At 45.0% G+C, this 72,089-nt stretch overlaps 1 protein-coding gene and 1 non-coding gene across 2 annotated transcripts; one reads left to right on the top strand and one right to left on the bottom strand.

Annotated features, from left to right (window-relative positions):
- Positions 1-23,206: 23,206 nt before the first annotated feature.
- On the top strand, positions 23,207-23,279 carry TRNAG-CCC. Its single transcript has one exon. It is a non-coding gene; the product is annotated as a tRNA-Gly (tRNA).
- A 21,068-nt stretch (positions 23,280-44,347) lies between these two features.
- EMP1 (epithelial membrane protein 1) lies at positions 44,348-64,568 on the bottom strand. The gene is made up of 5 exons (XM_036865480.1): positions 64,412-64,568; positions 49,597-49,709; positions 47,530-47,629; positions 47,275-47,415; positions 44,348-46,590 (listed from the first exon to the last, which is right to left on the bottom strand). The coding sequence occupies exons 2-5, from the start codon at positions 49,672-49,674 to the stop codon at positions 46,439-46,441; spliced, it is 471 nt and encodes a 156-aa protein (XP_036721375.1). The 5' UTR covers positions 49,675-49,709; positions 64,412-64,568; the 3' UTR covers positions 44,348-46,438.
- Between the last annotated feature and the right edge of the window lie 7,521 nt (positions 64,569-72,089).

Below are 72,089 nucleotides of genomic sequence, written 5' to 3'. Positions count from 1 at the left end.
CTTGATGAGCATATTGCCCTTCACACGGCCCATACTCAATCAATCTTCATTACCATGGTTGTCTTTCTTATCACGATTACCATCGTTGGGGTGGTCAAGGGATCGTGATAACGTGCAAGGCAGCACAGAAGAGGGGTTGGACTGGACATTGTCTAGGTGAGAAAAGTGGGAAGGACATTCTAGTCAGAGGGACCAGGGGGTGCAGAGACAGGAGGCGTAGATGGGAAAGTGCTTCTGTGTCGCCACAGGGTCAGATCTGTGTGTCTGGGGACAGGGACGCAACAGACTTGGCCTGGGCTGTGAGGACACGGATCGATACCCTGGGGGGACTGACTCTTTCATCAGCCCCCTTAATGGAAGTGAGCAGGAGGTCCTCAGGTTTAAGAGCAACGCAAGTAGCTAAACCCTTTAAAGGGTTTTTTCCTTGTGTTGCACAAAATGCCAGAATTAAGGGGCTCCCCAGCCTCTCCTTGCTGTACGAGCAAGTCGTTCCAGGTGATCGTGGCCAGCGTCATGGATTGGTGGATCCCTTGCTCCAGCCCATTCCGGGCCACCTGTGCCTGGGCATCAGAACATCAGTGCAGCAGCCCCAGCTATGTGGCCCTGAACTAAGCACTGATACGATGGGAGGAGTACATGAGATGACCCTGAAGTCTCTTCTAGCTCTTGATAATGCGATTCCACAAAGAATTTAAAGGAGTTGTAGGTGGCACCGAAGGTGGTGTGGTTCACAAGCGACAAAGATGTTGTGTGTGTAAAGAGTAGTGTGATGGAGACACAGAGCACAGACTTGTGGTTGCCAAGGGGGAGGGGCCTGGGGGAGGGATGCAGTGGGAGGTTGAGATTAGCAGATGCAAACTAGTATATATGGAATGGATAACCAACAGGGTCCTACTGTAGGGCGCAGGGAACTATGTTCAATATCCTAGGATAAACCGTAATGGAAAAGAATATGAAAAAATATGGATAAAAAAATAAAGCAAGTATGATTTTGCAGAAAAAAGAATCGTGATGGTTGGAGAGGCAGCAGGAAGGATGGAGCAGAACATGTGGGGCAGAGGGAACAGGCGTGGTTTGGTGACTGAGCTGGTGGGAGAGAGGAAGGAAGAGAAAGGTCAGGGGTAACCCGGAGACTAATTTTGTTGTGCTCAGAGGTCGGAAAAAACAGCAAGTCGAGAGTAAGCCTGGATGCTCTGGGTTTGGCCTTATTAAAAAGGACACGGCGGAACTGCAAGATCTGCTTTGGGTCACGTGGTACATCGCCCTCTGCTCTCCACACTGAGTAAGCATCCTTGAACTTTGCAGTATAAAATTATGCCAAATTTTCTTTTACCTTGGGTTTAAAATAAGACAGTAGTATCTGAAAATAAGTGTCAGCCTGGATTTCCAGAATCAAAAGGAGATCAAAGCTAACCAAAGGTAATAAGGCAGGATAGGACACAGGGTCCCATATTCCACCCATCCACAGCCTCTCACCCTTAACAGGGCTCTGTAAGGGTTATAATGAATATTTATATATTTTTTTTTATTGAAGCATAGAGGGTTTACAAAGTTGTGCTAGTTTCTGGCATACAGCAAAGTGATTCAGTTATACATATATATACATTCTTTTTCATATTCTTTCACATCATGGTTTACTACAGGATATTGAATACAGTTCCCTGTGCTATACAGTAGAACCTCGTTGTTTATCCACTTTATATATAGTAGTTTGTATCTGCTGATCCCAAATCCTAATTTATCCCCCTCCCTTTCCCCTTTGGTAACCAAAAATTTGTTTTTTATGTCTGTGAGTCTGTTTCTATTTTGTAAATAAGTTCATTTGTGTCATATTTTAGATTCCACATATAAGTGATATCATATGGTATTTGTCGTTCTCTTTCTGACTTACTTCACTTAGTATGAGAATCTCTAGGTCCATCCATACTGCTGCAAATGGCATTATTTCTGAATGTTTATATTTTGAGTTGTTCATTTTCTCTTAAGAACTCACAGGGAAAGGAGATTTTTTTCCCCATTGACTAATTTGTATTCTGCACTCTTTCAAAACCATTACAATGGATTACTTCTGTGATTAGAAAAAAAAGTATACACCTATTTTTATTTTTTTCTTTTTATTTATTTATTTATTGGCTGCATTGGGTCTTCACTGCTGCACACTTTCTGTAGTTGCAGCGAGCGGGGGCTACTCTTCGTTGCGGTGCACTGGTTTCTCATTGCTGTTGCTTCTCTTGTTGCGGAGCACAGACTCTCAGGTGCACAGGCTTCAGTAGTTGTGGCTCGTGGGCTCTAGAGCGCAGGCTCAGTAGTTGTGGTGCACGGGCTTCGTTGCTTCGCGGCATGTGGGATCTTCCGGGACCAGGGATCGAACCTGTGTTCCCTGCATTGGCAGGTGGATTCTTAACCACTGCACCACCAGGGAAGTCCCTACACCTATTTTTAAATGGGTTTGATGAAGCTTCAAAAGATCTATGGTAAAATTGTTCCTAAAGTGAGGAAAGGAGGCCCTACCCTGTGCAGGGCACTCGGTAAAGCTCTCCATTTAAATAATCTCATTTGGGCCTCACAACACCCCTCTGAGATAAACATTCTTATACCCTTTGACACACTAGGAAAATGAAGTTAAGGTCAGTTGAAAAACTTGCCAAAGGTCATCTGTCTCATCAGTGGGGGAACCGTGGTCACATCCATGTTTGCCTGACTTCAAAGCCTCCAGCAGATCCACCCTTGATCCTAAAGAAAAGACTGAGAGGACCTGTCTTGATCAATAACAGGGTTGACCCTTGACACAAATTCACGGATGTTAACACTTTCATCTCCTGGGACCCCTCCCTAGAAACTGGTTAGTCACCAAGTCACTTTACCCTGTCTTCTCATCTTCTAAAATTCCCCAGGCTCCAAAATCATTTTTCCCTCTTTCCCTGCCTCATCTGAACTCCAGTTCTGTCTCCTTTTAGCTCTGAACCCCAGTTGCTAAAAAGTCAGTAAATTGATTTAATTGATACAAGAGTTTGAGAATCTGTTGGCTGTACTTTTACTTTCCTAGTAGCATTTACTTCATAAAATCTGATAGAACCAAATGACTGTCTGATGGAAGAAGTCAAAGACAGTGAAAGAAAACAAAATGATGAATTTCAGGCAAAGGAAAGGGACATATTTGGGGCCCAGAGAGTTTTTTTTTAAAAACTTTATTGAGATATAATTGACATACAATAAACTGCCTGTATTTAAGGTGTACAATCTGATAGGTTTGGGCATATATAGACATCCATGAACCATCACCACACTCAAGATAATAAATCTATTTATCATGTCCAAAAGTTTTCTCCTGCAAAGCAAGTGAATTTTTAATTTCCTAAAGTTGGACCAGTTTCTAAGCAAGGTGACTTTGTGGATAAAAGTGGCTCTGGTGACCACTGCAAAGCTCAGTGACATTTTTGTGAACTAAATGTAGCTTTCCAAACAAGTGATTTTTAAACCTATTCACAACTCTGGAAATAATTCTGGAACAAAAAAAAAATAGGCTGTGGACCTACTTACAAATAAAAATCATGCAGGGATGATAATCTCCAGAAAATACATAAGGTGCCTGATAGCATATTCTACACAAGTTCTTGTTAGGAAAATACATTTGTGCTTAACGTGGGTAAACTATGCATTGGAAAATTCCAGCAAACGTGAGTTCACTGTCCAGGCCCCGTGAACCACCCCAGCAGATGTCACATTAAACTCAAGATTGAGGAAGGACCTATCACTGGACTGTCCATTCCTCAAGGGCGGTAGGTACGCTCATTTAATTTGGTGTCCCTGATACCTGGATTTCCTAGCACAGGCCCAGAAGTGTTTGTTGGGAAGAAATGCTGAATCGTTCGTTGGGATATCTGATCAAAATGCATTGCTCTCTGGTTTCACATACAAAAGGGAATTCTCGATGTGGCTACCCGTGGCGATCCCCCTACTCTAGGGATGAGCTGGAAAGGAATCAGCCCGGGACAGAGGCTTTCCCTAGGATCTCAGTGTGCTGCGGGTTCCATGCTCTGGGCACCTACTTCCATCGGCCCACTCCAAGAATTAACAAGCTGATCTTAAGAAAACCAATCTTATCCTGGAGTCATCTAGCACGTTAAATATACGCTGGGTGAATGGTGACATGGGACCAGGGGTGTGAGAGCCACCGCAGGGCCCAAAGCTGGATGGATGGAGAGAGGGTTCCTCAGTAAAATATTTCTGTGTCAAGTTCTTGTTTTTATCAGAGCGCTAACATCTGTCTTAAACTGTGTTCCAAGAAAGCTTTGTGGAGAAGAAAAAAGACGACAGAATGAAGGAAGTAGGATGATAACAAGGGAGAGAGAATAAAGAATAAACTGGTGGGTAGGATACAGAGAAGAAAGGAAGCGTGAGGGAGGTGAAAGCAGGTTGGAGGATAAGGACGGAGAGGAAGAGGCCAGGAAATGCTGAAAATTAGAGAATTAAAGAGACAATAAAGATAAAAGGAAGGATCTACGTTGATGAGCACACGTTAGGGGGAAAACGAGACAAAGAACAAAGGAACAGAGGCTGGAGGAAACAGCATTCAAGCAGCCTGGTCCTCTGCGTTGACAAGGGGGCCATCTACTGCCTCTAAAAGAAAGTGTGGAGCTCAGCACAAGACGGTTCTCACAGAGATGAGATAACATCAGTGCAATCCAGAGCCCCCATCTGAACATTCCTCAGGGCAAACTGGAGACAACCACTTGTGTCACAAGAGCCTCCTTGAGCCCTGCTTCTAAGGACACCCGTCCTTCACCAATTCCCAGCATGTGCTCAGGTATTTTAGACCAGATGGCCAAGACTTCTAGAAGTCTTCCGGGGCTGGCCTCTTGACACTGCAGTGAAAATCTGCCTCAGCAACCTTTGTCCCATACATTCAGGCCAGTCTTTAGAACAAGTGCCTCATGAAGATTTTTCAAGTGTCCCCAAGATAGGAGGACTGCCTGACACCATCATAAAATATCCTCCAACTAGGCAAATTGTGAAATAGCAAATGTCCCCCTTAAGATTCTGTTTAACTTTTTTTTTTTCATGTACTCTTTCCTTAGCCTGTTTTCGGTTAGAAGACATAAAAGGCATTCCCTGAATTATGGTGCAGTTTATCTGAGAATGCTGGTGCTAATGTAACCATCGTGCTCTCCACAGTACAGATAAGAAAGTATAATAGCAAGAGGTGAACGATACGGCTGTGTTTGAACAGGAAGTTAATAGGACCACTGCAATGAAACTGAGGACACTGATAGAATTAACCAAATTTATCAGCTATTATGAGGTCACTGTTACTCAAACCTAAGAGTCTCATGAGAGAACTCAGGGTCTACAATTCCCCTCACTCCACTGCCAGGGAAGATGGTAAACATCAAGGATAACATGACATGCTAAGTCATCCTATCAGGATATGAAGGGTCAGAGCAAAGGTAGCCAGAACAAAGGTGATACCATTTCTGTGATTCACCCTAGTTCATCCGTTTGATTCCATCTCTTGCTAAGTGTGGTTAAGATAATACCCAGGGATGCCCTTTGGAAAGGATTGTCTACCCTTTGAAAAGTCAGATGAGATCCAGGGGACCTCAGAGGAAAGGGGACAACCCCAATGGAAGAAGGATCAGAGTAGCCTAGACAGGCAGAGACAGGACAAGTTAGAGCCACACTGACTTCCACCATAAGCCCATAACAAGTCACTGTTCTTTCTGGTGCCTCAGTAGTCCCTTGGGAGGTATTTTCTTCTGGCAGGATGACGATAACTCCTGGGGTAAGAGTAACTCAAGCTCCACCTGTTGAATTGATCCAGTTTGCTCAGCAAGACTGTGTAAGAGGCCAGGACCAAGCAGGTCAGGACACACAGCTCCAAGGTCCCTTCAACTCTAAGAATCTGTGATTGGGAAGGAGGGACACTTAACCTCTTCCCTGGATCCCAGGGAACCGGTAAGTATCAAGTCAGAGGAGCAAAGAACATCAACTCAGAAAAAAACAAGACGCAAGTTGAAGCCTTAATGCTATTGTAACTCCACGACAAAAGTTTATTTTTTGATTAATAGTATAAGGAGTGCCTTCTAGATACTTTTAAAAATTGTTTATTGAGTGTCTGCTAAGTACTTTATATATACTGTATCATCTGGTGTTTATTAAAGCTCTACAAGATAACTATCAATCTTATTATACTCAACTGACAGGTGAGGAAACAGAGGCACCGGGAATTTAAACAGCCTGCAAGGTCTTACAGCTAGTAGGCGGCTGAGCTGGGGTTGGTGGGACTCCGCAGCCATGACTGCCATGCTGTCTCTCTTGGAGGACATCCACAGACCATGACTGAGCCTGTCACTCAGGTCCCAGAGCAACTCCCCCTGCCCCCCACCCCTCAGCTCTGGACAGCTGCACACACTTCTGACTCTCACTAAGGGAATTTTTCCCAGCCCGGTGCATCCTGGCTGGCCAAATGAGACATGATTGGGGATAATTGTGACATGACATGGTCTGGAAGGAAGAGCAGATGGGGCTTGAGTGCACAAAACCCTTTGGGATTTGATTTCAAGGGAAGGAGGCCATCTTAAGGATTTCCAGCACGCTTTGGCAAGAGCAGTTAGAAAGGAAGAGTGACAGCCATGGCCGATGTGGTTGGCAACAGCTGAGGCTGAAAGCTACTTCCTGCCTACACTTGTAAGTCATCTTTCCCAGCATGACCAGCCTGGGAGCCTGGAACCAAGAGGGGTCATGTGGAAGAGGCAGAAAGGCAAGGCTGGGGGCATGGAGGGGAGGACATCTCTTTGGGAAAGTTCTAACCATGACCAAGACAAACCCACGACATTTTAGACCTTGCAGCAGTGGTTGCACTGGAAACAAAGGAGAGGGGCAGCAATGTAGTGAAAAGAGCACTGAATTGGGAGGCGTTCAGAAGGCCTGACCCCCAGTCCCAGCTCCACCCCTAACTAAGTAAATTTTCCCCTGGAGAAATCACTGATTCTCTCTGAGCCTCGAGCAAGGGGGATAAGCTCCCTTGTAACTCTAAAACATTCCTACCTGAGCCTATTAAATACTCTGCGTAAAGGTATCCTCTCTGTGGGAATCAAAACAAATTACCTCTTATAAGAAATAGAGCAATACAGGGGTTTAGTCAAAGATGGGCCTAGATTGGTGTCTCGCTTGCCAGCCTGCTGGCATAAAGGAATGGATCTCTTCCTTTCTTTCTCCTGCATATATGTCAGGACGCCATTGGTTGCAAATAAGAGAATACCCTGATTTGACTGGCTTAAACAATGTGCAATGTATTTCATAAGAAGTCCAGAAGTAGGCCAGCTCCAAAGTTGGTCAGTTCATCCTCAAGAACCCAGATTTTTTCCATCTCTCCCCTTTGCCATCTTCAGGTGCAGCTTCATCCTCAGAAGTAGGTTCCCCAGATCGTTACAAAGATGGCTGCCACATTCCAGATGTCATTGCCAGACATTACAACATCTAGTAGAAAAGCAGTCTCTTCCCAAACACCAAATTTTTAAGAGCAAAGAAACCTTTTCCAGAAGCCCTTTCTTATCTCATTGTCCAGAACTAGTCATATATCTAATTCCAAACAATCACAGGCAAGGGGAGTGGTTACCACCGTGACTGACTCCACCTATTCAGGATTACCTGAGAGGCTGGGGAAAGGCAGAAACCTGAATGAAATCAGGGCTCCAACAGCAGAAAAGAGCTGGGGGTCACTGTGGAGCTGATAACTATGGCAACAACAGCTATTTGCTTCCCAGTACCAATTTTCCCTTTCTTCCTTAACAACATTAAACCCTAGGGTTTAACTGGGCAGTTAGGCAACCAGAATCAAGATTGCATTGGTTAGCTTTACACTTTCACCCCTATGTGTAGCCATGTCATTAAAGTGTGGCCAATGAGATGTAAGCAGGAGCACTGTGTTGACATTTTGAAGTGTTGCTGAAGTGGAGCTAAGTCAACTTAGAGACCCGCCCTCTGAATTCTTTTGCTTTCCTCCTTCTTCCAGACTGGAATCCAGGTGTGATGGTTGGATCTCCATCTGCCACCTTGCACCATGAGTCAAACTTAAGGATGGAAACAACATCCTAGGAGATGGTAAAGCAGAAAGACAGAGGCACTGAGGTTTCTGGTGACTCCAGAGCCAACACACCTGCCCTAGGCAACCCATCTCCTTACTTATGAGAGGGAATAAAGTCATGTGTATTTAAGCCATTAGTTGTCTGGTCTGTTGCTTACCACAAGCGCAATTCTTAACCGGTACAGTAACCAGCAAGGAATGGTACACCCCATTTACATAGTTACCTATATTAACCCTATGTAAATTATATAGGTTAATTGAGTTTATTCTCTCAGTTTGAGAATGCATGCAAGGTAGGATAAGGCAGTGAGAAGTTTTGGAATCAAACTGATCTGAGTGCAAATTTGGCTTTGTCTGTGCTGTAAGTGAAGTCCCTCACCAACCCTCATTGGTGAGGGACTTCACTTCTTTGAGCTTAGTTTCACCATCTGTAAAATGGAGCTGGCTATTCCTACTTCAAAGGGTGGTCTCGAGAGTTAAGTAAGAAAACATTTGCAAACCAACTTTTGTTGTAATTGCACATGACAGATGCACAACAAATGGTCCTAAATGTCTTAGAAAACAACCATAGATTTTTTTTTTTTTTATAAATTTACTTATTTTATTTATTTATTTTTGGCTGCATTGGATCTTTGTTGCTGCACGCGGGCTTTCTCTAGTTGCGGCGAGCGGGGACTACTCTTCGTTGTGGTGCCCGGGCTTCTCATTGCGGTGGCTTCTCTTGTTGCAGAGCACGGACTCCAGGCATGCAAGCTCAGTAGTTGTGGCTCACGGGCTTAGTTGCTCCGCGGCATGTGGGATCTTCCCTGACCAGGGCTCGAACCCATGTCCCCTGCATAGGCAGGCAGATTCTTAACCACTGTGCCACCAGGGAAGCCCCAATCATAGATTCTTAAGGACTTGGAGATCACATAGCCCAAGCCTCTCATTTTTAGAGAAGAAGAAACTGAGAACCACAGAGGTGAAGTTAGGTTCCCAAAGGGTCTCTGAGTTCGCCTGTTGGAAGGCACAGCTGCCATGATTAATCACACAAAGGATGCGTTCATCATTCCATGCCCCGTGTAGCATCTACATTGCTGATGGCCCTGGCATTCCAGAACTTCTCCTCGGGATGCACTGCCCAGCCTCTGGTGATGCTCAAATGCCCAGCCCTAGAGCACCAGCCACCAAGACGGCGCTCTTCTCCTGCACTGATACCGTCAGTCGTATCATGTGGTACTACTTGAATTGCTGTCCTATTTTTGGAAAAATAGATGGCTAAACATAAGCGATTTTTTTTCTTAGCATTTTTTTTGGGGGGGTTACTGAAGCAAAGTACTCAGTAAATAAGGACTGATTTGCATGACATTTTGCATGAATAGCGATGTTGAATGAACAAGGTAACAGACTTTGAACTTTCGTAGGCATTCTATTCAATTTAAAAAAATTTTTTTTTTTTTGGTTAATTCCCAGTAGATTTCCACTGACATTAAAATCGACCACAATTTGGGAGGCCTCTGGTGGCTACAAAGGGAAAATACAAAAGCAATTATAAGCCAGCGTGTGTTTGTTTAGCTAGGTGTGGTGAGCCTTTATGTACGTGCCTTGGTCTGTAAAGATTTTCCAGGCATGGGGACGCTGGTTATACTCGAAACCCCAGGTACCATCAGAGTTTGGGGCACTAGCAGGGTCTTGCTGGGAGCCAAAGAGGACTGGTGCTGTGCTTCCTCAGGCTCAGAACCAGGCAAAGCAACAGCCACAGAACTTCAAGGGCAAGAAAACAAAGTCTAAATTAACCGCAAAGCTTATATTCTAGGGCTAGGGATGTATTCCATTTGGATACAACATAGATAGCAAGTTCCACTCTAAAATGACTGAATAAAAGACTTTTCCACCAACACAATCAGAATGCTCCATCCCCCGATAAGCTTGCCCAGTGTGACTGTTTAGTCACATAACTCACCCCAGGGCCTAATTGTAGAGCATAGCCATGAGGAATGACTAGGAAAGAACAAATAAAATATAATAATAATTCTACTCTGGATTTTATAATGCTTTTCCTCCACAGAGGTCTAAGTGTTTTCACACAGATTAGAAGGTAGAGGTGGGTATTATGATCCCCATTTGTGGATAAAGAAAGAGTCAGAGATGTAAGTTGTTTGTCCAGAGATTTAGAATAAAAAGCCTAGTTGACGTGAATAATCGCCTTTGACATTATCTACATAACCCCCTCATTTCTCAGATAAAGAAACTGAAGTCAGGATGGTGGCGTGACTTTTCCAAGCCTGCATCATTGGTGGCCAAATGACACACCTAACCCTTCATGGAGCCAAAAACAAAAATTAAGGCTCCTGACAACCCGGTAAATAAGCCATTCCATCTTGAAATCCAGCTTTTCCAGGAACGTGGCACCAAAACCGGGACTTCCCACCCAGCAACTCAGGAGCTGAGTCTCCCTGGGGTCACCAGAGTCACGGTCAGAGTTAACATCCGCTTCCAGAATCCCAGAGGGGGAAAGGGGTGTTCCTTCACCACAAGACTAAGCAACATAGCTGAAGAGATCTCAAGGGAGTAAACTTTCCCAAAATTCATATAAGGATCCCCTCTCCATATCAAAACAGCATTCAGATTTCCCGCCCAACTCCATCTTTCCACCACCAACAGAGTCACCCATATCCCATAAGAAGAAGATGGGATGTTACCGAGAGTGCGGGACAAGGCTTGGTGGGTATTTGTCCTCAGGGATTCTCTTCTCTGAGGCTTTGCTGCGCTGTGATATGTAGCCCCAGGCACCCAGCCCACAGAAAGCCCCATCAGGATCCGGATTTCCTTGAAGACGGGGCTCTAGGTTTGTGCGCCGTGTGACATGAAGCTGCAATGGCCAGGGCATTGCTCATGGGTTCTTGGGCTGCAAGAAGCCGGAATGGCAGCTGTCAGGGGTGAGAAGTCCTAGGCCGTGGAGGAATGGGCCGTACACTGCAAGAGGAAAAGGAACGGTAGCAGAATCTTCCGTACGGCCCTGTCAGAACAGCAAACCAGGGTCGGAGCAGAGGCCGAAGCACACAGAGCCCAGCCTGCTCCTGTCTCTCTTCTCCCGCCAGAGGCTGGTCCTCCTTCTCCACATACCCTGGCTGCAGACGATTCTTCCCACCCCGGAGCATCTGCCCAGGGCCTGGGGTAAGCTCTGTGTTCTCTCACCATCAAGAAAGGTAAAAAACACTAGACCTCCCTCCCTCCAGCCCCATCACCCCCACTTACAGCCTCCTTATTTACCCCAAATTCATTTCCTCTCCCTATAAAAGAAATAAGGGGCACTCTTGAGATTACACATCAGGCCCTCTTCTCTCACATATAAATGTTCTTCCCAAGGCCCTGTATCCTCACATCAGGAACAGACCCTACTTAGCAGAAATGGAGATGATAAAGAATTTCCATCTAAATCACAAGGTGTTCTAGGATACACAGGCGCGGGTGACATCACCGCTAATTCAGATATTATATAAATATTTCCCACCGGAAGCCACTCTCCAGGGGAACAGAAGAGGAGAGTGATGATGAGGGTCATGGAGCTGTCTGCTGAATGCCTCCACCCCACTAGCTGGTCCTCAGTTCAGCTCACCCCAGTTTTGTTCCCATGTTCCCCATGTAAGCCTCCCCGACAAGGTGTTTTGTCAAGCTTCTCAGGACATGTCGACTTTGTGGGGTGCCCTTGAACTCTGAACTTCAATGACATCTGCCGCTATTATGTCCCAGATTTCTACCTCCCATCCCATCTCCTGGTCCCCACCAAGCCAGCAGCCCTGATGGGATGCACAAACGCATTCCAGCCACAACAGCGTCGGCACAAACGCATCCAAACGCTCATTCTGGGTTCCTTAGGAGTTTCACATCTAGGTGGACTGTTCTCCAGACCCCTGCTTTTCCTTTCTCTCCTTCCTGCTCTCCACATTTGGGCCATTTCCCTGCTTATTAGCACTTCAGGTGGAGGACATGAAAGAGAAGATGCAAAAATCTGATTCGTCAATTGTGCTGTTTTCTGGAAGGTGTGATGAAGGATGGTTTGCAAGAGAAGGCAAAGCTATTAGCTACTGAAATCTGTAGATTTCAATTAACCTTATTTCCTCACAGATAATTGAGAACTGACAATAAAGTTATTTTCTCTGCAACATTCTTCAGAAAAAAAAAAAGTATTTCACTTCTGAGGCCGACTTCATGCTGGGTTGACAGAGGCCCATAAACGATCCATGCCTTCTGGTCAGCACCAAGAACTCAGAGCTTGACGAGGCAGCCCGTGTGGAAGACAGCCCAAGGTCTCTGGGGTCCTAGGGATGTGAAGCCCACCTCACCCTCCCTTCACTGCGTTCTTTGTGCCCACATGTGCTACCATCAATCCTTGTCATTCAAGGCTGCCAGCTCCAGGTCACCCTTCCTGCATGGGCCTCAGGCTACCGACCCCTCCACCCAGTCAGACAGGCCTCTCACTGCCCCTGATCACACCTTACCTGCACCTGCCTTCACTTTTTTCTTCCTTCCAGGCCCCTGCCTGAAAAGCTCAATTCCTTTCCCAAACCCAAGTCTTCAAAGCCTGGTTCAAGTTCAACAGCACCATGTTGACCTCAAGACAATGCCAGTCAGAACTGCCTTGAGCCCTCCCGCACAACCTCATCTCCTCGGGGCACACACTGTGGGCAAGTCCTGTTGTTGGCACAGGTTCAAACAGGCACCCAGGACAAGGACCGCAGTCGCCATGTGCCCTGGGGTCAGGCCCACGTGGTGCAAACCCAGCCTGCAACTCCCTAGCTCTGCCCACAAGTTCAGTCCGCCTCAGTTTCCTCTTCTGTAAAATAAGACCAGAAGTAGAATCTACCTTCTAGATTTATTTTGAAACCTAAATGAGACAAGATTATAAAGCCCTTGGCAAGAGTCAGGCAGAAAATAAGTCCTGGGTACACGGCAATTACAGCCGTTGGTAGCAATGTCCCCATCACCCCAGCGTTAGCTTCTGCCAGGAGAGCCCCAAGGTTGTGTGACTTGTACCTCACTGCCTCCTGGGATTTTAATGAAACATTTCTTCTGGGGGGCATTTACAGATTCCTCTCTCTACGCCTCACAAGATGCAGACTTAGTATTTTTTTCTTTTGTTTTGTTTTGTTAGGAATATTGTTCTTATTAAGTTATGAGCACTTTTTAAAATATATTTTTTAATTTTATTTTATTTTTGGCTGCGTCAGGTCTTCGTTGCTGCAGGATCTTAGTTGTTCCAGGATCTTCCTTGCAGCATGCAGGATCCTCTGCTGCGGCGTGCAGTGCACAGGCTTCTCCCCAGTTGTGGTGCCAGAGCTCAGCAGTTGCGGTATGCAGGCTCTCTAGTTGTGGCCCTCGTGCTCAGAAGTTGCGGCACGCAGGCTTAGTTGCCCTATGGAGTGTGGGGTCTTAGTTCCCCAACCAGGGGTCGAACCCGCATCCCCTGAATTGGAAGGCAGATTCTTAACCACTGGACCACAAGGGAAGTCCCAAAATGCAGACTTGTGCTCATGACTCAGGAGCCACTTCCAGACCATGCATACAGTTAGCATATAGTGATCCGGGACCAAACTGGTCCTGCTTCTCAAAGCTCCTTCTTCCCTTGGGAAGAGTTTGTCCCAGGAGGAGCATCAATGGTCATGCAAGTAGGCTACTAGGAGACCCTGCCATTGGGTTTCCAGGCATCCCCAGATCTATCTGAACGTCCTTAGATTTTGTTCCCACCTCAAAACAATTAGAATTCAATTACATTGCCTTTGAAATTGACAATTTGTACCTCTGGAACCATTAGAACAAGGCCTTGGCCACTGCTCACTCCTCCCTCCCCCCCATCTCCCTCCCCGCTGCTCTCTCCCAGGGACCCCTCCCTGCCTCCCCAGCCGGACCACCCCTCCCTTCCATGTTCTGAAGGCAGTGCCATCTCCTGGACGCAGACTCAGCTGCACCTTCCCCTTCCGGTAGCACAGGTGGGGTGTCAAGAGCTGGCCTGGCACCAGTGGTTCTTCCCCTCCTGCTAACACTGCCGTAACTGGACAATTCTGCTGCAGTTTTGCAAGAGATAATATTTTCCATTTAAAAAGCAATAAGAGAGACTTCCCTGGTGGCGCAGTGGTTAAAGAATCTGTCTGCCAATGCAGGGGACATGGGTTCGAGCCCCGATCCGGGAAGATCCCACATGCCACAGAGCAACGAAGCCCGTGTGCCACAACTACTGAGCCTGCAGTCTAGAGCCCATGAGCCACAACTACTGAGCCCGTGTGCCACAACTACTGAAGCCCATGTGCCCTAGAGCCCATGCTCCGCAACAAGAGAAGCCACTGCAATGAGAAGGCTGCGCACCACAACGAAGAGTAGCCCCTGCTCGCTGCAACTAGAGAAAGCCCATGGGCAGCAACAAAGACCCAATGCAGCCAAAGAATATATTAATTAATTTTTAAAAACCCTCTGGGGTTGAGACACATAGTTTAAAAAAAATAAAAATAGGGCTTCCCTGGTGGTGCAGTGGTTGAGAGTCTGCCTGCCAATGCAGGGGACACGGGTTCGAGCCCTGGTCTGGGAAGATCCCACATGCCGCGGAGCAACTAGGCCCGTGAGCCACAATTGCTGAGCCTGCGCGTCTGGAGCCCGTGCTCCGCAACAAGAGAGGCCGCGATAGTGAGAGGCCCGCGCACCGCGATGAAGAGTGGCCCCCGCTTGCCACAACTAGAGAAAGCCCTCGCACAGAAACGAAGACCCAACACAGCCAAAAATAAATAAATAAATAAATAAAATTAAAAAAAAAAAAAAATTTAAAATAAAATAAAATAAATAAAAATAAAAAGCAGCAAGAAACACATTGCAAGAGAAGAATGAAAGGCCACATGTAAACAAGTCCTATAAATTAGGGAAAATAGATTCCATTTTAGACAGTCTTTTACCTTAAAAATGTGAAGTGTTAACAGTGGTGACCGCACATTTACATTTCTTTTTTCATATTTTTTTCTTTTAAGCAACGTCTCATGGGAAAGTATCAGCTTCATAATTTGACATCATGGTACACCTTTTGCCTTGGTATAGGTGTAATTACCAGTCTAGAGACCCTTCCTAAGTAAAAGACAAAAGGACGTAAACCCTCCTAGTCATGTCTAGAAGTAGGCTTGGGTTCCTCTCCTAACAAGGCCTTGGTAGTATGGGAAAAACAAAAAAACAAAAAAACTATCTTCTGGACAATGGCTCCCTCTCCTCACTGGGTCTCAAGAAAAAAATCCATGATGGCTTCCTAGCTACCCTGTTAACCTACAATTTCTATTTAAGAGTAAGTCACCTTAGGGGTAGGCAAGTTCTTTTTTTCAAAAGAGGATTTCTAGTTGCAGTTTTCCTCTTAGTAATTTTGAATTTATTATTTGTAGTATGTCATGCTTTGTGAATAAGTAATTATATTATTGGCGATTTTAAATGATCAAAATTAATGATAGTAGTAGCTGTTACTGAGCACTTGCTAAAGTATTTTATTCTAAAATCCATATATGTCTTAGCTTATTTAATTCTTAACAACAATTCAATATGGTGGTGTTATCATATTAGAAACAGGGAAACTGAGAGGCAATTAATTGCCCAAATTCACACACAGCCAGGATTTGAACCCAGCAGTCTAGCTCCAGAGTTTAACCATTATAACATTCTGCCTTATAACAGATCAGCAAGGTACGTCCAAGGTGACATATTAGTGAGCTTTCCAGGAAAAAAGAAGGAACCATTCTAACTCCATAGTGCTTTCTTGCCCTCTACTTTTCTAATCCATTCACCCATTTATCCATCCATAATCCTTATCCGAATCCTAAATACATTAGTTAAGTACATGAAAATATAGATAGAAAAAGAGAGAGGAAGAGAGAATGCAAGACAAGGGACAGAAGACAGACAGATAGCAGGTGAGGATATTTTGACCCAGGGTTCTTAATCTGGAATATATGAGATTCATGAACTCCCTGAGATAATATGCAAAGTGTAAAATGTACATGCATTTTTCTGGGGGAAAGAGTCCTTAGCTTTATGAAGATCCTCAAAAGTGCCTGTGTCCCAGGAAAGATCAGAAATTACCAGCTGCAATGAAAAACAAAATGATGCACACACAAGCCCTCTTCTGTGTTCTTTCATATGGGACCATCCCCTATACAATCTACATTCTCCCTTTCAGTCAAAAATTGAAAGAAGACAAAAAGGAAGCCTAGAGCATCAAGAGACATGAAGACTATCTTAAGAATTCATCAACATGTTCTTAGTTAGTTTCAATAGTTAATGCACATGTACTAGAAATTAATTCAAACATAAATAAGAGACAAAGAGGATCAACATTTACTAAGGAACTACTCTATGCTAGGCACTTGATTTTTCTAACACTATGTTGTAGGTATCATTATTGTTGTTCTCATATGATTAATTTAAGAAGGCTTTGAGAATATACAAATCATACCCAAGTCCAGGCGATTAGCAAGGGACTGCCACGTGAGTCAAAGGCAAATCTACCCGAAGCTATAAACCCTGTTCTTCCCTCTGCTTCATTCTGCCCTGAGAAGGGCAGGAAGAGCTAATCATTGAATTGCATCTCTAACGACCTCTCCAAATCTTTCCGGGGTCTGACAAAATGAATATGGGTGTGTGTGTACCTGCATTGCTGGGACAAGGTGACCAAGCTCTGTTGCATCTCTGATGCAACAAATACTCAGGAAAAAAAAAAAAAGTCATAATTTGGAGATTTCTAGCTTCTGAGTCCTTCCATTAATTTATCACATTATTCCACAAACTACACTGAGCAACTCCCTGTGCTAGGCATTGGGTAGGGCCCAGCATGTCATCTTGTAATATCACCTCCAATAGACCCCACAGTGCCTGCCCTCAGAAGCCTCAGTGTCTAGCGGAGTTCACAACCACGTGATCAAATCATTTCAATACTGGGGAACACGGATTCGAACATAAGAATATGCTGGGTTCAGTAGCAAAATAGAGAGGGAGTAAGATGTTTAGGGTAGACCTTAAGGAATTAGGAGAAGAACCCAGGCAAACGATGTGTGATGGTTATGTGTCAACTTGGCAGGGCCTTGGTGCTCAGATGTGTGGTCAAACGTTATTCTGGATGTTTCTGTGAGGATGTTTCAGATGAGATTAACATTTAAATCAGTGGACTTTGAGTAAACCAGATTGCCCTCCAAAATGTCCGTAGGTCTCATCCAACGAATTGAAGACCTGAATAGAACAAAAGATTGACCTTCCCTGAACAAGAGGGAATTCCTACCAGCAGATGGCCTTTGAACTTGAACTGCAGCATCTTTCCCCTGCAGATTTAGGGCATGCCCATCTCCTTCCATAACCAGAGGAGCCAAGTCCTTAAAGTAAATAAATAAACAAACTATTATATATAGGATGGATAAACAACAAGGTCCTATGGTATAGCACAGGCAACTATATTCAATACCCTGTGATAAACCATCATGGAAAAGAATATGAAAAAGAATATATATATGTATAACTGAGTCACTTTGCTGCACAGCAGTAATTAACACAACATTATAAATCAACTATACTTCGATAAAATTTTTTAAAAAAGAAACTGTTTTAAAAATAAATATATGTGTGTGTGTGTGAGAGAGAGAGAGATGTATATATTTCAGTATATACATATATTTTGTTTCTACTGGTTCTGTTTCTCTGGAGAACGCTGATTAGCACACAGTGTGAGTAGGGATATTCTGGCAGAGGGAAAAGCATGTGCAAAGGCACAGAGGCAAGAAGCTGCATGGCAGCTCTGGGCACCCACAAGTAATTCAGTCAGTTTATTTAATCCTGTTCTAGAGCCCTATCTTACTGACTGGCGTGATCACTCTATGCTTTGCTCCCACAAACTAGATTTTAGGAATCTGATCTTAGTCTGTTTGGCCATCCCAGTGCTTTTGAAGGTGAAGACGTTGCTCAGATTTCCCTAAAACAATGAGTCTCAAGGAGCAGCTGGAAGACTGATCGATTGGAACAAAAGCACAGATTTTATCCGCCCCCTTGGCAGAGGTATGCGCAACTACCATTGCCAGGAGTAAGGTGTGCTCCGGACGACATAGACTTTTTCTGCCACAGCTTTAACATCAATACCCTTTGGGGGAAATCTGTATCAGTCGGGATGCTCCAGAAAATAGAACCAATAGGATAGTGTGCAGTTCGAGTCTAGAGGCCGTCCGCTGGCAGACTTCCTTCTTGCCCACCATCAAGCAACTCATGGAGACAGTGAGATGAGTCACGATCACATCTTGTCAGCTTCCCTGAGCCAGAGCATCTCTTTATTTTTTTTAAATATATTTATTTATTTATTTATTTATTTATTTATTTATTTTGGCTGCATTGGGTCTTTGTTGCTGCGCACGGGCTTTCTCTAGTTGCGGCGAGCAGGGGCTACTCTCAGTTGCGGTGCACAGGCTTCTCATTGCAGGGGCATCTCTTGTTGTGGAGCACGGGCTCTAGGTGTGCGGGCTTCAAGAGTTGTGGCTCGCGGGCTCTAGAGCGCAGGCTCGGTAGTTGTGGAGCACGGGCTCAGTTGCTCCACGACATGTGGGATCTTCCCGGACCAGGGCTCGAACCCATGTCTCCTGCATGGGCAGGCAGATTCTCAACCACTGTGCCACCAGGGAAGCCCCAGAGCATCTCTTTAAAGGTATCTGAATGTGTACTTGTGCCATGAATGAGATTCAAGAAGCTCATGAAACCCTTGAAAATGTTTATAAAATTATGCATGTATGTACAAATACCTGGGGAAAGGGTCTACAGCTTTTATCACATCTTCAGAACTCAATCCCATCCAAAGAAAATAAATAAATAAGATTAAGAAGCTTTAACCAGCAAAAGGTCATTGGGATATAAAAGGACAGACCAGAACTACAGCTCTATGACCCAGGTAACTTGACATAACATGGTTCAATGACTTTCCATAAATTATAACTGTGAATATTGATTCCTAGATTCCTACAGCTTCATTCTTCTTTGTCAAATCGTGTCTCTTCTCAAAGTATTTGGCCAAGTGAACACGGTTCTTTACTCCCTGCCATGGCAACATCAGGATCAAAGACTGAGCATTAGAAAACTTGGACTCAACCTGGTCTTGGCTCTGACATTCACCTGCTATGTGGTTTTGACAACTCCTTCCACCGCCCTGAGCTATGTTATATTGCAAGTGTTGGGTTGGATGATCTCTCTGAGCTCCCACCTGACTCTCATGGTATTGTCACCAGTGACTCTGAATTACTGTCATCTGTTTGTTGCTGGCACTGCTTCGGGCAGCTCTTCAGTTCTCTGGACAGGTGACATCTTAGGCCTTCCTTCTACCTGCCCCTCTAATAAAGCTAGACAGCCATGCAGATTAGCAAAAGCCAAGCGAATTATTTTGACTGGGAGAGAAATGCTACTCTGCAAAAGGAAGAATTTTAACTTCATAACTTCAAAGTTATGAACCACAGAACTTACCCCAGGATTCTTGAGGCTGTGGATACTCACTGTTATTGAGGAGGCATCAGTGAGTGATCAAGAATGAGAAAGACCAGAGCCAATTTTGCAGGGTAGTTTGAAAAGTGTTCTGATTATTATTTTTCTCTCATATGACTCATTAAGTCTGTTCAAAAGAGTCCTCCACAAGAGGTGAATTGCAATCATTTTTATTAGCTATTCCACATCTCTTACATTAGCTATATTTCACAATCAGGAAATCAGTTGCTACAATGAAAGCAATAGTTTGATGCAATGAAAAAATAGTATATTAGGAGCTCTGAGACCTGAATCATGACCCCAGTTCATCCATTAGCTAGCTACATACACAGCTCCAGGTATGATTACCAGTGTGAATTCACTATCTTTCTCTCCTGCTTAATTGGCAATTCCTCAGGGTCAGAGGCCTTATCTTATCTATACTCATCTCTTTATCCTGGCTTCTAGCACAATATCTGTTTACATTGTAGGCATTTAATAAATACGCTGGCTGAATGGACAGAGAGACAGATGAGGCAATAAAGTTGTATTCTCTTTAGGACTCAATTTTCTTATCTGTATAGTAAGATCTGCCACATAAAGTAGTCTGGACAATCCAATGAAATACTATATGTAAAGCTTCATCCTGCTCTAGTATCAGAAGAGACAAGATAATCTGAGAAAACCAATCTCTGCTAAGGGACTCATGGTTGATAACAAACCATGTGCTGAGGCGTTAATCCTCCCAGAGGATGTTGGAATCTTTGAACTTTGATCCAAAAGAGTCGTGAAGCTTGGATTTTCACACTCTCAGACTGAAGGAGATATTTGGGGACAAACGTCTCCCACCCCACAGATTACTCTGCAGTGGACACCACCCTCAACCATCTTATTACTTCCAGATCCTGCATTGTACTTTTATTCAAGTTGATTCTGATTAAGATGACCATCAAAGGTAAAAATTAAGTAAAAGGGAGGCAGTGGCCTAAGAGGGTGGGTCAGTGTGCAAGGGGACTTTTGCTGGCAGAAGGACATCCTGACCAAGCTGACTTGGACAGAAAAGAAGCTGGGGTTTTCTGTAACACAGGCTCACGGGCTGCCTCTCACTGCCCCACCCCGTGTCCGCATCCCCGAGCCCTCCCAGCAGGGCTGGATGAGGTCTCTGCAGAGCCCGGGGTGCTCACTGAATTTGCCCTTCCCTTCCCGGCTGGTCCTGCTAAGGGTTGCAGAAACCACAGAACAGTTGGGATCATTGTGTCAGGATGTGTGCTAACGTCGTCCCCACTAGAGCCGCCCGCTCTTCACTGACTGACAGGCCTCCTGCGAGCTTCCAAGGAGCCTGAAACTGGCCACCACAGTTGGCCCCATCTTCCCAAGAGTGGCTCCAGGCTGTGAGAAAAGGGATGAGGGCAAGGGATGAGGGTCCCTCTTTTAAATATGGGAAGACACAGTGGGTGCTGAAGATCTAGCATGTGGAGATCTCAGAGGATTTGAATCCACAGTCCCTTCCCGTCTCAGGGGGCTTCTACAGAAAATGATCCTGGCCTGCTGGAGAACACCTATAAGTTACAGAAATGACCTCCTCCGGGGTAAGTTCTTTGCAACTGCAACCTAAGCAATTCAGCCGTGCTTTAGAAGTCTCTGAATGCCCCTCCCCATCTCTCCCCAAGGGTGTCTTTGAATATAGATGAAAGTGTTCTACATCATTCTCATTTTTATTGGTGCATAGTTTGTTCACATTTTAAACAATTGATTCATTCTTTCAGTGTTTTCATTCCTTTCAAAGCAACTGTGTGACAGTGCATCATTTTTATGTATTTTGGAGAATGATGAGCGGTGTATTTTGGAGAATGATGAGCGGTATATTTTAGACCAAAGGATTTAGCTGGAAGGAGAAGGGAAGGGCAGGGTGGGGGGATGTGTCATTTCACTGACTTTGTAGAGTGGCCAGCTTAGCACATGCAAGTGGCAGTGCAAAGTCGATTTTGAAAGAAACTGTTTCTGATAGGTCGCCTCTGAATTCTTGTTGTGGGCATTTTGGTTGCCTCTCAACATCCACTCAACAATATCCATTCCAACCCCTCCCCCCATTCCTACTGTGAAACACTCAGGGGTTTTGGTTGAATACACCCAACTCCTGGCTGTGAGGGTGGGCCTTGATTGGAGTCATTCACAGTGAATGACTCAGTGCCGGACAATGAATTCAGGCATTAAATCAATCAGCACATGTCAATCCCTTGGTCATGTCAATTCCAGCACATATCACCGTGGGCGGAAGATCCAAGGTAGTTTAAAAAATAATAATAATGAAATAAACAAAAAGAGGTTACAGGAGCCTCCTTCTCTCCATCCCTGGAGGAAGCTTTGGTCCCTGTTGCCGCTAGGAGTCACCCTTTCATTCATTCTTCCCTCCGGCCTTGTTTTATTGGTGGTCTGTGTCCCAAGCACAGTTCAGTTCTAAGCGTTGGGGATACCGGATCTTCAACCTCACAATCCAGCGAAAAAGGCGGAAAATAAAGAAACATATAAATACATTGTATATTGTCAAGTGAGAAGGGCTAGGAAGAAAGAAATAAATCAAGATAAGAAAACAAAAAGTTATGGGGTGTGATACTTAAGTAACTTAAGAGAGATGCAAACAAAGAAACAGAGTTGCTTGGCGACGGCGGGGCGGGAGGGGGGGGCGGGGAGGGGATTACCCTGAGTGGGGGAACCCAGGACAGCTGTCCCAGGAGAGGGCATTTGGAAAAGTCAGAGAGAAAATAGGGAAAAGAGACGGAGTATGCAAGACATTTTGAAAATAAATGTTACTTAATGACTGATTAGATTTGGGAGTTTAAAAAGGAAGATGAATCAAAAATTATTTAAAAGCAGTATTTTTAAAGCTGCCTTTCATATCTCCATAGTGGATCATAAAATCAATTTAATGGGTTACAACCAGATTTTATTTAATGGAATAGATTAGAATAAAATAGATTAATATGCACCACACATAGTAAGTACTATTTTGTGAAATTTTGTTACATTTGTGTCTGTGTGTGTGCATGTGTGCACATGGGTATATATACCAGTCATGACGTAAAATGTATTTCTTACAGTGGATCATGGTAAAAAAAAAAAAATGGAAAGAATTAACTTAGAGGTTTTAAATATGCATCAGTGTAGGACAGTGGTACCATTTAAAAAAAAAATAGACATTAACAAATGCCAGTGTCTTTGAAGATGAAGACTTTGAGTTTGAGCTTAAGTTTTCAGCTGAATATCTAAACAGAAAAGTGTGAAGGCAGTTGAAAATGTGAGTCCAGTCAGGATAGGTGTCAAAGCTAAAGACAGAAATTTGGGATTTATCTGCAGAGAAATTATATTTGAAACTATAGCAATGAATAAGGTTACTAGAGGAGAAAGTGTAGGAAAGGGGGGGAAAAATGTCAAGGATAAAGCCTTAGGCCATAATAACATTTTGGGGAAAAGAGTGTGACAATAAAGCCACAAAAAATGTTAGAGAAAGAGCAACCAGAGGGTCAAGGAAAATCAGGAGATGAAGGACCAGGAGAGCCAGGAGAGAACAGAATTTCAATCATGTCAAATTTTCTAAAGGGTTGAGAAGGAACACGTGAATTAAGAAAAGGCCACTGGACTTCCCTGGTGGTCCAGTGGGTAAGACTCTGCACTCCCAATGCAGGGGGCCCGGGTTCGATCCCTGGTCAGGGAACTAGATCCTGCATGCATGCCACAAGTAAGAGGCCGCATGCCACAACTAAGAAGTCCTCATGCCGCAACTAAGTTCACATGTCGCAACGAAGACCCCACATGCTGCAACGAAGATCCCACGTGCCGCAACTAAGACGCGGTGCAGCCAAAATAAATAAATATTTTAAAAAAGAAAAAGAAATAAAAGGGAAGAAAAGGCCACTGGACGTAGCAACTTGGAGAATATTGACTGTTTTCAAGAGAACTCTTCTGCAGAGTGATGGAGATACAAGCCAGGGTGATTAGAATGTAAGGCAGTATGTTTTGTAGTGAAAGGAAGCATATGGCTTCCATTTCCAGCTTCATCAGTTATTTCCAAGGAATAGATCTCAGAGTCATTGTGACCAACTTTTATTTCTTCACTCATCTAGTTCCTAGACCGTTTCTGGAAGCACCTCAGATTTTTCCTCTAGGTCATGATCCTCAACAACACCAAAACATGTTTCATGGGCTCAAAATAAGTTTGTCTTAGTCAAGCGATATGTTTTTAATATGTTTAATGCTAGTGGACAAATCCTGAGCCTCTGGAGGGGCTCCCACTCCCCGCAGCCCTAGCTCCATCCTAGGAATGCCAGGAGAATTCATCTTTGGGAAGAGACTGTTGTTTTGCTTGGGAAATTCTTGAATGGGACTTGTGGTTATGCAGATGTAAGGTTCAGTCCCCAATCTGGGTGAAGCGATTAAGACCATGAAGACCCAAAGCTTCTACATAGTGAAAGTGAAAGGTTTATCTGTCTTGAGTGCAGAGACTGTCCTGCTGTTTACCAATTCTTGGCTTCCTCGGGACTCAGAGATTAAGGACTGTGGTCCAGCATGGTGGGGGGAAATGGGAGATGAGAGAGAGGAGCATAAGAACTAAGGCAGAGTGTGACTCCAGCAGGACAGTGCAGGCTGAGGACTGAGAAGAAAAACAACCCGTCAGAGCCTGTGGATCCAGAGAGTGGCCAATGATGAACCTAGAGATGATCATACTAAGAGAAGTAAGTCAGAAAGAGAAAGACAAATATCGTATGACATCACTTACATGTGGAATCTAAAATATGACACAGATGAACTTATCTATGAAACAGAAGCAGATTCACAGGCATAGAGAACAGACTCGTGGTTGCCACGGGGGAGGGGAGGGATGGAGTCGGAGTTTGGGATTAACAGGTGCAAACTATTCTAGATAGAATAGATAAACAGCAAGGTCCTACTCTGTAACACAGGGAACTGTATTTGGTATCCTGTAATAAACCATAATGGAAAAGAATATGTAAAAAAATATACATATGTATGTCTGAATCACTTTGCTGTACAGCAGAAATTAACACAACATTGTAAATCAACTATATATTAATAAGATTTTTTAAAAGAGAGAGAAAGTGGCCAATGGATTCTAGCAGCGGTGGTATCTCATACACAGTTTCACACTGCTCTTCCCAAAGCTGTAATTTTCCTATAACCTAAAGTCTTCAGTAAAGTTTCTTCGTGGTTACAACCTGTCACTAATAATAACTAACATTTATTGAGGACTTACAGTGTGGCAGCTGCTCTTCTAAGGGCTCCACATATTATTAACTCATCCTCAAGGCAACTCTGGAAGGAACTATTATTATCGCCCTCATTTCACAGAGAAAGAAACCGAGGTACAGAAAGGTTATGCCACTAGTTTAAGACCATGCAACTAGCAAGGGTCAGAGACGGAATGTGAACGCACGATGTCTGACTGCAGAGCTCATAATCTTAACCATTGTTACTCCCTACATCGTCATTTAGGTCCATGTTAGCCTGGGAAAGAAATAAAGGGAGGATCTGCGATGACATTTTGGGGAGGAGTGGATCAGAAATGTTGGCACACCACAGAAAGGTGGAAATGAGCCCAGCAGGAGAAATCTGGGAGAATCCCAAAGCAAAAGCTAGGCAAGGACATCAGGAGGATAGAAGCAATTTCTGGGAACCTCAGAAGCCTTCGGGAAGGACCCTGAGTTCCTGCAGTACCGTGGAACAGGGACTCTCCCTGGAGAAATTTGCACGTGGAAAGGATGAGTTCCACCCCTGTGAACTGTGATGACACAGGCATCGTGCTTTTCACAAGGCTCCAACGCTCAGTAATTGGTTGCTTTGTATGTTAAGTCTTCCTGCCATTTTCTGATCCTTTTTCTAACATCCCTTGAAGGACCATCCAGATTTTCACTCAATTACCACGATTCAGTGCCTATTCATTGTCGATCATTTGCAGGTCAGCAAGATGACTCTGTGACATGACAGCTCCTTTCCTTTTTTTAAAAAATAAATTTACTTATTTATGGCTGCGTTGGGTCTCCTTTGCTGCGTGCGGGCTTTCTCTAGCTGCGGCGAGCGGGGGCTACTCTTCATTGCGGTGCACGGTCTTCTCATTGCAGTGACTTCTCCTGTTGCGGAGCATGGGGTCTAGGTGCGCGGGCTTCAGTAGTTGTGGCATGTGGGCTCAGTAGTTGTGGCACATGGGCTTAGTTGCTCCACGGCATGTGGGATCTTCCCAGACCAGGGCTCGAACCCGTGTCCCCTGAACTGGCAGGAGGATTCTTAACCACTGCGCCACCAGGGAAGTCCCATGATGGCTCCTTTTCTATCAGTGTCACTTCTCAGGCATCTTCTCAGCCTCCTAAGCTGCTTTACATACTGGAAAATAGTTCTATTTCTCCACAGATAAATCGACCAGGATAAACCAATTGTTTCCCATTAAGAAAAAAGATTCAAGTGAAATATGATTTTTTTAACTTTTTATTTTATATTGGAGTATAGCTGACTAACAGTATTGTGTTAGTTTCAGGTGTACAGCCAAGTGGTTCAGTTATACATATATGTGTATCTAAGATTCATGTGAATATGAGTTTTCCTCAAGGTAACTGAAAGGAGATGGAGGAATAGGAAGTCTGTAGGAGCAGTGAGTGGTCAGCTCAGCAGAGGTGAAAGTGTAATAGACCTAGACAAATCTGAGGTGGAACAATATGTGGTCACTTTGTGCCTTTGGAGGAAAAATGCCAATGAGAAGCGTAGGTGTGGAAAGTGAAGATAACTGCCTTCCCCCCCAACCCAAAAGGAAAATAAGCTGCTTATCAGGCAGGGTGAGTCTATGGTGCATGGTCAGCCTTATTAGCATATCTTAATTGGGAATTAGACTGTCATCGCAGGACACATTGTAAGTTAAAAACTTGGGAGACAACGTAATTCATTTAAATTCCAAATGCACATCTCCTTTCCTACCTATTTGTTGAACTGTTCTTTTCCTTTTTCTTCCCCTGTTATTCGTCTTTCTTCTTCCACCTACAGCTATACTCTCAACGTTCCTGGTTGCTGTCCTAATCCCTTCTTTTCCACAATTGTATTTGTGATATATTTCCGTAATTACCAGAAGTCACTGCTTCACTTCTCTCCCTTCTCTGTGTTAGATTGCTTTTCGTTTATCTCTACCTCCCGTTATTCATCCTCATTCATCTTTCTCATTGTCTTCCCCTCTTTCATCATTCTTTCTCCCTCTTTTCCTCTCTACCTGTCTGTCACTCATTCACACAACCTCAAGCTGACATAGAAATTAATTTATAATTAAAAAAATTCTCCACTGCTGACAAATTCTACTCATGGAGCTTACGCCCAGGGATTGAAGGTTGCATAAGACTGGATGCATCCCACAGCCTGTTGCTCTAAGCTGCAAATGTTTTCTTGACCCTCTGCCACTTCACACAACTGGTGGAGTAGCATTATGCATTATCTCCTTAGAACAGGGCTGAGAGGAACGGACCACTGAATATATTTGGCCGAGACGGCATCTCTCTAAGGAAGACATTGTTCGTCCTCAGAACAGAGGACACGGGCTCCAGATTTGCAGCCTCGTCTGTAACTGTGTTTGCATTGCTCTTCAGTTGGTTAGCTCATAGCAGCAAGTGCCTGATGGGCCTCCCTGCCCCCTGAACACAGGGGAGAGTCATGAAAGCTATTGAACGTGGCTCATATACAGCCTAGGAGTGGGTATCAACAGTCACTCCAGGACTCAGTAATACCACTGGGTGGCGTGTTTGAAAGAGACTTTCAAATAAAGCAGTATAACCACACACCGTGCAACCGGCTGTTTATCTCACAGACCCCATCTGGTTGTGAGAAGAATGCAATGAGACGTGAAACATTTGCCAGGGAACACAGAAATGCTGTTGATGGGGGCTTTGGCTTGATCCTCGTGGGTGGTGGTCTAAATTCCAGAGCCATGCTCAGGAGCTTGGGTTTGCGGGGAACATGATATTAATTGTACACTTGTCTTCCGGGTCGTGGATGGAACCGTTGGAATAACTCTTCTATAAGTTTGCACAAGCATGAAAGATCTGACCCAGGGTGGGTCTCCAGGAGCACTTTCTCCTTGTGGTGGGTCTGAGAATGCCAAGTTCCTGCTAATGTCCTCAAGGAACCTCTGAACCTTGGGCCAAGGATGACTTTCAGGGTCTCCAACAGATCAGTGCTAAATGAAGCATTCTGAACAGTCAAGGAGAAACTCCACTTAATTGGCCTTCAAAGTACATAAGATCCAAGATTGGCCTAGGATTATTTAAAAAAAAAAAACAGAAACAGGGAGTGTGGAAACCTGCCCCAAACCCACCAGACTCCAATTACTCTAAAAATTACACTTGAGTATTTTGTTGACATGGTTATAAGTCATAGAGCTGTGTTTACGGCATGTCTTGCTTATTAGACCACATGGGGCAAGTGGTTGTGTGTAGTATGGTTGGTTCCTTTTCTCATTGGTAGGACATGCCCGTGAGAAAGTGTATTTCTCCACCTAGAAATAGAGACAGAACCCCAAATACTGGCTCAGTGGCTCCAAGCAGTCTCTCCAGCTGGTTTGGGTCTCCCGCTGAGGCTGTGTTGTGTGGACCTGGCCTGATGTCATCTTTGTACAGAACCTGACAGTGAGTTTTCCACACCTAGCCCCCTGTTACTCCCTTCTGAACAAGAAGGGGATCTTGTGTGTAGAAATTAGGTATCTCATCAATCAAAGAATGTAGGAAGGATGTTCTCTGTCCTCTCCAAGAGCCAAGAAGAGCAATAGAAGACAATGCACTCGGGGCTTCCCTGGTGGCACAGTGGTTAAGAATCCGCCTGCCAATGCAGGGGACACGAGTTCGATCCCTGGCCCGGAAAGATCCCACGTGCCACGAAGCAACTAAGCCCGTGCACCACAACTACTGAGCCTGCGCTCTAGAGCCTGTGTGCCACAATTACTGAAGCCCACGTGCCTAGAGCCCGTGTTCTGCAACAAGAGAAGCCATGACAATGAGAAGCCCACGCACCACAACAAAGAGTAGCCCCCGCTCGCTGCAACTAGAGAAAGCCAGCACACAGCAATGAAGACCCAACACAGCCAAAAATAAAAACAAATAAATTAATTGATTAAAAGAAAAAAAAAAGACAATGCACTGTATGATGCTGGTCTCAGGGTGTAGGTACGTGATCTAGAAAAAAAGGTCCCAAGTATGTAACTTCACATTTGATTTTTTTCTAGGATAATTGGCATTTTTCTAGAAAATGTTCAGTTTCATTGGTGTGACTCAATTGGTGTTCACTGGATGCCTAATTTGTTAGTAGTGTTGGAAATCGGATATTTCCAAATTTCGCGTGAGAAAACTAAGACACAAGATCATTAAGAGACACAACAAAGTGACTCAGGGAAAAGATAAACTTATGTATTTGGTTACTGACTCTCCAGGACTGTGTTGTGTTAATTAGATGTTCTTGAGTCCTTTGTCTCAAAATTAGTTGAGAGATTATACCATAACGTCAATCTTGTACATCTCAACTTCTTGTAACATAAAGCTACCTTGGGATCCAAAGCAAAGAAATATAAAACTCAATTAGATTTTGGGAAAGATAGAACGTTGCAGGAATACAATTTCCCATACACATGTGATCGATATTCTAATAATATCAACTTTTACATTTGCCTTTTATTTTGGCAATCAGATTACAGAAGACATTATCGCCAGATCTTCACCTTCATCCTCTCAATAGAGAGAAGGAGATTCAGAAATGATTTTGTACATCGTCCGCCTAAGGAGGCTAGGGCTCACAGGACCCCAGAGGGGACTGGACTTCCAGTGCTGGGTGACTATAAATCCCAGATTGCCCAAGGCACTTCCGACTTCAAATATCCTGTCTCAATATCACCATATGCGCCCTCTTACTTCTTAGAGCAGCCTGGCTGGGCTCCAGGTGACATGGATCCCAGTCTGAGTGTTGTTATTCATCTACCCATTCGGCAAGTATGATTGACCTACCATGCACGTGACACTGTGATGAGCAAAGCAAACACCATCTCTGCACTAGAGGAACTTAGAAAAGTGGCAAAGACAAGTCTGTAAAAAAATCATACCAATTTTAAGACATAACATAATCGTGGTGGTGGAAATATGAACAGTAGACTATGGGCACAGTAGACTACGGGCACAGTAGACTACGGGCACAGAGAGGGGAAAGAGTCAGTTCATGGGAGTCAGCATTTGAGCTGGCTTTGAGGAGTGTGGGATTAACCTGGCAGGTAAACGTGAGGGGAGAGCATTTCCAACAGAGATAACAGCGTGGAAGTTGATGAAGTAGAGGCATGTTTGGGGGAAAGGTCAAGGTGCCGTACACATAAGCATGTAAAAGGGAGAAAGGGGATGAGTAGAAGAGACCGTCACTGGAAAGGCAGGTTGAACCCAGACTTTGAAGTGTCTGGGAAACCAGGCTAAGGAGATGGGACTTTATTCTTCATGCATTAGAGAGTCATTGAGTGTCTTTTGAGCAGAGTAATGGCGGGTGACAATCTGAACTTCAAGAAAATAACTGTCTTCTTGAAGGAGGACAATGTGGAAGGGAAATCAGTGAGGGTGATTTCTGAACTGGCCACCAGGGGGCACACTTACACTGACAACTTTTCTGGTCCAGAAAAGAAGCAGGCCCAAGAGGGGTGTAGACGCCAAGAACTGGAGCAGAACACAGGTGGGAAGGGGGGAGGGCGAGTAGGGTAATCTGGGGGAAACTCAGAACTAGAGGCATGGAATGCTTATCATTTTAGGAAACTTGAGATGAATTTTTAATATGGGCAAGAGATAATGGAAAATCACATTTATTGAGTTCCTAATACGTACCAGGGACTGTTGCTAATGCTTTTCTGCTCTTTCTAATCTATATCTGATTGCTACATGATGACTATGCATAGTCTCATTTTATAGCCAACAAAACCATCCGAAAATTTCATTCACTGAGATACTAATTGAGCTTCTACTCTATGCCAAGCACTCTTCAAAGCATTTGGGATTTACTGAGTGAACAAGACAACCCCTGCTCTCATGAAGCATATGGGACACGATGGGGAGGAGGTGTCAAAAAGCAAGTGAACAAACAAATGAATGAAGAGATTCAGATAGTGAGAACTGCTATCAAGATCATAGCCTGGTGGTATGATTGAGTGTAGCAGGAAGGACTTCCTCTAAACGGGTTGATAAATGAAAGCCTCTCTGAGCAGTTGAGTTGAAATCTAAATGATGGGAATGAAACATTCAAGTGAAGACCTTCCAGGAAAAGAGGATTCCAGGCAGGGAGAACAGCCAGGGCAAAAGTCCCCATGGAGGGAATAACCTTGACATTCTCCTGGGACAGAAAGGCCTGAGTAGGCTGGGTGCGATGAGGAAGGGTGGATTGGTAAGAGCTGAACTGGAGATGTGGGTGGTGGCCCAATCCCAAAAGGCCCTGTGGGCTATTACGAGGAATTTGAATTTTATTTAACCTTATAGGAAGGGTCCAGGCCGATACTTAACATTTGCAAGGCTCAGGACAAGAGTTTAAAGGGAAGCCCCAGGCTTCCCAAATGTCTTTTCCATTCTGCTCCATCCTGCACCACAAGTGCCTTCCCACACGTGTGTGTGGACACCCTACCCCTCACGTGTAAGCTCTGCCCTCCTTCCCCCCCAAACAGCCATCCCTTGCTCATCTCTCAAGCCAAGAGTCCAGGTGTCCACCCTTGGGAAGGTAAACCTGGTGATGGGGCCCCAGAAGGATGCTGAGGTCTCTTTGGGCAGGAAATCCTAGGTCCCTCATATCCAAAGTGTGGTCTAGGAGGGGTCTGGGCTCTAGGCAAGAATGTCCCCTTGGCCCCTTGGACTCCCCCCAGAACAGAGCCCTCTAGAGTTTCAGGACCCAGGACAGGGGCCCTGGTTGTCCAGGTCTAAAGGGATATTACCCAGGTCTGTATGACTTCAATTCCCGGCCTCTTTTCACTAAGCATGTTTGCTGTGTCGGTGAGATCTCCTTGGGGACTCAGGTCCACCAAATCTAACATGTCCAGATGTCGCATAAGCACAGGCAGTTAAATGGTGGTAACTGGACATTCTGGGCCAACACCTAGGTCTTTACTAGCCTCAAACTCCAAGCTGGCAAAAAAAAAAAGAAGTCTATGTAGGAACATAGACAATACTCACCCCAGAATTGTTGACAGCTTTCAGTTTTATAGGGTTTTCAAACCTCCAGGCAATTCCTTTTTATACCCCACACTATGTACACATAGACATCCTTACTAATTAACACTCTCAGGAATCATCTCCCTAAAAGTGACTTGGTAGGGGTCTTAGTAGGGGTCTCCTTCAAACCATCACTTGCCTCCACCCTGACACAGATACTCACCACACCATAAAGGCTTTTCATCATCCGTATCCACTACTAGAGTACTAATATCTGCAAAGAGACACGTGAGAGCTCACATCCACTAATGCCTAGTGGGCAGCTGAATGCCAGTGAAGACTGGCTGACCACATGAAGAAGCCAAGACACTTCCACCTGTCAGGGGGCGTTGCTCCATCACAATGGTCCATAAGAGGTTAGTTCTCAGGGCAAACTTCCTCCACTAAATTTACATCGGGAGTAGAATGTTCTGTGAGAAGTGGAGATAAGAGTCCCGTTTGACCTACTGGAGAAAGAATAGGTGAGGGAAAGTGTATTAGTTGCCTATTGCCGTGTAACAAACGATCCCAAACCAAGTGGCCTAAAACAGCAATAAATACTAATGATTTCATAGCTTCTGAGGGTCAGGAATCTGGAAGTGGCCTGGCTGGGTGGTGCTGGCTCAAGGTCTTTTATGAGGCTGTGGTCCAGATCTTAGCCAGGGCTGCTATCAGGTGAGACTGGGGCTGAGAATCCACTTCTAGAACAGCTCACTCACACGGCTGGCAAGTTGACGCAGGCCATTTGTGGGAGGACTCATCACCATATAGAGTCTCCACTGGGCTCTTGGAGGGTCCTCATGACCTGGCATCTGGCCATTAAACTACATAAAGGTCCATTTCTGAGTGGAAGAGAAAAAGCATAGCTGGTCCAATGGGACCTCAGGTTGAGTAGAAGGAAAGGTAAATGAAAGCCCTCCCTCCCCCCCACCTCCGAGGACCGCAGCCCTACCTGTCAATACTTGGGCAAGTTACTTAACATGTCTGCCTCCGTTTACTTATCTGAAACACAAAACTCATAGCAGTACCTACTTAGTAGGGTTGTTTTAAGGTTGAAATGGATTGACATTTGATGCCTGGCATATAGTATGTGCTATATGAGTATCTGTTATAAATTAATCGATAAATCAGTCAACACATCCATCAATAAATCAATAATACTGACAGGCCTCCATATTTTTATTCCTGTCTGAGTAATCCTCTAATCTGAGTTACACTGCGAAACTGCCTCTATGTTTTGTCTCCATCAATTTTTTAATCTGAAAGTTCCAAGTGGATGGGGTTGTTGAGATTGCTATACAGGAATATACAACATCCAGCTCACAAATAAATGCAGGATGCACCTGCATTTAATAATGTGATATTAATAATACTATTTTTGATGATGATATAAAGACTTCCAGAATCACCAAGAGGACTCCTAGAACGTCTTTCTGCAGGCAGGGCTGCTACACCACATCTGGGTGGACCCTCCTCCAGCTGTGGGAGTGCTATTTTTAACCTTGGGTGGGAAGATGACTAGTTATTTCCAAATGGTGGTTGAAAACACCACCAAAGGGTGGTTAAGAACACCACCAAAGGATGGCCGTGACCCTTTGGAATTGGGATGGGGGAGGGGAAATGTACATAGTGAGGAAAACCATGTCCCCTTTTCTGGCTTTGTCCTTTATCACTGTCCTGCCTGATTCCAGTTTGCTCACATTGCCTTCTTTCAGGTCAAAAAAGGAAGAAAGAAAGAAAAAAATTTTCTGAATGTGGCATCCATAGTAATGAAAAAGCACATCAGGAAGTCTTGCTAAGGGGCTGAGGGCCTTGGGAATCTTGCAATATAACTAGAGCAGGCCAAGATTTAGTTATTCTGCAGTAAAACCACATTTTTACTTAATGTCATTTAAAACAAAATGCCAGTTTTACAAAATGAAAGGAACTACCACAGAGTATTGGAATGATCTTATGAGACTTTCATGTAATTTTTAACTGGTTTGGCTGTTTCCTAATTCACTAATAAAAAGGATTATAGGAACATGACCATGTTATATCTACTGTCTTTTTTCCTAAGTAAAATTGAATATCTTTTATAATAAAGTTGAAAGATTAAATTGATGATTCTCTCCCCCCCCCATAAAAAACCCTATTTCTCTGAAATGACCTTGATCTAACCCTTTCTATAAACTAGATTCAGCTGTATCTAGAGTATGTCTAATAGAGCATGAGCAGGGTAGTTATGTTTTGACATAAGAACCCTGGTGTCCCCAGCGGCTCACAGTTGGGAATTTGCCAGTTTTCAACACCTGATTTCTCTCTGCAGGCAGCCTTCCCTTCTGCTGAAGCGGTGTGAGACCTGCAAATTACAATGCTAAGTCTTTCCCTGACATCTAGTGTCAAAGTGTGAAATAACAGACAGGGAACCAGCCACTCATTAGGATAAGGATATTCACGTCATGCAGCATTCCTTAAAGGTTGGCTCTTGGTCCCAGGGTCCATCAGGAAGCAGCCGGCAACTTCATACCTCACAGGTAGCCCTAAGACAGAAGAAGCAAAGAGGGACCCAGAAAATGGAAATGCATTATTTTTCTTACAGGTAAAATATGCCTGATTGACCCAAGACTGATACAGCATCCTTTGGGCTTATTTATCTTCTGGCTGAAAAAAAAATTCAGAAATCATGGCTTCTATCTTTATAAACTGCCTTCTTATTCCGGGTCCTTTTATTCCACGTCCTCTCCAACTCATTCTCTGCCTTCACATGACCTTTTTACTCTTGATTTCTCTGCTATATGGAATTTTTACAGAATGCACAATATAGGTCAACAGATGCTAATGCAAAAAAAGATGGGTGGGAGTAGCTTCTGACTTCTGTTTCTTAACACTTGCTAACTAGCACCAGTAATGATGCACTATATCTTTTAGCAGAGGGATCATTGGCCCCTTACGTTTTAGTCCTTCAGCCGTCTTGGCCCATGACACCACTGATGTAATTGAGAAGGTATCATCTTTGCTCTGAAAAAGACTGCCAGGACCATATTGTCAAAAATGCTGCAGGACCCATGGCTCCTGTACTGAGGTGATTACAAGGAAATTAGGATCATCTGGGAAATAGACACAGCTAGTTAGGGGAGCAGAGAAGAGGGAAAGCTTCCTGAGAATCAGAACCATCAACAGCAAGAGAAGGATGAGAGGCTGTGAGTAGCTACTCTGTGCCCTCCTCCAGGCAGTCCACTGAAATCATTCCAGTACTGTTGACGTGTGATCATGCATCCCCTTAGATTACGTGAAACTTACTCAATAACCCATAACAAACTTCAACAATATTCCTTGCCAAGAAATTCCCTGCAAGTATATCCTACATCCCTGATGCTTCAATGAAAATCTATTTCTCCTCCATTTTAAGTTAAAATTCTTTCATTCCTCCCCTTGTTTAATCTGTTCGATAAATGTTTATTCAGCGTCTACTATATGAGCCAGGCAATGTGGTGGGTTCCAGGCAAACAATGGAAGAAAAGTTATAGAACGTGCACTCCACGTACTTACAGTCAAGGGAGGGATACTTGATGTTAATTAGATCACAGCCTCAGTTTTTATGATCTGGCCCTGATTCAGAGCCCCTCAAAACATCATTTCTCTGCCTCACAGCCCTGAGGTCTGTCAGGTTCTCCTCGTTGCTTTTTAAAATCCTTTTCTCTCTTTCTCTTTCTAAATAATCATTATCAAGTGGCAGGAGGCTACCCACCCTTCTGGGCTCTGTCTTTAGATCAGTCAGGTGAGCCTGCAGTCTGTAGGCAGACAGGATAGGGGAGGCAAGAGGAGCCAACACCCCCTCTGTAGTTGCAGTGTCCCTGCATGACAGGAGCACAGGGCTGGGTATATTCTCTCCGCAGTCTTGACTCTGATTGTTCTAGGAGGTACTCGGTGGTTCCTTCAGATAAGCAGCAATGAAAGCATCACATACACCTGTGTGACAGGCGCAAGAAGTCTCCTCCAATGACGTCTCGTACATTCTCCTGGTGATCCGGCCTGATCAAGATCTATAAAACAGCAAATTTCCTAATAGCTGCCTTGTTAGCTCAAATTTCAAGAAGCTACTCCATTCTTTAAAAGGGGGGGTGGGCGGTGCAAGGAATATAAATAAGGAAAAGATAGGAAAATCAATAAACACTAAAGGACAACAACTGCCCAGAAAACAGCAAAAATATCTTTTTTTTTTTTTTTTAATTATTTATTTATTTATTTATGGCTGTGTTGGGTCTTCGTTTCTGTGCGAGGGCTTTCTCTAGTTGCGGCAAGTGGGGGCCACTCTTCATCGCGATGCGCGGGCCTCTCACTGTCGCGGCCTCTTTTGTTGCGGAGCACAGGCTCCAGACACGCAGGCTCAGTAATTGTGGCTCATGGGCCTAATTGCTCCGCGGCATGTGGGATCTTCCCAGACCAGGGCTCGAACCCATGTCCCCTGCATTGGCAGGCGGATTCTCAACCACTGCGCCACCAGGGAAGCCCAAAAATATCTTTGAAGAATTTTTTTCTTTATTATTTTTCAGAGTTGAAACTTCAAGTTAATATATGTATGTATCTGACTCAGACGAACATGGTGAATTTGTCTAAAATATGGTGAAAATTGTGCTGACCTCATTGGAAGAAATGGCTTTTTTAAAAAATCCCTCTTATTTTTGTATTTCAAATTTAGTGACTCCAGAATGTATGTTTGTGAGCCAAATGGCACTAAGGAAGACGCCCTTGAAACTCAGGGTAGGAAATTCTTAAGGTTTTTTTTTTTTAAAGCACAATTAGTTCTTTTTATTTTAGTTCAATCCATCTTGTGATCCAAAGGCTTTCCTTCAACAAAATAAATGATGCTAGTCACCATTAGAAGAGCTAGAGAAAGTAGATGGTAGAGAAGAAAATTCAGATATTAACAAGTTGAATTACCTGCCACTTTTTTAATTGTCCTGACGTATAGCCCCATATGTTTAGGGTATATATGGCAAAGATAGAAACTTGGGCCCGCAGGGAGAGAGGAAATATGTAAACAACTAAAGTTCAAACAGTGTGATTTGAAAAACAACATCTGTCCCTCTCGTCCAAAGCCTCTCATAATTTACTACAGAGTAACAGCAAGTATTGATTTCTGCCCTTCAGCTTCCTGATCTGCCATTTATCACTGTTTACCTCCCAGAGACTCTATGTCAGAAAACCACTGTTCATCAGGTTTTTTTCATAACAACGCATAAAGAGCTACAGAAAAAGCAGAGATCTCAATTAGCTTTATTAGCATCATGATGCATCATGATGCCTTCCCCAGCCAATCAGCATTCAGGGTCAACCTAGAGCCAATTTTCTTCTCCTGGACCATTTTTAAAGAGAAGATTCTAGAGAAACTCCTCCCTTGTAACTAGCTCCATCCATATATTTCTTTTTGCTTAAGCTTGTCAGCATTATGAGACTTTCTAGGCTGACTCTGAAGAGCTTTTTTTGAGAGGAAAACTAAACTCTATGTGATAAAATAGTAGCAAGCCCCACAATTCCTTAACTAAAAGTGTTCCAAAGATGTCCCAGTTTGCTGAAAGAGCCAAGATCCATTCTCATCTATAAATTAAGTCCAATCCTCATGAAATTCATTTAACCAAAAGACTTGGTAGAATCATGGTTCTGGAAAGAGCTTGGAGAAATCGTCGGGTAAAACCTCAAGCCTTCAGAAAGTTAAATGTCTAAACTTAGAGTTGCAAATGTGTTTCTTCTTAAGTAAAAATTCCAGAGGACTGGTAGAGGCTCCCTGGAATTCCAAATGGAAGACTTTTGAGGACTGGCCCAATCTCTGTAGAAAAGGGTGTTGTGATTAATTGGTAATGTCTACCAAGAGTACAGGACAGGGCAAAAGGTTGACTCTGGCCTAAATTATACAGGGTAGAGCATTTTTTCTTCTCTTAAGTTTGCTCCCAATCTTCCTCCATCATACATTCTATTCTATCTTTCCATTAACCTATCCCTTATAAAGACCTTTCAGAGTCAGGTCCCACCTTAGTCTTCTTGTCCAGAGACATCAAAAAACCTTTTCATCTTTCATCCTGAGACCTATTTTCCAACGCTTTAATCATTTTTGTTGCATGTTCCTACAGTCACCCCAAGCTCTTCACATCCCTTTGAACAGTGGTGACTAGTGCTTTAATTCAGACTATAATTCAAGTTTCTAATGCAGACTATAATCTGACTAATTCAGAATATAGAGAAACTATTGCCCTCATCTGCATATTTCTTCATACATCTTAGTATCACATGGGCTTGTTCATAACATCATGTGACTCATGTCCATGCCAGGTCCCTGTTACCTGTGTCCAGGCATCATTCTCTCATTGGTGAGATCGATGTTCAGAGGTTTAGCATCAAAGTAGTTTGACCCAAAGAAGTCTCCATTTTAAGGGTAACAGAGTTTGGACCAAAATAAAAGATGTCTTTAAAAAGGAAAAGAGACAAACATTTTTTTTTTTTTTTAAATGGTTTTCCTTTTTTTTTTTTGATTTTTATTTATTATTTATTTTTGGCTGTGTTGGGTCTTCGTTTCTGTGCGAGGGCTTTCTCCAGTTGCGGCGAGCGGGGGCCACTCTTCATCGCGGTGCGCGGGCCTCCCACCACCGTGGCCTCTCCTGTTGCGGAGCACAGGCTCCAGACGCGCAGGCTCAGTAGTTGTGGCTCACGGGCCCAGCCGCCCCGCAGCATGTGGGATCTTCCCAGACCAGGGCTCGAGCCCGTGTCCCCTGCGTTGGCAGGCAGATTCTCAACCACTGCACCACCAGGGAAGCCCGAGACAAACATTTTTAAAACAAAAGCAGGTGTTAGACATGTTCCAAAGGGAAAGTTTGTAAAAGGCAACATTTTTGAAAAGCAAATTTAAGCAAATAAGATATTTTAACAAGAATTTTCGTGGGGGGACTTCCCTGGCAGTCCAGTGGTTAACACTTTGCCTTTCAATGCAGGGGGTGCGGGTTCCATCCCTAGTCAGGGAGCTAAGATCCCACATGCCTCGTGGCCAAAAAACCAAAACAGAAGCAATATTGTAACAAATTCAATAAAGTCTTTAAAAATGGTCCACATCAAAAAAAAAGTCTTTAAAAAACAAAAAAGAATTTTCGTGGGATACCAAATTATAACCCCAAGTGTGCCCGGGATCTATGCCTTGTCCTCTTGTCAGCCCTCCATGGCCACCCTCCAACTGCCTTGCTCTCCATGGGGCTACAAGATCCTGGTTGGAATTAACATAAACAGAAAATATGATGCTAATTTGAGGAAGCTAAATTTGGCCATAAAAACCATTTAAAAGTAAAATTTAAAACAAGTGACAGCTGAATTAAAACAGATATAAGAAGGGTCGGTCCCAAGAGAGTTGACCCAGAATGATGGATGTGCCCAGAAACACTTAACTATCTAGAGTTTAAACATGGGAAATATGCAGCCTCCTCGGGACTTAGATTCTGGGGTGCTTCAGAGACCTCCAGGACCACTCTAGAATGGAACCCTTTAAGATTTTCTAGAACCTCTGTAGACTTGAAGGGGAGAGCTTCCTCAATGTCCAGCTGGTTCCTCATACTTTGCAAGTCCAGATCTGAGCTTATCATCATCCCCCTCACATTAATTCTTCCTTCAGCTTTCCTGTTTCATTAACAGCATGGCCAGTTTCCCAACGTCCAATCTCGTAACATCAGAATAATCTTTATCGGCTTCTCCTTGAATTCCTGCTCAGTCACGGGGCGTCTAAGTCATGTCTCTTGCCTTTATCTCTTCCATACCCATCCACTTTGTGCAGTTTCTTCAATTATACTTCTTTCCTCAACCACTGCGTCAGCTTCCCACATTCTCCAATCTTCTTTCTCTTCCCCTAGAACCCACTCAATAATCTACCAAACTCATCCTCTCAGAGCATGCTCCAATTACGTCATGCCCCCCCCAAGAAAACCATTGAAGGACTTCTCATGATCCCACTAAATCAGTTTAAAATTCCTAACTCTGAGAGTCAGTGCCTTCTGCAGCAGAGAACCTACTCTACATTTCCAAAGAGCTCGTTCGCTCCAGCTAGCTCTCCCCGCTCCATGCTTTATCAGCCCATCCTTCTGAACTACCTTCCCTCTTCCTCCTATGGGTACAGCTCCCCAAATTTTACCCACCCTTCAAGTTCATCTCAGATGCTCCTCAAAGGCATGAGCCCACAGAGCACAGCTGGGCGAGGGCCAGAGCAGATTCCTCTAAGACAGGGGTCCCTCTAATGCAGGTCTAAGGGATGCGTTACTTAGGAAATCCATGGATGGCTCCAGGGCAATTTGTGAATGTCCTAAATTTTACAGGGAAAAAACATATGTATGTTTTTGCAGAGATAGCTTTTATCAAATTTAATGACCCCAAAAAGGTTTTTAAACACCCACTTAAGGGCATCTTTCCCCTCTTCCTTGTCAAAGCCACCATGGCAGACTGGGTCTGTCACTCATCATGCTATCCCCCAGCACCTTCCCTGGCGCCACAAAATTATATTAAACATCTGCTAATTGCCAGGCAGAATGCTAAATGCGGACGTAATAAATGAACAATGGGTTCCCTGCCCTCATGGTGCTCTAGTGAGGAAGCCATGTAGTTAAACCCACAATTAAAATAGTTTGTAAAAAACATTCTGATGACTATGCACAAGGTGTTATGTAAACGCTGACAAACCGCATCCCAGTAGGGCCTGGGGTAGTCTGGTCACCCTTCCAAAGATGAGAAATGGCTGAGTCTTGAGGAATCAGCAGGGGAGAGCCAAATACCAAAGAAAGGAGGGGAAAAGGAATAGCATGGGGAAACGCTTCCCAAAGCACGGGATGAGTAGTACATTTTAGCTCGAGGATAGAATGGTATGGGGAGGAAAGGTGGAGATGGACAGGTTTAGCACTCTGAATTTTATCATGAACAACGTGAAGCCGCCAATGAAGGATTAACAGCAGAGGAAGGAAAAAAAAAAAGGCAGAGGAAGGACATGATGGTATTTGCATTTTAAGTCATCATCTTTGCAACAGAGTGGAGAATGAGTTATAGCAGTGAATTCTTAAGAGACTTTTCAGCTACTTTAAATAAATGCTATTAAAGATCTAAACTAATATCATAGCAAAGGAGTTAGAAAGAAAGGGAAAGAGTCTAGAAATATTTAGGATTTAAAATCAAGAAGATACAGTTACTAATTAGATATAAAGAATTAAGGAGAAGGTGGAATTGTGAATGACACTTGGGTTTCTAGCGTCTAACTGCATCTAAGTGATGGGTGGTTATTTCCTGAGACCAGGGATACAAAAGGGGGTGGAAAGTACTGGGTTCTGTGGAATTTGTGGTTCTTATGGGACTGGATCCAGAAAATTGGTCTGAGCCAAGATGCAGATTTTGGAATCATTATGAGATCGGTGGTGATTAATTGTATGAATTTTAATTAAGTCTCTCGGGCAGAATACAGAGATAAAATGAACAGGGGGTCAAGGAAAACCAACCAACCAAACAAACAAACAAAAAAGAATATTCACTGGACTAGGGAATCTAAAGTGACCGTTGACCCTTAGGAGAGCGATCGTTTTGGAATGGTGAGGGCGGAAGCAAATCTGCTTGAGTGAGGCTGTAAAGGAGCCAGCAAGGAGTCAGTCTGTAAAACCACGCCCTAAGACCAGGTGAGAGGGCCTTTCCCAGGCCTGTGCTTTATGGCTCTGCTCTGCTTGTCCTCCAGCCACACCCCTACACGGACAAGAAGTCCTTGGGCTTGGAGCCAAAGGAGCATATCCACTGGAGCCCACATGCTCCTTCCAGATTATATTCTGATTATCCAGGACCCCAAATTCCCTGCCCAAACGTCCCCAAGCTCATTTCTAGGCCTCCTTCCCCTGGGCTTTCTCTCAAGTCTAGTCCATACAGAGGTCAGACCATGTCATGGGTGTGCACACTCTTGGACCAAGAAATGGCTGAGGGGTGGCCGTTTGCAGGATGGGGAAGGGGTGAAGACCGGTTTTGCATGTGTGGGGCTGGGGTCTCCACAGTCATGCACTGCACTCAAGGTCCCTGAGGATGACGGATGGAGCCCGAAGTGAAGGGTGAGGGAAGCAGGCTGTGAGCCAGAAACCGGTACCAACTCTCCCCTGCAAAACCATGTTCTACCCCAGAACCCCAAGGACTCTGAGAATTCTAAATTTGATCCTGACCTTCTAGGTATATTTATCAAGGTAGAACAGTAGAGCACACTTTATTTAGCAGCTCGTTAACTTGATATGTAACTTTTAAATATTTAGACGCAGTGTGCAGACCTCCATTTGTGCTCTTACTTGGGGCCCACATGTGTCAAGGTGAGGCCTGGTGGAGACATAGATAACAAGACACACTTTCAATAAACGTGAGTGTGAAGAGACAGCAAGAGGTAAAGTATTAGGGTAGAAGGGAGTGTTTTGTTTTGTTTTGCTTAAGACAGGATAAACTTAAACATAAGTTACCCACAAGAGAACACTTCCAGTAGAGGGAGAGAGAGGTTGGAGATACAGGGAAAAGGGGTGTACCAAAAAGTATCCTTAAGGAACTAACAGCATGGAATTCAAAAAATGTGGGTGGGAATGGGAACACCCAAGGAAAGGCCATGGGAATGAGTGGCTGAAATGAAGTTAAACTGAACAACTATGACTTGTCTGCATCGATCTTTTACCTGTCCTTCCAGGAGCTCTGACAAGCATTAAACACAATGAGAGGTAAAAAATTTGAATTACTCTGGAGAAAGAAATTAGTAGAGTCAGTTCAAGTGTGCCATGTTGAAGTGAGTTCGGTACCTTGGTTTATGGAAACAAATCTGGGTTTAAATATTACGTCCAGGATGATTTTAACTTTTTTAAAATAAGGTGACCAAGTATCAGATTCATTAGTGTAATCTATGTCACTCATAAATCCAGTACTATAATTCTCAAAACTTAATTTTGCGATGCCTAGTTACCTCAAGAGCTATGGCAAAATTGTACCCAAATACTCAAAACAGCTTTACTTCTTTTTTCATAAGAAAAATATTTTTTTCTATTTCAATCAACTTGTATCATGTCAAGCATCAGAATCACCAGTTGAAAAGTATCTTTTTAATACCATTTTTTAAAAATGCAATTTATTTAAGCTAAGAAAAAAAAACCCCAAAGAGTTCACCCATTTCTCCCAGCCCCCAGCCCCACCTCTGTCAACCACTTGATTCACCTTAAAAATTATAGATATATGTGCCCTTTGTCATTATTTTACGAGAGGGAGGAAAAGTTGTGAAATCAAACTAAAATAGTAAGGTTTCATAATTTTCAAAAGACTGTCAATTATTATACTAAGGAGTTAGAATCATTCTAAAGTTCCTAGGTAAACTGGGTTTAAGCTATTGATATGCTAATAAAGTGGGAAAATTAAGATTGATTCTACACCATGAGATCAGAGAATGGAACAAGCAGTCCTAGCTTAAGAACACCCAGTTTACAAAATTATATATGTATATTTACAGCCAGAGTCATTCTAAATGCCACGTTCTCCTATATTCAATGGCAAACTCTGACATGACCGGGGAAGAGTGATTCCCAGGCAGCCATATGTCCACCTCCCCCTACATCAGATATACTCCTCTTACCGTGAAGGGTCTGGAGGGGCAACAGAGGGTTCCAGGTTCCAGAATTTAACTAACTCATTTCCCATTGAAAACAACAATAATAGTCAAATCATTATTAAACTTCTTTTCCAGGCTAGACTCACAAAAGTCTTTTTAGCCCATATGATAAGTAAGATCGTTGTAAATTGCCTCTATGGAAGATATGCTCTGAGTCCCAAACAATCAGCTTAAGAAGATAACTTTTGGAACTGACTCACATAGGTCTCTAAGAGGTTATCAATAACCGATGCAATTTGATTAATTTAATTTAAAATATGTTGAAGTCTTATTTTCGGGTTCCATTGTGTCTTTTTTTGTGCATTACTCTGTGTGCAGTTATTTCATCCAAGACCACAGGGGACTGAAAGATGGCCTACTCCACATTAAAACCACTCTTATCGTATTGGTGTTGACATGATGCTGGGGTACACAGCACCAAACCCTGCTTTCCACTCTTCATTCTGGTCCTTACTGTGCCCAGAAAGCCTCAAATCTTTCCTTCTCTCATAGAGTCCATACAGATTACGCCCCGGGTAATGCAATGAATTGGCTCCTGCAAATGTATGTGACCATACCATTGTGAATCGCTTTATATGTTGAAGACACATTACAGGAGTTCGCTACTTCAAAGAAAATTTACAAGTATCTCATTTCTTAATGTCATAACCCATTCTGATTCAAGATAATAACCTCTCTCTAATGTATTAGCTTATGAAGTTCCATTTTTTGCTTAAGAGGCTTAATTAAAGCAAGATAAAACTATACTTTCAGTTCCAGAAAGTAGCTTAATGTCTCTGATAAATGCCAACTTGTCCAAATCGAACTGATTGACAACTTAATTAGGAATAAATGTCATTATCATCCATATTTTCTCTACACATCTTTTGAAAGAAAACATTCACACAGTAAAGGGAATCAGAATCTGTTTTTATATGCCTAGAGTTATAAACATTTGTATCAAAATATTTACAATTATAGTATATGAAATACCAATCTATTAAAGAAGAAGCCAAATACAGTACTAGAACAACCCACCAACGTAATGCAAATTACATGAGACATAAATGGCACAGAAACAAAGTAAAAGACAAGGGAATACATGGTTCACTCCAGTCACAGTTTGACTGTTTAACACAATGCTAGTATCTCTTTTGGCTGTATCTGATATGTAAATCTGCTTCTGCACGCAAGACAGCCTTCTAAAATCATGTGATCATTAAATCATAATTTAAAAGTTTATCATCCCACAGTTTTTGCTTGCCAACCAATTTACCCCACAGCCCAGATAATTTGGTGGCCAGCTCTCAACATTCCCCTAACCAGAATGAACATAAAGAAATATACTTAGTAATAGTCCTTTTACATAAATACCAGCAACTGTGGCATAATAGCTCCCCAAAAGGAAACGTATATAAGAAATGGGATGAAGAGGGAGCTAGAAGATGAAAAGTAGGCAAGATGTCTCAGATTCTCCCTAGAGTAGATATTCTCAGATTGGTAAAGGAAATGTCTTCCACCAAAAAAATACCCTTTAGCCAGAATCTGAGATGGCTTAAAATAGCTGCGCCAGGCCAGAGCAATGCCTGCTTAACCAGGAATACCATACTAATACCATACTTCTAAGTCCTATATAGAAACACTCTTGTGGCAGCAGACAAGCTCAATTATCATCTGACTGGGTACCACAAGAGTGTTTAGGGGTTTTTTTTCCTTAAAGAAAATATCTGCCCATCACCTATATTTTTATTTCTCTCACGGAAATTTTCTTATTTTCCTGGAAGCACAGACACTCTGTTCTTATTGTGACTGAAATCTAGTATGCTTAATACTTGACAATGATATAGCACCTTTCATCCAAGGATTTGTTGTTTGGTTTTGGTTTGTGTGTATTTTAAGAAGCTTCCAGAATTGCCTTGCCTCACCTGTGTTGCAGGATAGGCAGGACCTCTGAAAGGCAACCCCTCCAGCTCATGTCAAAGCTAGAGCTGTCTCTGAGCCTAGGAGCCCTGATCCCCAACGTGGCTAATTAGATAAAACTTCCTCAAAAGTGTATAATTTAGAGGGAGAGTAACAGATTGTGTTGCACGGGTCTTTGTCCATCTCTCTCACGTTATATACTTAAAACAAACATTGATTGCATGGAGAGAGGTTCCTAATAACATAAAGCTAATATAACCCTGCTATAAGACTGTCCCTTTTTCCCATAATTTGTGTGGTGCTTCCACCACTGAATTGGTCGTTAGTGGCTTTCCAGAAACTCCAGGGAGCTGCCTTGACTTTAAACGGGAGGCCAAGCAAAGTCTGCAGCAAGAGGTCTCCACGAGGGGCAGCTGTGTGAGGTCTAGTCTGGGTTCTGACCACGCCCCAGGCCTTCCACTGTGAAAAGTTCTCTTTCTCAGTTTAGCTAACCCACCAACTTAGCCTTAATCACTATCTCTCTTCCTCCCATTTTGTCACAAATACCACAGAGCTAAATCTCTGTTCCAACGAGGGATAATGGCTCACTGGCCAACGTCCTCCCACAGGGCCCTTCAGATGGTGCTGTTTTGCTTTGGGTCGGAAGGGCAGGATGGCTTCCAAGCCTGGCGTATTCCGCACAAGAACAGTATCTGCCCTTGCCGGAACTTGTACCGCTATATTAACTAGGTGCAGTAGGTCTGAAGACTGAATTCACCCTCGGAAGTGGAGCCAGCGATGTGGCAGCTGCTGGGGCCCCAGGCAGTGTATGTAACTGATAACAGCTGGAGGCTGGAGGGAGGCCCTCTGGCCTGAATCCAGGAAGCATCCATCCCAGCCCACGGCTTTCTCCTGGGGCAGGGGCTGGACCAGTACAGGACCCCCTCCGTCATGCTTGCATTTCAGCCCCTCCCCCCTGCCTTCCCCTCCCCCCAATTCCCTCTCTTGGTTTTTCCTGCTTAGCAACTTCCACTCCTCTCCCAGATTCAAGGGCTCCCTCCTCCCCACCCCACCCCCCAGATCCCCAATAACGTGTTCAGCCTATTTCTTTCTTAGGACCAGGTAGAGAATGCCGATAATGAAGCTGAAGCAGAAGCAGATCCAGGTCAGGATGAAGGAATAGCCCTGGTGACTTTGAGGGCCGTCGGCATAGTGATGAGTGTAGATGGAGGCCCCCACCAAGATGCACAGCCCTGCAGGCGAAAAACAACGATTAGCTGTTGGTTTGGTTTCTTAACATGAAAACCAAGAAAAAGATTTTATAATTTTAGGAAGAGCCTATTTCCCTCACGGGCGATGGGAAAATGAAATCTGAAATTTGACCCCCAACGGTAGTTCTGTCGATTTGCCCCAAACCAAGCTTGATGGTTGTGTTGGCAAATCAGAGGTGTTCGAGTTCTCACATCTGCACCGGTTTGTGCGGCTGAAACACAGCATCTTGGGTCCACCCCTCAGCTTTCCCATCTGGACCCCAGCACACAAGGGCAGGCTGCCTGAGGGATGCAAAAGAACACGGCTTCCACCAAACTGCGTGTATCGGGGAAGAATGACAGGAGAGCAGGAATGGCAATCGTTGCAGGCATTCTGGCAGCGGTTTCATCTTTCTAAGGAACCCCACATCCCTGCCCCCTTCGAGGGTCTTGCATACAAGTGCCACTGATGGGCGGACTCCAGCCACTTGGTAGCTGCCCAGGAGCCCAGGTTTAAACAATGAAGCCGACGAGGGTTCTTATTCCAAGCAGCTATCAGGGGTTCTCCCAAAGAGCACAGATTGTACAAGGCGGTTTCACTGCCCCACGTGCTCAGCTGTTCAAGCTGCCAGGAGCACCCATGGTAAGATCTACGGGAAAGCTTTTTCTGGGTAAGCTGATACTCACAGCACAACAGCATAGTGGCCCCCGAGAGGAAGAAGCGGTTGCCTTTCTCCATGGTGAACAGCTGGAACACGAAGACCACAAGGGAGATGACGGAGAAGATGATGGACAGAATCATGAAGGCCTGCACTGCCTTGAGGGCATCTGTGGACACAGGGCGGGGGGAGTGAGGGCATTAGGCTACCCAGTCCCCGAGGGACTGGCCATTTCCCTGAGCCCACCAACTGTCAGCACTGAGTACAATATCTTTGTACGCACCTTCACCGCCGTATGACAGGCTGTCACTGCAGCCATCAGTGGAAGTACAGTTTTTCCAAAGACCTACTGATCCTGTTCCATTATTTAAAACCATCCAGACCTGAAATCAAAAAGAAATAAAGGAACTCTTCTCAGTACTCTGTAATGACCTATACGGAAAAAGAATCTAAAAAAGAGTGGATATATGTATATGTATAACTGATTCACTTTGCTGTACAGCAGAAACTAACACAACATTTTAAATCAACTATACTCCAGTAAAAAATTTTTTTAATAAATTAAAAAAAGAAATAAAAAGTTGTTTATAAACTAACCCCCTGCTTTGAAAGAAAAGGAAACAACAAATCACCTTGTGTCAGGACCAAATCTTAACCAAGACTCCATATTTAGTCATAAACATGGTTTATTTCCATCTCTTGGTGGAAATAAGGTCTCACTAAAACTGAAGTCACAAAGATCCCAAGAAAAAAGAGAGAGAAGAACGTGTGGCCAAGGAAAAGTCACCTCATTCTCTGGGCCTCACATCCCTCATCACTTTAAAAAAAAAAGAAAAGAAGTAATTCGACCATCGCGGTTTAAAATTCTAAGGATCTAAGAAACGGAAACCCTGCGTGAGGAAATTGGTTTTAAGGAGGCACAATTCATACACCCTACCAAGATTGTTTCATGGAAGGGGCTGGCTAGAGGGGGAAAAAGTTAAGGAAAAATGTTCAACTGGAAAAAAGTAAGAAACATAAAGGGCAACGAAGAAAATAGCTGGGTGATCAATAAGCCACTTTCATCTAAACAGAAAGATAAACCTTGATCGTCACAACATGCAAAGTAATTCCATAATAACATAGTCTAGCCACAGCCTTCCTGTGGCGGCAGCTGAAAGTAGAAGAATGACCAAAATGTGTTCCCCGAGGCTCACCACAGTGCCAGCAAAACAGTTGTCCTTCTGGGATGGAAAACAAACACCCAGCCCTGTCTACACAGAGTGTCTGTTAAAATGAGACTTATTGGAAAAGCAGGGCCAGGATGTCAAATCGCCTGCCTGCTCTTGATTTAATAAACAACTCTGTGTCCAGCCCCATATCAGAAGCTGATAATTCAGATATTCAGCACTCAGCATCCACTAATACAGTTTGAAGTTGTTTATCAGACCTGTTATCCTGAGAGACTTGGAGGGCAGCATACAGAATGGCTAAATTAGAGTCTGGAGGAGGCCACATGGGTGAGGGTTCTGGCTTATCACGGTGATGCTTCAATTAGCCTTGCCTATAATTATACCCACCGATGTTGGCAAAACTCTGAACTTTAAAACCCATTTATCCTTCAACTGTAACAGGGACCTAAACAGGTTCTGGAACCATCTTTGTCTGTCTAGTGATGGATGGCCTTGGTTTTTAGGTCCAAGGAGCTGTCTTGTTTTTTTTTCTGAGAAAAGCACAATGGACCCTGCAAACTACCACTAGAGGTCAGAGTAGCCCAAGGTTCAGAGAGAAGAGCCTGCTGCTACCTCCATATTTTTAGGTTGTTTTGTTTGAGTTAATTCAGGGGAATCAGGTTAATCTTGCAAAATTCCACTCTCACATGCTACTCTCTGCCCAGATCTTGAATTTGGCGGTTGGGCCACCAAAGTGTCTTATGATCTCACTCCCATTTCTCCTTCTAATCAAGGTCCCCAGAAGGAAGGGAAGTTCTGCCCTGCCACGCAGGTGTCCTCATTATGCCCTGAACAAAGCCTGTCCGTCCCTGCTGGGCTCCTTGGCTGGCACACCTAGAAGGCGTCCCATGCTCCTTTCACTCTGCATCTTTAGCAGAGAGAAACCCCACCCATTTACCCATCCTCCAAGTTCCACCTCCACTGAGAAGCCTTGCTGTGTTCTCCAGCCTGGCGGGATCACTCATGTAGACGCTTGTTACTTAGTTGTTTGAAGTGCAAGTATGTGTTTATTTTTTTTCCATGACTAAACTGTAAATTCACAAAGGGCAGGAATTATGGCTTAAACGTCCTTTGTAGCACTTTATGTAAATATGCAAATAACTTCCAGATGAATGAATGAACAGAAGAACACGACTCACGTTGGCAATGGTGGAAACAAATAACATGATGACGGTGGCGATGTGGACCACAAAGATGCTCGCCAGTAACACCAACATCTTGGCTTTTTGATGGCTTGGGAGTGAAGAGAGTTCTGAAAAGAAAGGAGAACACGAAAGGGAAAGGAGAGGTTACTGTCAGATTCAACACGATAATTCAGCTTTCCCACCTGGGTGGGCTAGCTGCTAAAATCAGGAAGAGCTGCAGTGAAAACCATCAAGATTTCATCATAAATTCCTGCAAACAACTAGTTAGCCCAGTTTCCCCAAGTACCTATTCGTCTATTTAAATAGACCTCAACAGAAACAGAATTCTGCCTCTCAGGTATTTATATACTCATCCTTCTGATACAGCCTGTTTCGAAACCAGAAAATTTTATGGTAACTGTTATTATTTTATTTTGTTTGTGTTTTAGAGGCCAAAAGTAGGACTTTGGTTTTTAAAAGGCCTTTCACAGCTGTAATTTCCAGGTCTCTGTGCAACAATGTCATATAAATTTCTATTTTCCACTAGGGAAGTCCACGCTTCTATCAAACTGCTCACCCAGCAATTTTAATCGAATTTTCCTCAGACCAGCAGCTATTACTGAATGCCCAGAGACTGAATGGGCTACTAATTTGATCCCAGATGAGATATAAAACGTGAGAGCCACAACTTCTATTATAATAATGCTGTTCAATATTCAATAATTATAACTACCTAATTACAGTCTAATGATCTGATCATCTACCGATGGAACATTTTAGACTGGTATTACTGCACCGGAGCCTTTGGGCTGTGTCATGGTACAGACTCTACTATTGGTCTGGGGGCATAGGGTTATATTTTCTATGATTCAATATGACAGTTCTGGGGGCTGGATGCAGCTTGAGAGACTACTAAAGGTGCCTTTGGCTTGTGCATGACATTTACCCAAATGCCAATCCTGCAGGACTCAGTAGAGCAGATGGGCAAATGCATCCATCACACGGTGGGTGGGAGGATGGGGAACTCATAGAGATTAAGAATGTGCATGGGTAAACAAAAGCGTTCAGCTGTAGTCTCAGCAGAATAGAAGACGGGAGCCCATGGGTCATCAAACCTAGAAAACAAAGGAAGTGTGAAGGATGCATGAGAGGGCAGCTATTCTGATTAATGTCAGCTACAGGAGTGCTTTGTCACTCACGCCCAAGAAGGTTTAGAGGCGGTGCCAGCTCTCAGGAACTTCAGAAGGAAAGGACTCAGGTTATTCACACCCTAGGCAGGGTGGATGTGTGGCTATCCCCTCTCAGGGAGGAGTTGGCGGTGCACATCCAGCAACTGTGTCCCACTTCTCTCTCTCTCCCTCCACCTCATTTAATGGAAGCTTTGAGTGTGCTTGAGCCCCTTTCACATTGGACCGGGTATTTACTGGAGAGCACGGATACAATCATTCCAACACTTCCGATGATTTTGATCTCCTCTCCCTTTCCTCATCAGGCACTCAAAATCTAGAATGACCTACGGTATCCCGGGGGCCTTGCTCTTGACAGGCCAGGAATGAGAGGTAGACACTGGCCCCCACTGCCCACCCGACCCATTCCAACCCCCCCGGCGCCCTCCTTCCCCATCCGAGCACTTCCTGCCACCTAGATTCTTTTTGTAGAAATGTGTCCAATTGAACTGTGAATGACTAAAATGATGAAGTTTATCCCGCGGCTTCAGGGGAGAGCTTGGAGCTTTCATGCCTGCTATTAATAATCTCCCCACACATTCAAATGCATTTTTGCTTTTCTCAGGTCCTTGCACACTTCCTCAATTTTCTGCTTGAGTTTAATGCACAGTGAAAAGAGGTTTTTGAATTAGACAAATGTTGAGTTAGAATCATATAAAGTTGTTTGACCTTCCAGTCTCAGTTTCCTCCTATGTAAAGTGAGGGTTGCAGTGCTAATCATACAGGGAAATGTGAGGGTTACATTGGATCGTATATGGAGAACTCCCAGCACAGTGCCTGGCACATGGCAGATACTAATGGGGTTGCTTTCGTTGTGATTATTAGTATTACTATTATCATTATTATTATTATATGAAACTGAGTAGCTGGCACCAAACCAACCCAGTCCATCCGTCACCAGGCTGCCCCATGTTTTAAGTGCCAGTAATAGGATATCTGCTATCCAGTTCACAAGGCTGTGTGTATAAAATCATTTAGGTCTCTTAGAAATTGTCTTTATGCCTAATCCTTGCCCCTTGAGTGGGAGGACCACTGGGAACACCCCCTTAGGGATGAGGAGGAGAAATCTCACTCTTCTCAGCCCTGTGCTACCCATCCTCCCGGCACCCCCAAGATTTCGCACCATCACTAGATCCTGATCTCACCCCTCATGGAGAAAGGAACAGGTATGAATTAATTCTCTGAATGCAGGGAATTAAAATATTACATAACGTGGGCTTCCCTGGTGGCGCAGTGGTTAAGAATCCGTCTGCCAGTGCAGGGGACACAGGTTCGATCCCTGGTCCGGGAAGATCCCACATGCCGCGGAGCAACTAAACCCGTGCACCACAACTACTGAGCCTGCGCTCTAGAGCCCGCGAGCCACAACTACTGAGCCCTTGTGCCACAACTACTGAAGCCCGCACGCCCAGAGCCCACGCTCCGCAGCAAGAGAAGCCACCACAATGAGAAGCCCGAGCACCGCAATGAAGAGTAGCCCCAGCTCGCTGCAGCTAGAGAAAGCCCGCGTGCAGCAACGAAGACCCAATGCAGCCAAAAATTAAAATAAATAAATTGATTTTAAAAAATATTATATAACGAGTCATGTTTAATCCTCCTTGGGCTCTACAAATGACTTTTTTATTCCTTTGCTTCTAATTTACAAACACCCTCTTCCTAATAGGGGTTGAGGGACCAAAGACAGAATATAACACACCAAGTGAGGGCTCTTAAATGAGGTCGAGGAAAATGTTATGAGTCTCCTCCCTTACATGCTGTTGGGGATCCAGCAGTGTTTTCCGTCTCCTTGGACTGGTCTGTAACCCTCCGAAGTTGAGTCTGATTCCTTTCGCCCCGGCTCACACTGTCCGTTTTGATGACTTGAACATAATTGCCTTCCAATTACCCTGCACCTTCACCGTGGCTGGTCCACTGCACCCCCTGGGGCGTGCGAGTTCCTGGCCAATGGCTCTCACTTCTGATCTAACCCACAGCCCCACCTGATCATTATTCCCCTGCGGGGCGCAGGCAGGAGTGAGCGGCGGAATCAAGCAAGGAAGCGACTCTCTTTCAGGGTATTTAGATTTCTGTAATCATGCCACATCTTTTCACCAAAGAAAGGAGCAAAATGTCTTGGATTAGCAAATGTTCTTAGTGCACGGAACACACAATTCTCTCCACTTTTGGCTGCTGTATCCAGCCGAAAGTAGGAGCTGTTTAGCTGGAGCTATTGCATAACACATATAGTAACCTCTCCATTTTTCATTGCCCCAAATTTGTCAGGTTTTTATTAGTATCATCCATTGTTAGCTTAGAGGGGCTTCCTTTAATTTCAATGGCTCTCCCCAACACGTTTGGAAACAGAATGAACTGTCTTCTTAAATGTCTGGCCTGGATCATCCCTAGGTACTCAGTCCCTATACTAGAGGCCCCCCAGCAGATGAGTGAGGACCTATCAAGTAGTAGAGCGGTTTGGGTAGAAATAAAAGAAGACCCCGTGCTCCCACGGGGTCCACCCAACCTTCACAGGCAGGGGAGATTTCTGAGAGCCTCATTCCCTGGCCTCGTGTGTATCTTGCTTCAGATAAAAGCACCGAAAAGAGACCATTTCTGAGCATTTATATCTTTGGAAGTATTGGCTGCTACAACTTTCTTTCGTGGCAGTATGTTTCACTAAAACAATAACTGAGTTCTCTCTCCCACCTCTCCGAAAGGCTATGGATAGCACGCGCCAACGGAAAGCAGACCCCTAGTCACAGCCGGGCGGCTCAAACCAGGTGGTAGAGGATAATGGCATGGAGGTTCTAAAGAGCTGGGTGACACACCTTCCTCCCAACAGAGCATCGGTGCTTGGGAACGCCCCAAAGTTTGTCACGTGGTTGCTGGGACTTCCCTAACAACATGATCTGTGGTCCTTGGAGTTGCACCCAGGCCACCAGAGCTAGTGAATCCACTGCATTCTCAAGGGATAGGATGTCCACTGACTGTTCTATGTGGGGTGCCAGGAACACATTTCTCTACCCACCACTAGAAGCAGAGTAGGATGGCCCCCTTTACCCTCATTTACCCAACAAGCTTGGGGACAGGGGTGGTCAGGGCTCCGTGGGGTTGGGTGGGAAACTGAGAAAAGTAGAGGAGGCATGAATGCTGACTCTAGAGAGAAGTGATCGTTAAGAGAAACGGAGGTTAGCGACTTAGAGCCACACACAGGCTCTCTTTATCCCTTTCCTGTTCTTCTTTCTGCCCTAATGGACAGGGCCGCCGGTTCCTTTTCCACCCCCGCCATCTTTGTTTCTGACCATGCTTCCCCTGTTCTTCCCACATCACCCAGACCACACTAGGGCAGTGGTCTCTTTACACTCCTGTCCCCGATACAAGCCTCACAACCACTGACCATTCTAGATCTGGATGAAGTTCTTTGCTAATAGGACATTTATTCCAGTTAGTGAAAATGAACCTGAAGATTACGGTTGCTGGTGATTGGAACTGTAAATGACTAGCTAATGTTGGGGAGAAAGATAACTGCCTTCTCTAGTTGGCTCCGTCCACTTAAATCTTTATTGGTTTCTTGCCTCCCTCTTATACCCACCCCCCCCCAAAATGAAAGAATCAAAGGAACATATCCCTGAGACTGCCTTCCTCTTTGCCTTTTTCAGGTAGCCTAACACTTTTAGGGCGTTCTGACCAGGAGAAATTAATCAGGCCTCTGTGGACACCTTTTCTTTTCTGATGGGTAACTCATACTGCGGAGACTTTGAGAATCATTGACTTCTAAACAGACAATTGAGGTGTTGGTAATTTGGCTCCGTGATTGCTAAGCTAGGGGTCAGATAACTTTCTTTCTGCCCTGGAGTCCTGTGTGTTTATTGAGCGGCCACCAGAGTCTAGGGGAAGCAATGCTTGAGGGTGGTCCAAGGAAGAATAATTGGGAACAATACAACAGAATAGAGCCCCCAAAACCTACTTCTCCAGCAAAGGAAGCAATGGAAATCCTCGGCTTGAGTCACTGAAGATCTCGCCAGAGACTGGGGGTGTCACATAATCAGAAACAGGGATCTGGGGGTTGTGTGAGCAATGGGGGGGCCCCACAGAGCTCAAATGTCTGTGATTCACTTGGAGTGTGTGACAGTCTCACAGACAAAGGCAAAGTGGAGGCATCCTCTACCAGATGGCACAAGATAGCTTTCTGAGAAGCCTGTGGATCTGGCTGGCTAGCCAGAAGACAGTTTAGTCATTTCCCTGGCAGCTGAAGACAGCCCAGGCTTTTCTGGGGAGACAGGAGCAATAATGACCAGATGCCAAAGTCCCTCCCCATCACTCCTTCCTCTCATCCCAGTTTTTTTTTTTTTTTAAACATCTTTATTGGAGTATAATTGCTTAACAATGGTGTGTTAGTTTCTGCTTTATACAAAGTGAATCAGCTATACATATACGTATATCCCCATATCTCCTCCCTCTTGCGTCTCCTTCCCACCCTCCCTATCTCACCCCGTTAGGTGGTCACAGAGCACTGAGCTGATCTCCCTGTGCTATGCGGCTGCTTCCCACTAGCTATCTATTTTACATTTGGTAGTGTATATATGTCCATGCCACTCTCTCACTTCGTCCCAGCTTCCCCTTCCCCCTCCCGTATCCTCATCATCCCAGTTTCATTCCTGAAAATAACACAGTCAGGTCATGCATTCTTCCTCCAGTATTTATCTCCCGTGCATCCTTACTTTCCACTCCCATTGTCACTGTCCGGCTCAGGACCATCAGCCTCTCCCGCGATCCTCTCTCTGAACTCCTCCCTCTTAAGTATATGCTCTGTGCCACTGGATTATCCGACCAAGTCACTCCTCTTCTCAAATCTTGCAAACACACCACCACCCCACCACCAATCGGGAAAGAGGATCCAAACACCTCACGCTGGCACTGGGAATCCGAGGAATTTTAAACCCGAACAGAAGTAGTCATTTTCCTCCTGTTATTAAAACCACTGGTGGCAACCCGCCTGGTAACAGAATTATTTGTGGAAATGTTTCGCTCCCCCACCCCTAAGATTCTAAGTTCCTGAAAGGAGAAGCTTGTCTATGACAGGTACCAAGTATCTGTTCAGCGAGCAAATAAATGAATCAAGGAAGGCAATATTTTCTTTTCTGTGGAAAAAGAATCAATGTCAAAGTAACTGAAGTCTTCATAAAAAACAACAGAATTCTACAGAGAAAATGTTTCCCCCTTTTTTATATAGGTGAACTTTAGTCCTGTATTAGTTTTAGAAATTATTTACATATTTCTGTAACTATGTATTGAACATCTTACTACAGGCAAACTCTGTGAATATTTCCTGAGTATCTTTTTTTTTTTTTTAATTCTTATTTATTTTTTGGCTGCGTTGGGTCTTTGTTGCTGCGTGCAGGTTTTCTCTAGTTGCGGCGAGCGGGGGCTACTCTTTGTTGAGGTGCGTGGGCTTCTCATTGGGGTGGCTTCTCTTGTTGCGGAGCACAGGCTCTAGGCGTGCGGGCTTCAGTAGTTGTGGCACGTGGGCTCAGTAATTGTGGCTCGCGGGCTCTAGAGCGCAGGCTCAGTAGTTGTGGTGCACAGGCTTCATTGCTCCGTGGCCTGTGGGATCTTCCCAGACCAGGGCTCGAACCCGTGTCCCCTGCGTTGGCAGGTGGATTCTTAACCACTGCACCACCAGGGAAGTCCTCTGAGTATCTTTGACATTTGAATATTCAAGGCTATATGTGTGTTTGTTCCCTTTTATTCAAGAAGAAACAAGTAAATGCAAAGAAAAAATCTTAAACTTCTAAATACTATTTTGTGTATTTAACTTCCCTATCTACCTCTTTAAATTACAGAATCTCTGACTGAAAGGGGGCTTTAAAATTCCTCCCCAATACATGAAACTCATCTATAAATCTACACCAAGGAACTACCTAAATCATACTTAAACTCCTCCAGTCATGGGGAGCTCACTACTTACCAAGACCCCCTTCCATTAGAAAGGTCCTGACAACACGTCAGAGGCTGCTCTTGACAATGACTACTGTGATCTTACTTCTGCCCTTTGTTTAATGCTTCCTTGTTAGCATTTTTCTAAAGTGGTCACTTTTCCAGCAGAACTTCCAGGTTATCAGAGAATTAGCCAGAGGACATCACCTGAGATTCCCAAATCTCACTAAGTCATAACACTGTCCTGAGATGACCCGACTGCTGGACACGCTCTGTCTCTTCATTGATTGATGCTTTCAGTGAAATCCCCATCTCTTTCTGGGTACCTGCAGACTTTGAAGAATGCTTTCTCAGACCAAGACACAGTGCTTTCTCCAAGGCACAAGATGAAGGGCAAAGCCACTCCTGGTCGTACGATCTCCATGAGTCAGTCCACATCTGCCCATCTTCCTTCGTGGCATACCCAAAACTGTGGCTGTGCTTCTCCTGGGGACACTGTGCAGGGTGGTAGCACGAATGCCTTTCTGTCCTCTACACATCAGGATCATTTTGCTTTTGTTGGTTTATTTTGGTATGTTTCTTTCCCACTGAGGATCATTTGGGTTGGCAAAATGAATGTCCAGCAGAAAAGGAAATACTCTCTTTGGGGAGCAGCCGTAGAGGATGTATCCGGAGGAGGAAAAGGCTGGGATTAAAGGCAGGGCTGAGTGGATGAGACCTTGGATGAGCTTTTCTGACCATTGTTCTTGTTGTTTTATGTCAAGTGTACTTTTCCATTCTAAATATTGTTTTTATGTAGGGGTGGGAGAGGGGGGCATTAATTTCTCCGTGGGAAACATGTGGAGAAAAAGAATCCTGAAGGGCTATTTCCTCCTGCTTCTGGATGTCTGATGTTTGGTGTGGAAGGAAAGAATTTCAAGCTGTACCTCACTATATACACATCGTTCCAGGGTCTGATGTTTTCAAGCGCACAGGGCAGTTTTTATGACCAGGAGAAACATCACCAATCTAGTAGCAAAAGTAACAGGAATCTACATGTTCCAAAGAAAACAACTATTCTTTCATGGTCCTGGGGGTAAGGGGACCGCACCTCCCAAATGTGGGCTCTCATGAACGAGGGTTATTATAGAAAAGGTGGTGTTTTTCCGGCACTGCTGTAGACTAGCATGATTCTCCCATAGTTAGGGATGAGGAACTGGGGGTGGGGGTAGGAAGATGTTATTGAAGGGGAACAAAACGAGAAAGAAAGAAAAAAGAGCACCTATTTGAAAACCAGATTCTCATAAAAATTCTGCCTCTGACTAACTGCTGACTTTGGGAAAATAACATACCCTCTCTGAACAGTAGCTCCTAGAGAGACACAGTATTGAGCAGCAAAAAGAGCACAAATTCCAGGTTCAACTCCTGACTGCACCACTTTAAAAAAAAAAAAAATTCAGTGTTAATGGGGTATAGTTGACATATAAAGTTGTAAGCTATTTCAAGCACGTTGAAACTCCAGTCCGTTTTAACTGTGATCTGCAGACCTCGTAGCCTTAGTGTGAGGACTGAAGGGCTCCTGCCTGACACAGAGCAAAGGTTGTACAGTTGTTGGTTATTCTTTGTGTTCCTTTATGGAAAATGAGAAGCTCGGCCCAGCGAAATGGGCTTGAAGCTTCTCGGGCAGAAACTGAGGGCCAGCAACTCTGCTAAAAGCAAACAAGCAACATGAAGCTTGTTTTTCCAAACGTTCCCAAAGAGAATAACCTCTCTCTCTGGTTTCCCCTGGTCCTCTTTTGTGTTGGGGAGTGGCTAGATCTGGGGGACATCTGCCAAGGCTCAGGCCAGACCTGGACAGCGAGGCCGGGCCCAGCCCGCGCCCCCGGTCCCGGTCCTGGCCCGCAGCTGGTCAGGCCATCGGGCAATGTCCCCTGGGCGAGGAAGGAAGTTTCGTTGTCTTCTGATACTAACAAAAGAGGAGTGTTCTGGCGGCCAGAATGTCTCCAAGGGAGAGGTTGCCAAGATAATAACTAAGGTTTGGGAAGAAAATCAAGGTGTGGCCCGGCCCCAGGGGCCCTTGGAGGGATCCGACAGTAGGTGGCGGTAACAGGCTTGCACCAGCAGGGCCGCAGCCCAGGAGGTGGCAGGGCCAGACGGATGCAGGTGCAGCCGGGGCGCCCCAGTGCCTGGGGTGGGCGGCGGGCTTTGTTGCTCTTTCTAAGGGCAACTGGTTGTTTAGTGGCTTAGCAGGGCTGAGGTTATTCAGTCCAGTTCCTCGACAGAAAAGGAAAAGCAGGTCTCCAGAGTGAAAGCAGCAGCAGGATGAAGCCCCCCACCCCCCCACCCCCGGCATCTTCCAGGTCAGGCCTCCTCCACTGCAGCACGAGCTTTTCTCTCCTACGTTGGGGCAGAAGTTCTAGAACTTCTACCGGATCTCCCCTTCACTCTGTTCCTCCCACCGCCTCCTAGTTAATCAGAGGGTCAACACAACCCCTCAAAAGAGCGCCACTGGAAGAAACAAAGGGCCTTTGGAAGGACGCTGCTTCTTTCCGTTAGGTTGCTGAGAGGGTCCACCAGCTGAGCCTGCCCCGCCGAACCCGACTCCCCCGCCTCCTTCCCCCGCTGCCACTGCCAACCCCAGACGAGCTTCAAACCTTCCATCCTGGCTCCCACCTACAGCACAAGCCCGCCTCCCCAGCGAAGCATGGCGGGCCGAGGGAAGCACGAGGTCTCAGCCTCACAACCCTTTCTCTGAAATAAGTGTGGACCCACCTGGCTGGTCCGACTCCTGGTTTCAGGAGCGGAAACCTCTCCCCAGCTCCCCGCACCTAGCCTCCTAGGCAGGGTCTTTGATTATTTCAAAGAAGACATCAAAGTGCCCAGGACTTCGTTCTGCTGTCAGCCCTGATATGACCCTTCTGAAAAGGGAAGAAACGTCCCCGGGGAAGATCACCGCCCTGTTGGCACAGATATTCGATGGAAACTCAGATGTTGCATCCATGAGCAACAGAAGATTCTTCACGGGCGGGGCGGGGGGTATTGAGGGGTGGGGGGGGAGACAAAGAAGGAATACTTGGCCCTAAGGACTGTCCCGAGGCATCGAGGGAGGGAGTCAAGAGATCGTCACACTTCTGCCTTGTTCTTCCTCCTTCTCCCTGGCTTCCTCTCTCCGCTTTCTCCCTCTTCTAGGCCTTTCCATCTGCCCCCTCCTCCCCCGACACACAGGCCTAAGGAAACCCGCGCAGTCCCCTTGCTCCCCGCCCCCTTCCTCCTGGCACCTCCCCTTTCCTCCTCAAGGTCGGCTCCCCATCAGCTCTCATCCACACCTTTGCGGCCGCACCCTCCTTGACAAGGGGGTGGGGCTCCTTTCCCAAGACCAGCTCCTCGCATCTCCCCGAGCCTGGCCTGGTTTCCTGGCGGATGCCTTGCTGTTGTCAATACCCCCACAAGGCTTCGCTAGCCTGGCCCTGCTTATCTGAGCGGGTGCTCCTCGGGTTTCATAAATCAAACCTCTTACTTTTCTTCCGAGAGCTGGGTGAATGCTCACTGCTACCCGACGGTGAAGCCCGCGGACCCGGTCCCTAAGGGATCTCTGAGCGTATGAAGCCGAGGAGCCCGCCTGGGTCCTCCGTCCTCCGTGAGACGCCTGTTCGCATGCAACACATTGCTTCGTTTCGCTTTCCTACCAACGTTTACGGATTAAGCTTGCTGTTAGCGTGAGCCAAGGGATTTCTCACAACAGGAATGGTAGGATCTTAGAACAATAGGGTCTCAGAGCCACAAGGGGCCGTGGAGACCACCAAGCTCAGTTCCCTCCATCGAGAAGACAAGTGTCCTGCCCACGTCACACGGCAGAGTCGGGACAAGACGACGGCCCCTCGGGCTTCCTATTCAGCCATCCTGCACCTACCCCAGGATTCATGCCACCGATTTCAACCCAAGCCCAGCGGGCTCTCAATTTTAATTACCACACTGGAAAAGAGAATTCATGAACCAGGCTCGGGAAATATGAAAACTGCCAGATCCGTGTAAGGCCAATGGCCCCAAGAATAGAGGAGTCCATTTTAGCTCCAGAGAAATGCCATTTCCACAGCAGGGAAGGAAAGGTTGACCCAAATATTTTGTTAAAAAGGGAGAGAGAGACACAGCAATCCCCACAAGGGCTTCTACTTTTATCCTTGTGCTTCAGTATCAGCGGATCTCCCAATTAAATTGAGAGAAATGACTTGTACCTGAAGTGTTACAAAGAGTGGTCTTGAGACATGCATGTTTGGGGAGTGGGGCTTTGGGAATTCAAGCAAACTCCTAACTGGAAGCGTATTTGGGCTCCCTTGATTACTGAATAGAAAACCAGGGTCATCTGGGCAGAACTGGAAAAAGTATTGGAAAAGGGACATTTACGGTCAGAAAATTCCAGTTCCATGTTAGTTAAGGGTTATGAGCTCTTTTCAGGGGATTGACATCCAGACTGCCCACCAGCAATTAGATCGAGGTGATGTTGATTGGCAGCCTGTTCCTGTATTTACTATGACAGGAGGTTAACAGTGGAAAGGCATGAGCTGCGTGAACTATGGACCAAGTTAAGGGACCAGCCCCAGAAGGCCAAAGAAGCCTGTGTTTCTGGCATTGGATTGATTTAACCATGACCTCGTGGTAGTAATTGGGTGTGTCCCTCTGAGTATGTATATCTGAGAGTCCCAAATGGCTCTGAGCTTTTGTGCCAGGCAGCTACGTGTATACAGGTGGTCGGTTCAAGAGGGAACCATATGCGTGCGTTTAGAAAATGAAGGCCCTCAGAATCAGATCACTTGCGTATGCATGACTATGCTCACAGTTTCAAAGCTTCGAAAACGCTCCCTGCTCTTTCTGAACCTTAGGTAGTAATAATAATAATACAGCTGCATCAAGTTGTATCCATTAAATATTAAATAAGGGTCAAGTGTTTAGAGGATAAGGAGCATCGGATGGGTCAACAACTATGAAAATAGAATAGGTATTTTCAGCACCGGAGAACTAGGAACAAAGTATACAAGTTATAGAGAAGCCAAGTTTGCTGGATCTAAGAAACTCTAGTAATTAGAGCTATCTAGCAGAGGTGGGTGAGCATGACAGTACCTTCTGAGGTACCAAGCCTCTTCTCTGGCAATTTTAGGGAAATGTAAAATTCCCATCCGTCCAAGGTGGTGTGAAAATAAGATTTCTGCATATGGCAGAGAATGAATGGGTTGACCTCCAAGATCCCTGCCAAACTCAGGGCACAAAATCAAGGATGAACTGTAACTGTATTTGCCTTGTGCCCTTTCCTGAGGCCATTTTTCGGGTCTATGCCCTGTCAGGCTCTGAGGAGTCTACAGAAAAGCCATTTTTTGCTTCACCTCTAAGCCTTCTAGGTCTCTGACTGCTTTCTCTCCGCTGGTCCCAGGGGGTCTGGTACCAGCTGAAACCCCCAGAGCCACCGAGTCCAAGCCAAGAGGGTCTGCATGCCCCGGGTGGCCTCTACGGAGCTCCTTCCCTAAGTCCCCCAGAGTCTGGATGTCCCTGGGAATTGGATGGGCCAAGTCTGGCCTAGGAGGGAAGCAGGAAGAGTGGAGAAAGCCACAGTCTTTTCTGTGGTCTGTGGAGGGGACGTCTTTCCTCTCCTAGAGACTGCCCTGTACTCCTGGGAGGACACCAGCATCTGCTCTGGGATGTGGTCTGCCCTGGGTTGGTCCTCGTTGGCCTTCTGCCAACTCCCAGGACAGTGTCCTACCCTCAAACAATGTAAAATCCAGGGGGTCCTTGGACCAGGACGCCAGACCGGACATCCTGCGGCCCTCCAGACAGCGCTCCACGCCCGCCCCAGTCCTCAGAGTCTGGGGTGGAATTTGATCCACCTCTGAGGGCAGGAGGAAAAACAACCCTCCCGGTTCAGTCTTGTCAAAGATTCACAGCTGAAATGCACAAAAACTCCCTCAGCCACGGAACGCTCTCACTACTTGTTGGAGGAAGAGGGGAAGGTGGGAATCAGAACCGCATTCTTTAAATTGCCCTCAAACTCCAGGCAAGAACACGCAGCGCACTTGCTCATTTATAAAACTCCAGCGGAAAGTGAGATGCCGCACAAATAATGAAATTCATGATGGTTTATGCCCCCAGAATTGTCAGTGTTGTCTATTTGCTGACCAGTTAAACCTAGCTTATTAGTTTTAAGCTGCACAGACTAAAAGATTTGTACTAGCTTCCTAGGATACCACTACCATCAACTTAATAATGGCTTCCCTAATCCACGTCCATGTAAACTGGAAATAATCAACATTTCAAGCAAAGGCGGGAGTTCCCTGCATCTTGAAAAGTTGCCCTTGCACTAACTTAATCATCCCCTTGAGGGCAATTTTACCAGGCGCCTTGCCTGTACCAGGTACGCAAGCTGATTACTTTTGAATCTTCTCTTCGTACGAACTACATTTCTAAAGAAAAAGCCTAATTTCATCAGACAAGCTGAATCCTGTCATTCTCCTCATCTTGTTTACCTGGGGGAAAAAATACACCAGTATCTATGTTGAAATGGGCTACGCCTCCACCAAAATGCTAATCATAAAAAAAAAAAAAAAAAGCAAATAGAAATCACTCGTCTTCCTTTTCCAGATCCCTTTCATTATTAGCACGAGCGTTTGTTTGCATTTGTACAGCCATGTTTTGGAAAGAGTGAGAAGATAAATGTTCCAAAACAATCACTGCCTTCCCTGCAGAGAAAAAATCCCACATCCACCTAAAATAAAAAATTATTTTAACATTTCTGATATGCCATATTTTCACTCAGCACTAAAATTTGGTTGTTTCTGAAGTGAAAGCACAAAGCGATTTTTTTACAGGGACAGATGAAGCTCCCCTGCTCTCCCCTCCAAACCCAGTTTCCCTCCTGCTTCTCCCCATCCTCCATATCTGGCCAGAGAGAGAGTTCTGGAATCCACATCAGGCTCCCAACTTCACCAAAGGCACCCGTCCTGCGTTTTATTTCAAACTCCATTTGAAAGAAAGAGTTTCCTCTTTCTCTCTCTCTCTCTCTCTCTCTCTCTCCCTCTAACGGTTTTCTTTAAACAAACCAACCCCCTCCTCCTATCCCATGGAAAGAAAAAATATTTACACTTAAATAAAAGTGAATGAACAAGCCAAAGGACAGCAGTAAAAGTAACCACGAAAATAAACTGAAATGCAGATCTCTATCCACCATCACCCCAAAAGACCAGCAAACAGAGAAACAATTCAAGTCCTGAAGCACTTTGAATCAAAACAGAGGAATTGACAACATCGGGCAAGCACACTCTGTCATTTCAAAGGTACGTCGTGGTTCCCCCCATAAAGAAAACCCATAAAGGATACGCTAGTGGTATCCTAGGAAGCTAGTACGAATCTTCGGAATACCCAAAGTCCCTGCTCCCATCACGCTTTCAGAACAAGGACCCAGTTCCTGCAAGACCTAATAACAGCCCAGCCCCACCGATGGCCCCGACCCCCCGGGGCCCCCGTCAAACTAGATTTTACCGAACCTTAAGGAAAAAGTTATCTCAGTGCCCACTTTTAGCCAAAAATTTGAAGGGCTCACTTCAAAGAGTCATGGAAAAATAGCAAAGGAAAAAAGAAAAAGCAAAGTTTCGGTGAGGTCAGAAGGAGGAGAGCAGTGGGAAGGAAGGAAAGTTCGCTGGGCTTCCCCACGGTGTCGGGAGCTGTCCTACCTGAGAGTCCAGAGACGGAGGTGCCCTGAGTGACAGGAGCTGGTGGCAGGCGTCCGCTCTTCTGGAGGTCTGTGACCGCAGTGAGGGGAGGGCTGGCCTCCCGAGGTTATAAGTTTCCTGCGCTGGTGTGCTGGGGTGTGTGATGGGCGGTTTCTTTTCACTGTGCTTTAAAGGAGTTTCTATGAATCAGTCTGGCCTAAAAAAAAAAAACATGTGTTGGTGAGCTACGCCCTGCTAAGCTGGCAGTCCGTCAAGAGAGGTTGGGAGGCAGTCATCAGTTCAGAGAAGCCAGTTTAGGCTCCCTGTGACTCAGACACACAGACCACAGTGGAAAAAGGAGCGACATTGCTTCAAATGAGTAACAGGAGTCACACAAATAGATCTGTTTACCAAAGCCCATTCCTCCTCATCAAAAAGGAGACTTGGTTACCATGGATACAAGCAAAACACAGGTTATCTGCCCACACTTTCATCTGGGGGGAGGAGACACAGGGTGGGGGACATTGCCCTGCCCACTGACATCCTAGCTAATCATCCCACGAGACTCCCATTCTTCCTCCCCCACCAAATGCATCCGAGGCTGCTCACGGTCGGGAATGATCAGATTTACTTCTGATTCACTTCCCTGCCTGACCCTGGGCACCATCCTGAGGGTGGTTGGGGATGAAGAAGGGAACACACCAGGAGCCCTCGGAACCCTGCCTCTCAGTCGTGGAGAGCTGGCTGGCTGGCCCTTTAATTATGCTCCATGAACGCCCAGCCAGACACTTACAGTCGGGAGGAAGTCGTCTAGTTAAGAACTTTGCTCTCTGACCTCCAGGTAATAATCACCTGGACCTTGCTCCACAGTTGAGCTCCTCGGGCATAATCATCCCAACCACCTCCCTGCCTCACTCCTCTCTCACTCAGCAGTGGAGTCGGGAGTGGCCCCAGAAGTCATGTCATCCCAAGGCCAGGCGTCCGCTGGAGTCCAGAGCCCAACTGCTCACCACTAGCTATGTGACTGCATGCCTCCATTTCCTCGGGCACAAGTGGGGTAGACAGTACCTCTTATGGTGAGAAATACACGTAGGGAGCTTGTAACAACACTTGGTGCATAGTAAGCACTTGATAAATATTAACTAGAATGAGGATTTTACCGAAGAAGGAACCCAGGCCCAGAGAGGTGAAGTAACTGATCCAAGGAGAACAGCAAATTAGCAGGAGTAGCTGCGTTCCAAGTCGGCCACACCCAAGCAACTCTATTTCTGCTGTTCACTGCTGTATCATGACAACTTATTTCAATTCAAATTATTCTCCTAGAGTTATTTATTGATCCAGCCAACCAATGCATTTGCCCATAGCCGTGCACTAGGCACTGTTCAGAGCACGGGGTCACGGACATGAGCAAGATGCCTGTCCTGCTGGAATTTATATCCCATAAAAGAATAGAGAAGGGACGGATGACTATTCAACAAAACGTTTATAAAACTAGGTGGTACAATTACAGGTGAATTTTTGTTTCTTCTGGGTCACATTTCTATATTTTCCAAATCTTCTGCCATGAACCTACATTACTTTGATTTTTAGGAAAAAACATTTTTTAATGGATAGGAGGGAATATTATCTGGAGTGAATAATGGGGAAACAGCACACATACACACACACGCACACACACACACACGCATACTCCATCACTCAGCTGATAATAAAAATGTCTGTTTGAGAAAAGCCCCTCCCAGCAGTGGGTTAAGAGTCCCGTGATCTCTGAGCAGCCTAAGCCTCGAGAGTGAGAGTCGGGGTGTCTGGTGGACAGACCTGGGAACCCTCACGGCTGTAAGGGCAGAATGAAGGCACAGCCTACCTGAGCTGCATGCCGTCTGCCGGCCCATCCCACCCCCAGGCCTTCCCCCATCCTTTGTTGGCTTGCCTTTCACCTCCAAAGCCTTCTTCGAGTTTCAAACTCTCCCTTCCCCCCCAGCAGCACGTGCAGGGGGGCGGGTCCAGGGGTAGAGTCCAGGGATGCCGAGGAGAATGTGGTCTGGTTGGTTTTTTAAAGGGAAACCTGGGGCTTCCCCTTGAGGGGACGCAATCTCCCTCCTGCTTCCCTCTCAAGATGAGCAGAGGAAAAAAGCAGAAACTTCCCTTATGGTACTTGAGCAGGGGAGTCATTTGGTCCTTCTGGATTCTTGGATTCCCACACGGGGTCTGAAAGGGAGAGGCAGTGGATTGAGAAAGGGGTTCTGAAGACAGAACTCAGAAAACGGTTCTAGTTTTCCTCTCCCACCACCTGGCAAGGGGGTCAGTGAGTAATCTGCCCTCCGGCAATTCAAACTTAAAGTGAGGCCATGCCATAGCCTTCCAGGTGGGCCTAGTGAATCTCACATTCCTTTAAACTTCTGGAGATGTTTAGGGTTTGGAGAGAAAATGTTAAATGCTTTGATCCCTTAACACACACACACACACACACAGCGGTTGTGTAAGTACAATCGTCCCTTGGTATCCACTAGGGGGAGTGGTTCCAGGACCCCAAGGATACCAAAATCCATGGATGCTCAAGTCCTTTATAAAAAATGGCATAGTATTTGCATGTATATGCACATCTTTCCATCTACTTTAAATCATCTTTAGATTACTTATAATACCTACTGCAACGTAAATGCTAAGTCAACAATTGTAAATACAAATAAATGCTACATAAGTAGTTGCCAGTGCACAGCAAATTCAAGTTTTGCTTTTTGGAACTTTCTGGAATTTTTAATTTTTCTGAATATTTTCGATCTGCGGCTGGTTGACCCCATGGATGCAGGACCTACTGTATTTTTAAAAGATAAATGCCAGTCCAGGATTTCTAAAGGCTCGCAATTAACCCTTGAAATGCCACTGAGCTCTCTTTATAAAGTTATCAGGTCTGGGCAGGAAATTAGATCTGTTCTAGCTGAAGCTCCAGCTTACTCTGCCTCTGGATGTGATTAAAATATTAAGCCTGATTCTTTTCCTGGCCGTGAGCCGGACAGTTTCGAGACTGCAGATGATAAAGGGTTCAGGGATCTAAAACCACGTGGGACTGGAGAATGTCACTCTCTCTGGCACACACAGTCTTTTCAAACCATTTGGGGTAATCTACCTTTCTCCTCTCTGCTCCCATTTCCCCTACTTGGATTAGACACATTCATTTTCAACATGGGTAAAGAACTGGGCAAAGTTTCATTTGACCTCATTAAAGCCCTAGAAAGGAATGTCCCCTCTTGCCCAGTGCCACAGCATTGCATTCACACACAGGAATAAGCCCCCTCCTTCTGAAGCAATAGGCATTCACTTGTGGCACAATGCCATTTGGGGCAGATTTTTGTGTCTGAACTGGCGTAAACACTTTACATGGATGTGTAAATCCAGGGCTCTTCAGGACAAGATACAAGGAGAGATCGTCTAAGGTAGGTCTGGCCCCCCTCTTGCCCCCAGAAGAGAAAACTAATAATAGCCTGAACTTGATTTTGCTCAATTAGCTAAAAAGAATGTCAAGCATGTTCCCCAAAGCTATTACATGTGCAAGGGATGTCAATGTTAATTTTAGAAAACACTGCTTGAAAGGTAAATAGATTGAAATGAAAGTTACATAGTATCTTCCAAAGTCAAATGAATGATAGTTTGAAATTTGAGGATTTACCAAAAATGTCACATTCCTCCCTCTTTCCTTCTTTTTGCTGTGCTCCTGTCTATTTCTCCCACAGGCTGTTTCCTTCCTGCTTTTATTGTTTACTTTCTTAAATTCCTCTCAGTGAGATATTTTCATATAATTTCATAAAATGAGAAGTCTCTAAGTCCCCCCCTGCATCTTCCCCTTTCTTGTCTCTGAGCGAGCTTGTCCTGAAACTGCTTTTGAAAGATAAAACTGATGAAACTCCAAGAGCTTCCAAGAATACGGGCTGCTGGCTATTTCCCAGCTGAGTGGAAAGTCTCAATAGCAAAGCAGTACGATGCATGTAGTTACAGAAGAGGGAGGGCTGCATTGACAATGACATCTGAACTTGGAGGGAGAAGTGAGCCAACCCTGCCACCTTGGACAGTTACCAGACTGCTACTAATCGCTGTGATCAATTCTTCAGGCAGCTGGCTGTGTACGGACGGTCAGAATGGCTAGAAGAACAGACCTCCTGATCCACGTCCGCTTGGTTACAGGTTCATAACCAGAGAAGAATAACAAAGAAACAAATAAGCAGTTGTGACCAAAATAAAAAAGTGAAAAGATACTGCCTTTTTCCAACTAATGCCAGCTGTAGTCTGTTCTGGAAGGTAGATATTAAAGGTATGTCACCTTCTCCACTTGGCCTCTCATGAATACATTATTCCTACTGCTTAATGGTCCATTTCAGGTAAAGGGCTAAATATTTATAAGGAATTAAAGACTGACTATCCCTCCCTTTGCCTAGAAGGCAGCAAGCCCAGTGGATGGACGCTAGCTACATAGCCTGTGTTCCCCAAGTACGGGAATCTCACGTCCTCCTTCAAGACTTTCGCCTTGAACTCAGGGGCTGCTCAGTGCACCCTGCTCACTAAGCCCCCGCAGCTGTGAGAAAAGTATTTAAGACATATCTTTCAATTTGCCTGAGGAAAATTGTCAGGGAAGGGCGCACAAAGCTGGACAGCCAGCCGGGGGGGGTGTCTTAGAATGTGTCTCCCACTGGGGCCATGTGGTCAGCAGAGCCCACAAGACATAGGGACCCTCTCGAAGTGAGCTTTGAGAGCAAGTTATAACACTTTCAGAGACACATTGTTTCTTGGTGAAAACAAACAAACAGGGGCTTCCCTGGTGGCGCAGTGGTTGAGAATCTGCCTGCCAATGCAGGGGACACGGGTTCGAGCCCTGGTCTGGGAAGATCCCACATGCCGCGGAGCAACTGGGCCCGTGAGCCACAATTACTAAGCCTGCGCGTCTGGAGCCTGTGCTCCGCAGCAAGAGAGGCCGCGACGGTGAGAGGCCCGCGCACCGCGATGAAGAGTGGCCCCCGCTTGCCACAGCTAGAGAAAGCCCTCGCACAGAAACGAAGACCCAACACAGCCAAAAATAAATAAATAAATAAATAAATTTATTAAAAAAAAAAAAAAAACACAAACAAACACTAAGTAGAGTGACTCAAAAATTCAGCCTCATTGGAAATTCTTTCTGGTTAAGTTTTAAGGTAATTGGTTGACTATTTTTAACCATTAAGTCTTGCAGGACTAAACAGACCTCTTTCAAATCCTCACGGCTCTCACACAGGCACACATACACACAGGTGATTTGCCCCTCCGAACACACGGCTGCCGGATCCACCTGAGTCTTTGTGGGTGGTACGTAGGGCGGTGTCTCAAGGCTCTGGAACCTGGCAGAGCTTGTGGCCATAGGATTCACAGCCGTTCTTCCCTAGCAGGACTGGGTAAATGCTGACGAGCACACAAAGCTCCTTTTCCAGATCCTGTACTGACCATCCTCCTTTGGTTTCAGCTATGCTTCAGGCAAATTCCAGGCCTATCCAGTGCAATTTATTCCGTTTCATCTTTCTACTTATAAATTCACTTTTGGACTTCCCTGGTGGTGCGGTGGTTGAGAATCTGCCTGCCAATACAGGGGACAGGCGTTCCAGCCCTGGTCCAGGAAGATCCCACATGCCGCGGAGCAACTAAGCCCGTGCGCCATAACTACTGAGCCTGTGCTCTAGAGCCCACGAGCCACAACTACTGAGCCCGTGTGCCACAACTACTGAAGCCCACGTGCCTAGAGCCCGTGCTCTGCAACAAGAGACGCCACCGCAATGAGAAGAAGCCTGGACACTGCAACGAAGAGTAGCCCCAGCTCGTCGCAACTAGAGAAAGCCCGCGTGCAGCAACAAAGACCCAACACAGCCAAGAATTAATTAATTAATTAATTTTTAAAAAGATTTCACACCGTTAAATAAATAAATAAATTCACTTTAGCCATGCTTGCCTGTGACTACACCCCAGCACCTTAATTACAGCTGGGGGACACTACATCTCCTTTGCCACCCATTGGTGACTCTTTTTAGGGTGGCCACATTCACAGAGACTAAAACCAACCATTCCATTCTTCCTAATTTTTACTCTTAAATGGAGATTTATCTCAATGTTCTGGGAACATCTTAATCTCCCCCCTGTAGTAACAACTTCCCTTTGAAGATCCAAGGCTTCATGCCTTCCCTAATGTGCTTATTTCTGGATTGTGTGCTGGGAAGCACTTGCTGATTTTTGAAGGGCAAGTAACTCTAAACCAGCCGGACGTGGGGAAATTCACTCCCAGCATCTTGCAGTCCTCTGAAACTGCACATGGGATCCAGACAGAAAGGAGGATGTCATTTACCGTTTGCTTTTCTGGTTATAAAAAACATGATTTTTGAACAAAATTCCAACAGTGCGTGAACATGTAAATAAGAAAGTTAAAAATCATCCGAAACCTCACCTCTGAGGTAATTAATGTAAACACTCCTTCATAGCTGTGTATACACGTACATATATAAAATTTTACCCAGGAGGAGGTACATGGTGCATTGACACCTGCTGTTGTCACACAATCCCTCTAGCTAAGCCCCACAGCTTCCCATGTCAATAAATGTAGATCCACATCATTATTTTTTTAATTGAAGTATAGTTAATTTACAAGGCGACACATCATTATTTGTAATGGCTACAAAGTATCCCATCATGTGCATCTATCAAAGTATTTAAATGATTCCCTATTAATGGAAAATGGATATTTATGTTGCTTTGATTTTTTGTCACTATAAACGGTACTGTGGTGAAACTCTTTGTACATAGCATATCTCTACATGGAATGACATATTTGCCATCTTATTAAATATTCTGTCCCCCATTCACTGGACTGGCATGTAGTACTGATTTCACCCCTCAAAGATGTGCAATCTTAGAAAACTGCCTTAAGCCCCCTGGATCCTACTCCTCATGATTGGGAGGGTGCCTTCTAGCCTTAACATTTTATGGCCACTTTCCCAGCTCTAAAGCTCACGCAAAGCATGTACGAATGGATGCCAACCAGCTCTCTCTGGTCTCTACCTTCCCTTTTTATCTCATACACAAAGATGGACAGTTCATATTGCTGTCCTTCTGATCTTTAATCTAAGAAAACGGAGCCAAATGAGACTGCCCAACCCTAAAGATATAGTGCTGGGTGGTTGCCAGGAATTTGAGATTTAAAAGATTCTGTGGTCCTGGCCAAATCTCCGTGCACTACCCCATTCATGTTCTCAGCTGGAGGATACCCATTTCCCAAAATTCCAGGCTCAAGGCATCATTTTGCCCATTTTATGCCTCCGTCCCACATCTCAGGGTGTGATCCTTGTCAGTTGCACAGGCTACACAGCACTCAGAGGGGCCGCAGGACGTGAGCCAGTGATCTGTCTCTGATCGGCTTCTAGCTCCTTGTCTCCTGGTGCCATGGGGTGCCCTCAGCAAACTGGGGGCAGGGAGACAGACCAGTCTGTGCTGCTGGAGCCCTTGCTAAGGAATTTCCAGCCTTAGCTCAGAAGTAATAAAATGTGAGATCCGAGACCCCTCAGCCCAGTGCTGGCTGACTGATGGGCAGGGCAAGGGGTGGCTCGCTGGGCACTGGCTGTTGGGCTGTCCTGGGCCTGCAGGAGGGAGAGCCCTGGTGTAACTCTGAGGATTCAAGTCCAGAATAGTGTGGACT

The sequence above is a fragment of the Balaenoptera musculus genome, chromosome 10, assembly GCF_009873245.2.
Source record: "Balaenoptera musculus isolate JJ_BM4_2016_0621 chromosome 10, mBalMus1.pri.v3, whole genome shotgun sequence".
In the NCBI taxonomy this organism is placed as follows: Eukaryota; Metazoa; Chordata; class Mammalia; order Artiodactyla; family Balaenopteridae; genus Balaenoptera; species Balaenoptera musculus.
Note: the sequence above shows the minus strand (reverse complement) of the source record. Positions and strands in the feature narration are given on the sequence as shown.

What these genes read in the sequence shown, in the direction of transcription:
- EMP1 (XM_036865480.1), bottom strand. Translation starts at nt 49,674, where the DNA reads ATGTTGGTGTTACTGGCGAGCATCTTTGTGGTCCACATCGCCACCGTC. An exon ending in TTGTTTCCACCATTGCCAAC is followed by an intron (nt 47,630 to 49,596) that starts GTGAGTCGTGTT and finishes TTTTGATTTCAG; the next exon opens with GTCTGGATGGTTTTAAATAA. An exon ending in GGCCACTATGCTGTTGTGCT is followed by an intron (nt 46,591 to 47,274) that starts GTGAGTATCAGC and finishes TTTCGCCTGCAG; the next exon opens with GGCTGTGCATCTTGGTGGGG.